The following is a 72,089-nucleotide window of genomic DNA, read 5'->3' as shown; positions in this document are numbered from 1 at the left end:
GATGCCTCAATTTTAGTAAAGGGAAATTGAAGACACTATTATGGAAAAGATTGTCATAGATGACTTTTCAAAAATGAAAACTTCCTGGGGAAATGACTAGACCATTCAGATATGACCTAAATTAAATCTCTTATGATTGTACAGTGGAAGTGACAAATAGATTCAAGGGATTAGATCTGATAGACAGAGTGCCTGAAGAACTATGGACGGAGGTTTGTAACACTGTACAGGAGGTGGTGATCAAAACCATCCCCAAGAAAAAGAAATGCAAAGAGGCAAAATGGTTGTCAGAGGAGGCCTTAAAAATAGCTGAAAAAAGAAGAGAAATAAAAGGCAAAGCAGAAAAAGAAAGATATAGATACATCTGAATGCAGAGTTCCAAATATAGAAAGAAGAGATAAGAAAGCCCTCCTAAATGAGCAATGCAAAGAAATAGAGGAAAACAATAGAAAGAGAAAGACTGGAGATTTCTTCAAGCAAATTAGAGATACCAAGGGAATATTTTACACAAATATGGGCACAATAACAGACAAAGATGGTATGGACCTGACAGAAGAAGCTATTAAGAAGAGGTGGTAAAAAAAAAAAAAAAAAAAAAAAAAACACACACAGAAGAACTATTCAAAAAAAGATCTTAGTGACCCAGATAACCATGATGGTGTGATCATTCACCTGGAGTCAGACATCCTGGAGTGTGAAATCAAATGGGCTTCAGGAAGCATCACTATGACCAAAGCTGTGGAGGTGATGGAATTCGAGCTAAGCTATTTCAGTTCTAAAAGATGATGCTGTTAAAGTGCTGCACTCAATATGCCTGTGAATTTGGATAATTCAGCAGTGGCCACAGGACTGGAAAAGGTCTCCTTTTGTTCCAATCCCAAAGAAAAGCAGTGTCAAAGGATATTCAAACTATTGTGCAGTTGTTCTCATCTCACACTCCAGCGATGTAATGTTAAAAATTCTTCAAGGTAGGCTTCAACAGTACATGAACCAAGAACTTCCAGATGTCAAGCTGCATTTTCAAAGGCAGAGGAACCAGAGATCAAATTGCCAACATCCGTTGAATGATAGAAAAGGCAAGAGGATTTCAAAAACCATCTACTTCTGTTTCATCAAATATGTCAAAGCCTTTGATTGTGTGGATCACAACAATCTGGAAAATTCTTCAGACCACCTTACCTGCCTCCTAAGAAAACTTTATGACTGTCAAGAAGCAACAGTTAGAACTGGATATGGAACAACAGACTGGTTCCAAATTGGGAAAGGAGTATGTCAAGATTGTATATTTTCACCCTGCTTATTTAACTTATATGAACAGTACATCATGAGAAATGACGGGCTGGATGAAGCACAAGCTGGAATCAAGATTACGGGGAGAAATATTAACCTTAGTTATGCAGATGACACCACTCCAGTGGAAGAAAGCAAAGAGGAACTAAACAGCCTTTTTATGAAAGTGAAAGAGAAGAGTGAAAAACCTAACTTTAAACTCAACATTCAAAAAACTAAGATCATGGCATCCAGTTCCATCACTTTATGACAAATAGATGGGGAAACAATGGAAAGGGAGACAGACTTTATTTTCTTGGGCTCCAAAATCACTGCAGATGGTGACTGTGGCCATGAAATTAAAAGACACTTGCTCCTTGGAAGTAAAACTATGACAAACTTATATACCATATATTTTGCCCACAAAGGTCCTTCTAGTCAAAGCTATGGTTTTCAGCAGTCATGTATGGATGTGAGAGTTGAGCCATAGAGAAGGCTGAGCACCGAAGAATTGATGCTGTTGAACTGTAGTGTTGGAGAAGACTCTTGAGAGCCCATCGACTCCAAGGAGATCAAACCAGTCATTCTTAAAGGAAATCAGTCTTGAATATTCATTGGAAGGACTGAGGCTGAAGCTGCAGCTCCAACTGTTTGGCCACTGGATGAAAAGGACTGACTCATTGGAAAAGACCCTGATTCTGGGAAAGAGTGAAGGCAAGAGAAGGGGACGACTGAGGATGAAATGGTTGGATGGCATGACTGACTGGATGGACATCAATTTGAGCATACTCCAGGAGCTAGTGATGGACAAGGAAGCATGGCGTGCTGCAGTCCATGGAGTCGCAAAGAGTCAGACACAACTAAGCAATTGAACTAAACTGAACTGATATAATAAATCAAAAAATAAAAAACAAATTCAACTTTATTCAAAAATATGATAAAATAGAAACCATATATAGTTACATACACGATATAATTATTCAGGTAGGTTCAGTAGCTCAGTCGTGTCCAAAACGTTGCAACCCAATGAACTGCAGCACGCCAGGCTTCCCTGTCCATCACCAATTCCCAGAGTTCACTCAAACTCATGTTCATTGAGTCGGTGATTCCATCCACCCATCTCATCCTTTGTCATCTGCTTATCCTTCTGCCCCTTATCCCTTCCAGCATCAGAGTCCCTTCCAGTGACTAAGCTCTTCGCATGAGGTGGCCAAAGTACTGGAGTTTCAGCTTCAGCATCATTCCTTCCATGAACACTCAGGGCTGATCTCTTTTAGAATGCATTGGTTGGATCTATTTGCAGTCCAAGGGACTCTCAAGAGTCTTCTCCGACAATACAGTTCAAAAGCATCGATTTTTCGGTGTTCAGCCTTCATCACAGTCCAACTCTCGCATCCATACATGACTACTGGAAAAACCATAGCTTTGACTAGACGGACCTTTGTTGGCAAAGCAATGTCTCTGCTTTTCAATATGGTATCTAGGTTGGTCATAACTTTTCTTGAAAGGAATAAGCGTCTTTTGATTTCATGGCTGCAGTTCCTATCTGCAGTGAATATGGAGCCCAAAACAATAAAGTCTGACACTGTTTCCACTGTTTCCCCATCTATATCCCATGAAGTGATGGGACCAGATGCCATGATCTTCGTTTTCTGAATGTTGAGCTTTAAGCCAATTTTTTCACTCTCCTCTTTCACTTTCATCAAGAGGCTCTTTAGTTCCTCTTCACTTTCTGCCATAAGGGTGGTGTCATCTGCATATCTGAGGTTATTGAGATTTCTCCCGGCAATCTTGATTCCAGCTTGTGCTTCCTCCAGCCCAGCATTTCTCATGATGTACTCTGCATATAAGTTAAATAAGCAGGGTGACAATATACAGCCTTGACGTACTCCTTTTCCTATTTGGAACCAGTCTGTTGTTCCATGGCAAGTTCTAACAGTTGTTTCCTGACCTGCATATAGGTTTCTCAAGAGGCAGGTTAGGTGGTCTGGTATTCCCCTCTCTTTCAGAATTTTCCACAGTTTATTGTGATCCACACAGTCCAAGGCTTTGGCATAGTCAATAAAGCAGAAATAGATGTTTTCCTGGAACTCTCTTGCTTTCTCAGTGATCCAGCAGATTTTCTCAGTTTGGTCTCTGGTTTCTCTGCCTTTTCTAAAACCAGCTGGAACATCTGGAATTTCATGATTTATGTATTGGTGAAGCCTGATTTGTATAATTTTGAGCATTACTTTACTAGCATGTGAGATGAGTGCAATTGTGCAGTAGTTTGAGATTATTTGCCTTTACCTTTCTTGGGATTGGAATGAAACTGACCTTTTCCAGTCCTGTGGCCACTGCTGTTTTCCAAATTTGCTGACATATTGAGTGCAGCACTTTCACAGCATCATCTTTCAGGATTTGAAATAGCTTAACTGAAATTCCATCACTTTCTTAGCTTTGTTCGTAGTGATGCTTTCTAAGGCCCACTTGACTTCACCTACCAGGATGTCTGGCTCTAGGTGAGTGATCATACCATCGTGATTATCTTAGTTGTGAAGCTCTTTTTTGTACACTTCTTCTATGTATTCTTGCCACCTCATCTTAATATCTTCTGCTTCTATTAGGTCCATACCATTTCTATCCTTTATCGAGCCCATCTTTGCATGAAATGTTGCCTTGGTATCTGTAATTTTCTTGAAGAGATGGCTAGTCTTTCCCATTCTGTTGTTTTCATCTATTTCTTTGCACTGATCGCTGAGGAAGGCTTTCTTTTCTCTTCTTGCTATTTTTTGGAACTCTGCCCTCAGATGTTTATCTTTACTTTTCTCCTTTGCTATTTGCTTCTCTTCATTTCACAGCAATTTGTAAGGCTTCCTCAGACAGCCATTTTGCTTTTTTGCATTTCTTTTTCCTTGGGGATGTTCTTGATCCCTGTCTGCTGTACAATATCATGAACCTCAGTCCATAGTTCATCAGGCACTCTATCTATCAGATCTAAACGTATCAGATCTATAGTTCATTGGGCACTCTATTTATCAGTTCTAAATGTAAGACCAGAAACTATAAAACTCCTAGAGGAGAACATAGGCAAAATACTCTCTGATATACATCACAGCAGGATCCTCTATGACCCACCTCCCAGAATATTGGAAATAAAAGCAAAAATAAACAAATGAGACCTAATTAAACTTAAAAGCTTCTGCAGTGTATATTTTTAAAAGTATGTACATCTTTAATATACAGTAATATAATTAGCAAGAGAAAAGAAAATAAAAATCAATGGCTTAATCAGGGTTTTTTGAAAAAAATGAATTGTGGATATGGGCAGAAGATGTAATGTAAAAGGCAGCTAAATGAGATTTGTGTGGACAAGTAGGAGAACAGTGTTTTCTCAAAATCACGGATATATGTTGAAGAGACAGTAAAAAAAAAAAAAAAAAAAGCAGATGTTTTTAGATAGCAAGGGAAGTAGAAAAGCAATGATTTTTAAAACTACAAATTATTGGTCCCTGTTCCTAGGGTTTCAGATTCAGAGGGTAGGGATGGGCTGATGTGCAACTCTAAAAATGACTTTCAATTCTAGCTGTTTACTAGAGTTAGGTGAGGAGATTTTAAGAACACTAATGTCTGGGCATTTATCTTCTCCACAGATAAACCAGAGTTTGTTTTTTTGTTTTTTCAATCTTCCCATGTTATTCTGTAAACCATAAATTGTGAATTCTCATAGTAAAGAAAACTTCATGTGGAATGGCACTGGTCATTGAACAAGGACCATCTGTAAGTATCTGCTGGAGGAAAGAGGGCTAGAGATACACTGAAGTTCTTTAATAATTTCAGCATGATTTGAGACTCCTATTACCCATTGCAATATCATATATAGGATTGGATCTTTAAAATTGCTACAGTCCCATGGAATTTTCTGCATTGATAAAAGTCTTCCACATCTGTGCTTTGCAGTGCTATAGCCACTAGCCACGTGAAGATCTTAAGCACTTGAAATGTGACTAGTGCAAGTGAGGAAATTAATTTTTAATTTTACTTCATTTTAATTGATTTAGATAGCCATGCATAGCTAGTAATTATATCACACCATGCAGATTTAAAATGTCAGTCAATAAATTAGCCACAATTTACCTTCCAAGGGAAGTATTTGAAAATAACCAGAAACCTAGTTGCCCTGATGTACTACTATCTAGACAGACAAAATACAGAAAATTTGTTTCACTGCAAATTAACGTCCAGAACAGAGACTAAATAATCTCCCTGACTTGAATTATTTGGTTGTTCTGATATATGTGCACAGTGCAAATGTGGTATCTTTGTTTTTCCTACATTGACTTTTTCCCTCAGCTGATTCTGAACGAGCACCCTCCCTCCTCCAGCATGATTCCTAAGAGACAAGAAACTTTTTAAATCCAGTTCATTTTTCTAACAAAATTTGAAATTATGTTCCCTTCTTAACTGACTGAGATACTGTGGTTCTCAAATTTTGTTTTCTCCAACTAGATTTGAAAGAGTGCACAATTCTTATCTTCTTATGTAAGTTCCTATACTACTTAAACAAACTCCTAAGTAATTTCCCCCTAAATTAGAACCAGCATCTTTTATAACATTCATGGCTTTATTCCATGAAATAGAGCAATACATGGGTGAATATTTCTCTACAACTAGTATTCTTGTAGAGATACAACTAATATTTCTAGAATGATAGAATATAACTGCTATTCTAAATTTTTAAATAATATATTACATCACAAAATTAAATATTATAAAAATAAGTGATCATACAGTGTTCCACTCCCACTGTTACATCTGATACAACTAGTGCAGCTGAACAAAATTAATTTTATTTGTATCATTCTTGAGATTTAAATGTTAAAATCTAAATATACACAGAGGAAATGTTATATGCTAATTGCACTTTATAGTTATCAGCATATATAGAAAAAATTTCAAACTGGCTATTCAACTTCAATTGGAATTATATTGACTATCTAGATAAAGTTGGGGAAAACTGACACTGTAATAGTATTGAAATTTCCAAAACATAAATACAAGATCTTTCTACACTTATGAAGATCTTATTTTAATTTCCCTTAGTTATCTTTCATCATTTCCATTGTGGAGGTTTTCCACATCTTTGTTCAAAGTTTTTCCAATAAATTTATTATTTTAACATAATTATATGCTTTATTTGGGGCTTCCCTCAGAGCTCAGTCAGTAAAAAATCCACCTGCAATTCTGGAGGCCTGTTTTCAATTCCTGGGTTTGGAAGATATCCTGGAGAAGGAAATGGCAACCCACTCCAGTTTTCTTGCCTGGAAAATCCGATGGACAGAGGAACCCAGTGCACTCCTGCCCATGGGGTCGCAAGAATAGGACACACTTGAGCGACTAAACCACCACCATGATTTATTTACTTTTAGTTTGTGGTAAATAATTGTAGGTCATGTAGTCTGCTCACTGACCAAGTTGTAGGTGTACAGTGCAGTATTGTTAACTAAACCTGTGTTGTTGTGCAGCAGAGCTCTGCAATTTTTTCATCTTGCCTGAGTGAAAGCCTATGTCTATTTGCACAGCAACTTCTGTTAGCCTATCCCCACAAGCCCTAGCAACCACCATTCTACTTTTATGTCTGTAATTTTGACTAATTTAGATATCTCATATAAGTGGAATCATATTTGTCCCTCTATAACTAGTTTATTCATTTAGTATAATGTCCTCAAGATTCACCCATGTAGTAGCATATGGCAGGACTCCCTCATTTTTAAAGCCAAATAATATTCCATTTTATGCATATTTTATCTATATAACATATTTTCTTTATTCATTCATATGTTGAAGTACATATAGATTGTTTCCACTTCTCGGTTCTTGTGAACAATGATGCAATAAACATAGGGATCAAAATGTATCTTATTCTTTTAGATAAATACTCAGCAATGGGATTGCTGACTCTGTTTGATAGTTCTATTTTTAATTTTGTTGGGAATATCCAGCAGTTCAGTTCAGTTGCTCAGTCGTGTCCAATTCTGAAACCCCATGGACTGCAGCATGCCAGGCTTCCCTGTCTGTCGCCAACTGCCAGAGCTTCCTCAAACTCATGTCCATTGAGTCAGTGATGCCATCCAACCATTTCATCCCCTGTCGTCCCCTTCTCCTACTGCCTTCAATCTTTCCCATTATCAAGGTCTTTTCTAATGAGTCAGTTCTTTGCATCAGGTGGCAAAGTATTGGAGCTTCAGCTTCAGCATCAGTCTTTCCAATGACTATTCAGGACTGATTTTCTTTAGGATGGACTGGTTGGATCTCCTTGCAATCCAAGAGAATCTCAAGAGACTTCTCCAACACCACATTTCAAAAGCATCAGTTCTTCGGTGCTCAGTTTTCTTTATGTTCCAAATCTCACATCCTTACATGACTACTGGAAAAACCATAGCTTTGACTAGATGGACTTTTGTCGGCAAATAATAGCTCTGCTTTTTAATATATCCATAGTATTTTCCATAATAGCTTTACAATTTTACATTCCTATCCACAGTGCACAAGTGTTCCAATTTCTCTACATCTTCACCAACACTTATCACTTGTCTTTTTATGATAGCCATCCTAACAAGTGTAAATTTATATTTTGTTGTGGCTTTCATTTGCATTTTGTGATGGATAGTGATGCTGAGCATTTTTTGATAGGCCCATTGTTCATACGACATTTGTAAATCTTCCTTGCAGAGACGTTTACTTAAGTCCTTAGCTCTTTTTTTTTTCCCAAATATTTATTTTCTTTTTAATTGCTTTACAGAATTTTGTTGTTTTCTGTCAATCCTCAACATAAATCAGCCATAGATATACATATATCCCTCCCTTTAGAATTTTCCTCCCACCTCCCTCTCCATCCCACCCCTCTAGGTTGATACAGAGCCCTTGTTTGTGTTTGTTTGGTATAAGTATTCAGTGTAATGCCTTTGAATTTTATCTAGTTTTACTAACACATTGTTGAAGATACAATCCTTTTATCTTCGTGTGGTATTGGCACCCTTGTCAAAGAGGATTTGCCCATATGTGGCAGAATTTATTTCTGGGTTTTATTACTGTTCCTTTGGTCTATGTGCCTGTCTTTATTCTGGGATATATTGCCTTATTTATTATAATATTGAAAGGTTGTTGTTGAATCACGACGCCGGGATTCTTAGCCCCCGGAGGAGATGAATTCAATCCGGGGCCAGAGACGAGGCTTGATCGCTCAGAGCTTTTGTGTAATAAAGTTTTATTAAAGTATAAAAGAGATAGAGAAAGCTTCTGACATAGGCATCAGAAGGGGGCAGAAAGAGTACACCCCTGCTAGTCTTCAGCTGGATGTTATATAGTTACCAGCAGTCTGTTAATGAAAGAAAGGAATGTCTCAAAACAGAATGGCACCAGACCCCTTGCCCATAAGATGTATTTTGGGATAATCTTGGCACCAAATGGTTTATCTTGGGCCATAAGAGGATTAACTTGAATCTTGAAGAAGGACAGATACAAGTAGTTTCATTTACATAGATTAGAGGAACAATATCTGAGTATAACATACTGGTTTATCAAGGAAGTTCTAGGCCCAAAAGGCGGAAACGAATTTAAGACAGAGTTTGGGGTAAATGCATAGTACATTAGCATAGCTTAAGATAAACATTTCCATAAGAAAAGGCAATGGTTCACTTCAAGTGAAACCAGGTGTCATTATGGCAACACAGAATTTTAAGAGAAACCTCCTTTTAAATTTGTATACAGAAGGAATCACAATAAACTGTGGAAAATTCTGAAAGAGATGGGAATATCAGACCACCTAACCTGCCTCTTGAGAAATCTGTATGCAGGTCAGGAAACAACAGTTAGAACTGGACATGGAACAACAGATTGGTTTCAAATAGGAAAAGGAGTACGTCAAGGCTGTATATTGTCACCCTGCTTATTTAACTAAAATGCAGAGTACATCATGAGAAACGCTGGACTGGAAGAAACACAAGCTGGAATCAAGATTGCCAGGAGAAATCTCAATAACCTCAGATATGCAGAGACACCACCCTTATGGCAGAAAGTGAAGAGGAGCTAAAAAGCCTCTTGATGAAAGTGAAAGAGTAGAGTGAAAACCTTGGCTTGAAGCTAAACATTCAGAAAACGAAGATCGTGGCATCCGGTCCCATCACTTCATGGGAAATAGATGGGGAAACAGTGGAAACAGTGTCAGACTTTATTGTTTTGGGCTCCAAAATCACTGCAGATGGTGACTGAAGCCATGAAATTAAAAGACGCTTACTCTTTGGAAGAAAAGTTACGACCAACCTAGAGAGTATATTCAAAAGCAGAGACATTACTTTGCCAATTAAGGTCCGCCTACTCAAGGCTATGGTTTTTCCTGTGGTCATGTATGGATGTCAGAGTTGGACTGTGGAGAAGGCTGAGCACTGAAGAATTGATGCGTTTGAACTGTGGTGTTGGAGAAGACTCTTGAGAGTCCCTTGGACTGCAAGGAGATCCAACCAGTCCATTCTGAAGGAGATCAACCCTGGGATTTCTTTGGAAGTGTCAGGCAAGTGTTAGGCCTGTCCTATGTAAATTGGGCCAGCCAGGAGTATTGTTTGTTTTACCTGAGGTCCTTACTCCGGTCCTCGGACCTTCTTTTGTTTCATTTTTACGGGCTTTTCCCTTCCTTGTCTGTGGCCACCACCATTTTGGACTCCTTTTCCCTGTTCTACCTACCTAACAGAAGGAATGATGCTAAAGCTGAAGCTCCAGTAATTTGGCCATCTCGTGCGAAGAGTTGACTCATTGGAAAAACTCTGATGCTGGGAGGTATTAGGGGCAGGAGGAGAAGGGGACGACAGAGGATGAAATGGCTGGATGGCATCACTGACTCAATGGACATGAGTTTGAGTGAACTCTGGGAGCTGGTGATGGACAGGGAGGCCTGGCATGCTGCGATTCATGGGGTCGCAAAGAGTTGGACATGACTGAGTGACTGAACTGAACTGAACTGAACTTGTTTATTCCATATAAATATTTGATTTTTCCCGTTGCTACAAAAATATTAGAATTTTGATAAGGACTGAATGGAATCTGAAGGAATCCGAAGGTTGGTTTGGGTTGTACAGACATCTTAATAATATTAAATTTTATAATCCTGGGACACGGAATATCTTTTCATTGATATCTCTTTTCTTCCAGCAGTGCTTTGCAGTTTTCAGTGAATAAGTCGTTCATTACCTTGGTTAAATTTATCTCCTAGTATTTTGCTTTGTTTTCTTTAGATGCCATTGTAATTAGGATAATTTCCCTATGTCCTTTTCAGTTTTTTTTTTCTTAATGTATACAAAGACAACTGATATATTTATGTTGATTTTGCAATATACAACTTCATTAAATTTGTTTTTTTGTTCTAAAAAGTGTGTGTAGTGCAGCATTTTGTTTTCTATATATGTTATGTCATCCACAATCAGAAATAATTTTACATCTTCTTTCCAATTGGAGTGTCAACTTTTTTTTCTTTTTTTATGTAATTGCTTTTCTAGTATTTCCAGTACCATGTTGACTAGAAGTGATAAGAAAGGAATTCATCCCTTGTTTCAGGTCTTAGTTAAAATTTTTTCATTTTTTTTACCATTGAGTATGCAGATAGCTGTGGGCTTTTCATGTAGGAACTTTATTATAAGTGAATCTCCTTTAGACAGTATGTAGTTGAGTGTTGTTTATTTATTTGCTGAGTAATTCCGTGGCCCTTAAGTAGAGAGTTTAATTCATTTACCTTCAATATAACTGCCAAAAGGTAAAGACATACATTACTGTCTGAGCTAGAGAAGCCCAATGCAAAAAAATAGGCAAAAACAACAGAATGGGAAAAGCTAGAGATTGCTTCAAGAAAATTAGACACCAAAGGAACATTTTATTCAAGGACGGATACAATAAAGGACAGAAACAGCAAGGGCCTAAGAGAAGCAGAAGAGGTTAAGAATAGGTGGCAAGAATACACATAAGAACTGTACAAAAAAGGTCTTCATGACCCAACCGTGATGGTGTGATCACTCAACCAGGAACCAGACATCCTGCAATGTGAAGACAAGTGGGCATTAGGAAGCATTACCATGACCAAAGCTAGCGGAGGTGATGGAATTGCAGCTAAGCTATTTCAAGTCCTAAAAGATGATGCTGTGAAAGAAAGTGCTGCATTTAATATGCCAGCAAATTTGGAAAACTCAGTAGTGACCACAGAGCAGGAAAAAGTCAGTTTTCATTTCAATCCCAAAGAAGGACAACACCAAATAATGTTCAAACTGCCACACAATTGCACTCACTTCACATACTAGCAAGGTAATGCCCCAAATCCTTCAAACTAGGATTCAACAATGTGTGAATGAAAAGCTTCCAAATGTTTAAGTACTACTTAGAAAAGGCAGAGGAACCCAAAGTTCAAATTGCCAACATCCTCTGGATCATACAAAAAGCAAGAGGATTCCAGAAAAACATTTACTTCTGTTTCTTTGACTATGCTAAAGTCTTTCATTGTGTAGATCATAACAAACTGTAGAAAATTCTTAAAGAGATGGAAATATCAGAGAACCTTACTTCCCTCCTGAGAAATCAGTATGCAGGTTAAGAAGCAACAATTAGAATAGGACATGGAAAAAAGGACTGGTTCAAAATTGGAAAAGGAGCATGTCGAGGCTGTCTAATATCACCCTGCTTATTTAACTTCTATGTAGAGTACCTCATACAAAATGCAAAGCTGGATGAATCACAAGCTGGTATCAAGATTGCTAGGAGAAATGTCAACAACCTCGGATATTCAGATGTGTGTGCATGCTAAGTTGCTTCAGTCATGTCTGAAACTTTGAAACCCTATTGACTGTACCAAACAAGGTTCCTCTACCCATGAGATTCTCTAGGCAAAAATACTGAAGTGGATTTCCATGCCCTCCTCCAGGGGACCTTCCTACCTAGGGATTGAACTTGAGTCTTTTGTAAATCTTGCATTGCCAGGCGAGTTCTTTAATACTAGTGTCACCATGCAGATGGTACCACTTTAATGGCAAAGAAGTAAAGAGGGACTAAAGAGCCTTCTGATGAAGGTGAAGGCGGAGAGTGAAAAAGCTGGCTTAAAACTAAACATTTAAAAAATTAGATCATGTCATAGACTTCCATTCAGTTCAGTTCAGTCACTCAGTCATGTCCGACTCTTTGTGACGCCATGAATTGCAGCACGCCAGGCCTCCCTGTCCATCACCATCTCCCGGAGCTCACTCAGACTCACATCCATCGAGTCCGTGATGCCATCCAGCCATCTCATCCTCTGTCGTCCCCTTCTCCTCCTGCCCTCAATCCCACCCAGCATCAGGGTCTTTCCAGTGAGGCAACTCTTCCCATGAGGTGGCAAAAGTATTGGAGTTTCATCTTTAGCATCAGTCCTTCCAATGAACACCCAGGACTGATTTCCTTTAAGATGGACTGGTTGGATCTCCTTGCAGTCCAAGGGACTCTCAAGAGTCTTCTCCAACACCACAGTTCAAACACATCAATTCTTCGACGCTCAATTTTCTCCACAATCCAACTCTCACATCCATACATGACCAGTGGAAAAACCATAGCCTTGACTAGATGGACATTTGTTGGCAAAGTAATGTTTCTGCTTTTCAATCTGCTATCTAGGTTGGTCATAACTTTCCTTCCAAGGGATAAGTGTCTTTGAATTTCATGGTTGCAATCACCATGTGCAGTGATTTTGGAACCCCAAAAAATAAGGTCTGACACTGTTTCCACTGTTTCCCCTTCCATTCCCATGCAGTGATGGGACCAGATGCCATGATTTTCGTCTTCTGAATGCTGAGCTTTAAGCCAACTTTTTCACTCTTCACTTTCACTTTCATCAAGAGGCTTTTTAGTTCCTCTTCACTTTCTGCCATAAGGGTGGTGTCATCTGCATATCTGAGGTTATTGATATTTCTCCTGGCAATCTTGATTCCAGTTTGTGCTTCATCCAGCCAAGCATTTCTCATGATGTACTCTGCATTTTAGTTAAATAAGCAGGGTGACAATATACAGCCTTGGTGCACGCCTTTTCCTATTTGGAACCAGTCTGTTGTTCCATGTCCAGTTCTAACTGTTGCTTCCTGACCTGCATATAGGTCTCTCAAGAGGCAGGTCAGGTGGTCTGGTATTCCCATCTCTTTCAGAATTTTCCACAGTTTATTGTGATCCACACAGTCAAAGGCTTTGGCATAGTCAATAAAGCAGAAATAGATGTTTTTCTGGAGTACTCTTGCTTTCTCAGTGATCCAGCGGATGTTGGAAATTTGATCTCTGGTTCCTCTGCCTTTTCTAAAACCAGCTTGAATATCTGAAAGTTCACCGTTCACATATTGCTGAAGCCTGACTTGGAAAATTTTGAGCATTACTTTACTAGTGCGTGAGATGAGTCCAATTGTGCAGTAGTTTGAGATTCTTTGGCATTGCTTTTCTTTGGGATTGGAATGAAAAGTTCCATTACTTCATGTCAAATAGATGGGGAACAAATGGAAACAGTGACAGACTTTATTTTCTTGGGCTCCAAAATCACTGAGGATATTGACTTGCAGCCATGATATTAAAAGAACACTGTTTCCTTAGAAGAAAGGCTATGACAAACCTAGACAATATATTAAAAGTCAGAGACATCACTTTGCTGACAAAGGTCCATGCAGTCAAAGCTATGGTTTTTCCACTAGTTATGTATGGATGTGAGAGTTGGACCATTAGGCTGAGTGCTGAACTCTGAGGATCTGACTGATGCCTTCAAACTGTGAAGACCCTTGAGAAGTCCCTTGAGAAGACCCTTGAGAGAAGACCCTTGAGAGTCCCTTGTGTAGCAAGGAGATTAAACCAATCAATCTTAAGGGAAATCAACCCTGAATATTCATTGGAAGGACTGATGCTGAAGCTGAAGCTCCAGTATTTTGGCTACCTGATGTGAAGATCCAGCTCACTGGGAAAGACCCTGATGCTGGGAAAGATTGAGAGCAGGCAAAGAGGGCAACAGAAGATGAGATGATTGAGTGGCATTATTAACTCAATCAACATGAATTTCAGGAGATATCAAATTTCAAGGGATAAGGAATGACAGGGAAGCCTGGCCTGCTGCAGTACATAGGGTAGCAAAGAATTGGATACAATTTGGTGCCTGAACAACAATAAAATGCATACTACTGTCAATTTGTTTGCTTGCTTGTTTGTTTTTTCTCAGCTTATAGCTTTTTTGTCTTCCTTTTCCATTCTTGCTGTTTTTCTTTCCATTGTATTATTATTTTTTTTTTTTGTATTTGTGGTGACATGCTTTAAGTTCTTTCTCTTTCATGCTTTATCTTCTACATGTATTTTCTTTATTTTTACCATGTAACTTACTTAAAGTTTATTATATTTATATCATTCTAATTTATAACATTCTATCTTTAATTGATAATTTTATTTCACTTGAACACTAAAATTCTATCATTTCCCTACTCCTTGCTCACACACTTTGTGTTATTAATGTGAAATTTACCTCATTTTATATTTATATCTGGTATTTATTCTTTATATCCATATTATATTATAATAATATATTATAGCTATTTTTAATATTTTTGGGTTTTAAATTCTGTTTCAGAGGAAAAGTTATTTATGTACCACTATTATAATATGGGGGCTTCCCTGATGGCTCAGACGGTAAAGCCTCTGCCTGCAATGTGGGAGACCTGGGTTCGATTCCTGGGTTGGGAAGATCCCCTGGAGAAGGAAATGGCAACCCATATTTATCTATATATTTATATGTACCAGTGAGCTTCATACTTCCATATAATTTTGTTTTGCTAACTAGTGACCTTTTATTTCAACTTGAAAGACTCACTTGAACATTTCTTCTAAGGTAGTTATAGTGGTGATGAACATCGACTTTTGTTATTCTAGGAAAGTACTTCTCCTTAGTTTTTTGAAGGACAGTTTTGCTGGATATACCATTCTTTATTAGCAGTTGCTTTTTTTTTTTTTTTTTTTCAGCACAGATGTTCTATTTTCGTTGCTATAAGGCCTACATAAAACATCTTATAAACAAGAGAATTTGAATTGGATGACTCCAAACTTTAACTTATCCTCTTTCCACGTTTTTATTATATGAATTTGTCATAGTTTACATCTTTCATATGTAATGTATCTATTAACACATTGTAGCTATAGTTATTTTTAACACCTTGCCTTTTAACTTTCATAGGGGAGTTAAAAGTGATATATAAATGACGAGTATAGTATTAAAGTATACTGAATTTGATAATTTTTTTATATTTACAATGACTCACACTTTTACAAGTTTTCAAATTATTTCAAATTGAAAAGCACTTGTATTTTCTGTAAGGCATGTCAATGGTTACAATGTCTAATGGTTACAATGACTAATGGTTACATGTCTAATGGTTCAGTTGTGTTCAGTTCAGTTCAGTCGCTCAGTCATGTCCGACTCTTTGTGACCCCATGAATCGCAGCATGCCAGGCCTCCCTGTCCATCACCATCTCCCAGAGTTGACTCAGACTCACATCCATCGAGTCCGTGATGCCATCCAGCCATCTCATCCTGGGTCGTCCCCTTCTCATCCTGCCCCCAATCCCTCCCAGTATCAGAGTCTTTTCCAATGAGTCAACTCTTCACATGAGGTGGCCAAAGTACTTGAGTTTCAGCTTTAGCATCATTCCTTCCAAAGAAATCCCAGGGTTGATCTCCTTCAGAATGGACTGGTTGGATCTCCTTGCAGTCCAAGGGACTCTCAAGAGTCTTCTCCAACACCACAGTTCAAAAGCATCAATTCTTTGGCACTCAGCCTGCTTCACAGTCCAACTCTCACATCCATACGTGACCACAGGAAAAACCATTGCCTTGACTAGACAGACCTTAGTCGGAAAGTAATGTCTCTGCTTTTGAATATACTATCTAGGTTGGTCACAACTTTTCTTCCAAGGAGTAAGAGTCTTTTAATTTCATGGCTGCAGTCACCATCTGCAGTGATTTTGGAGTCCAAAACAATAAAGTCTGACACTGTTTCCACTGTTCCCCCATCTATTTCCCATGAACTGATGGGACTGGATGCCATGATCTTCGTTTTCTGAATGTTGAGCTTCAAGCCAACTTTTACACCCTTCCCTTTCACTTTCATCAAGAGGCTTTTTAGTTCCTCTTCACTTTCTGCCATAAAGGTGGTGTCATCTGCATATCTGAGGTTATTGAGATTTCTCCTGGCAATCTTGATTCCAGCTTGTGTTTCTTCCAGTACAGCATTTCTCATGATGTACTCTGCATATAAGTTAAATAAGCAGGGTGACAATATACAGCCTCGACGTACTCCTTTTCCTATTGGAACCAGTCTGTTGTTCCATGTCCAGTTCTAACTGTTGCTTCCTGACCTGCATACAGATTTCTCAAGAGGCAGGTTAGGTGGTCTGGAATTCCCATCTCTTTCAGAACTTTCCACAGTTTATTGTGATCCATACAGTCCACGGCTTTGGCATAGTCAATAAAGCAGAAATAGATGTTTCTCTGGAACTCTCTTGCTTTTTCCATGATCCAACGGATGTTGGCAATTTGATCTCTGCTTCCTCTGCCTTTTCTAAGCCAGCTTGCACACCTGGAAGTTCACGTATTGCTGAAGCCTGGCTTGGAGAATTTTGAGCATTACTTTACTAGCATGTGAGATGAGTGCAATTGTGCGGTAGTTTGAACATTCTTTGGCATTGCCTTTCTTTGGGATTGGAATGAAAATTGACCTTTTCCAGTCCTGTGGCCACTGCTGAGTTTTCCAAATTTGCTGGCATATTGAGTGCAGCGCTTTCACAGCATCATCTGTCAAGATTTGAAACAGCTCAACTGGAATTCCATCACCTCCACTAGCTTTTTTTGTAGTGATGCTTTCTAAGGCCCACTTGACTTCACATTCCAAGATGGTTACAATGTCTAATGGTTACAATGCTTGCTATTACTTCTTCTTTTTTTTCTTTTTATTTCAGAAGAGTACTAAACTCTTCATTCCTGAGGAACATCTTTATGGGGCAAACTACTATTGGTTGTCAGGGTTCCACATGCCTCCCCCCTACCCCCACCAGCCCTTTAAATGTATTGAATATATTTTCTTACTCTTTCCTAGCCTGGAACGTTTTCATTAAGAAATCTGCTAATAACCTTGCTGGGCTCCTTTTTCTGTGAGGAATTATTTTATCTTGCAGCTTTTAAATATTATTTTTGGTCTTTGATTTTATGCAGTTTTAATATATCGTTAAAAGGATCTTTTTAGATTGAATATTTTGGAGGATATATGAACTTCATGAACTTAAACTTCTAAATCTCTTCTTGTGTTTGGGAATTTCTTAACCATTATTTATTTAAATAAGCATTCAGGCACTCTTTCTCACTCTTTCCATTCTGGAGTTCCAACAAATGTATTGATTATTTTTTTCTTAATGAGAATCCATAATTCACATAAGCTTTCTTCATTATTTTTTTCTTAATGAGAATCCATAATTCACATAAGCTTTCTTCATTATTTTTTTCTTTTTTTCCCCTTTCTTTTTCTTTATTTTTTTTTATCCTCTGAATAATATTAAATGACCTGTCTTTTAGTTCACTGTTTCTGTTTGTTTTGTTTGAGTCTGTTGTTGATGCTCTTTATTGAATTATCCAGTTTGATCATTTTGTTCTTCAGCGCTATAACTTCTATTTGTTGAATTTTTTGATGCTTTTGTCCATGGAGGCAATACTAGAATCTAATCCCCTGGAGAAGGCCTTGGTTTGGGTCTGTGTGTGGGTCTGGCACTTGGGTCCAAGGTGCTGGGCCTGGCACCTGAGTCTGCTTGGGCAGGCCTGCATTCTACATCACTGGGAGCTTACTAGGTGCCAGACATTCTTGGGGGTAAACCTGGTTATAGTCTTGAGAGGCTAGCATGGCAGTATGTTGGTCCAGTCTAGAGCCTGGAGTCTAACCTGATGCAGATGTGGGCCAGGAATCTGGATTTATGAGAGCACACCCGGAGCCTGAGGCCGCAGAGTGTGACCTGGCACTCGGACTGCTCTGTGCTGGCTTTGTCACTGACTTTACTTTCCCCCCACAGGGAAATTGGCTCTTTCCATGCGAAAGATCAGGAGCAAGTGGTTAATATGAAGTTGTCTTTCCTGTCCTCTCCAATGTCACTTCTCTTATTTCTGGGCTATTCACTAAGTCCTTTACCTGGAATGTAGAAGTCGTGTCAAGATATATTTGTACATGGATAGTTGTTCAAATTGATGTTTTTAAAAGAAGATGAGCACTCAGTTCAGTTCAGTTCAGTCACTCAGTGGTGTCCGACTCTTTGAGACCCCATGAATCACAGCACGCCAGGCCTCCCTGTCCATCACCAACTCCCGGACTTCACTCAGACTCATGTCCATCAAGTCGGTGATGCCATCCAGCCATCTCATCCTCTGTCATCCCCTTCTTCTCCTGCCCCCAACCCCTCCCAGAATCAAAGTCTTTTCCAATGAGTCAACTCTTCGCATGAGGTGGCCAAAGTACTGGAGTTTCAGCTTTAAGTCCATAATTGTTTAAAATTAAGATATTAATCTAGAATCATCCTCATATTGGTGGAATATTGGCTAGTGACAGTTTGCCTTGAACAACAGGGGTTTGAATTGTTTAGATCGGCTATTTTTATAGATCATTTTTCCCAATGCTAATTCTACAGTACTGCTTGATATGCTGTTGGTTGAATCATAGATGTAAAAGCTCACATATGAAGGTATCACATATATGGAGAGCTGAATGTAAGTTGTATGAAGGTTTTCAGTAGTAGAGGGTCAGCACCCCACCCTTCATATTCCCTAAAGGCCAAATGTACAATGATTTGAAGTGAGAAAACCAATGGATGGCCTGTTCCATATATACCAATTATTGATTTATTTCCTGTCAAAATTCAGCATCTGGCCTATAAAAATAAACTGGACTGCTAAGCACTTTTTCACAACGAGCACACTGTTAAACTTATCTACAGAGTGGGTGTGAGTGTTCAGTCCTGTCTGGCTCTTCGTGATTTCATGGACTGTAGTCCGCCAGGCTCCTCTGTCCCTGGAATTTTCCAGGCAAGAATACTGGAGTGGGTTGCCATTTCTTACTCTAGGGCATCTTCCTGGGCCAGGGATCAAACTGTGCCTCTTGCATTTCCTGCATTGGCAGGTGGAATCTTTGCCACTGTGCCACCTGGGAAGCATTATCAAAAGTGTACTGGGAGTATACAATAGAAAAGGGGGTGTTTTATTTCTCATCAAGGTGTGTTGTAGGTTTTTTAAAACTAATTATTAATTTTCTACTCCTGCTACACAGTCTGTAGTGCAAGTATGTGTAGACATCTAGTGGTGACCTACCCCAGGTGCGTGCCCAAAAGCACACAATCCTGGGACAACCGTAGATGCCCAAATCTGAATGCAGTGACCACCTTCCCAAGTCTTCCCAAAGCAGATACTGCCAGCTCCAGTCATCACATGTGAAACTGTGTCCCAGTTCATTCCAGGTAACTGTACACCAACATTGGCTTGCTTGTACCCTAGAGGGTTATTTCCTACTTGACTGACTGTAGTAGACAAGCTCTGACTCCTGCAATCTGGCAAAAACATCTGTCATCCAGTGGCTGTATCATACCTTCTCCAATGAGGTCCTTAGCCCAGCTTTGGAAATCTTTCTTATTTAAGTTTTTTCTCCCTCAGGAATGTACCCTCAGACATAGTGTGTATTTTAGATATACATTTTTATATTTTAATAATTAATCTCCTTTCATAATATAATCATTATTTGCACTCTTGTAAATAACTATGTAGATTGGGTCCTGATTAGAGTTACACATTATGTACCTCGTCTTAAAAGAAGAGGCTGATCCTTTCCAAAGAAGATTGACTATTTGTTTTGTTTTGTTTTTAACCAAACTGACTCACATTCCAAACCATATAAAAATTAGAAATTAGACTACATCCTCACCGTGCTGACACCATTTTTAATAAAGGAAAGTTTGTGTGATAAGAAAAATAATTTCTTAATTGCACTATTGTTTTATATTTTTTTTATTTAAATTCCCAGAGGAATGCAGTAGACAATGAGACAAAGTAAATGTTAAAATATCATTGTGTATTGCGTGAACTGAAATCCATGTTAATAAACAATTGCAAGATAATTAGATAATAAGGACAGTATATAGTGCAAGAAGGACATTTGTCAGAAGGATATATAATATAAAGCCAAATTGAGAATAAATATTTTAGCTTATGAGTTAGTTAAATATTTAAATGCCTTCAAATTCCTCTTAGCTGGAGAATGCAATAAGAAAAGTATGTTTTTGGAAGAAGGCATACAACCTGTTTCTGATTCTTGACTTTATCTCTTGTGAAGGAAACAGCTACTTTCTCCAAGACTGCAGGCAACTTTGGATTAGATTTATGAGACTTCAGAAAGATATTTCACAGACTATCTATGACACATGGATTTCTGTGGTAGAAGTGGTCATTGCTATATTTTAATGTGACTTGCTTCATGTTTTGATCTACTCATTTGGGCATACCCTTGAGTTTCAGAGATACAAGAAGCAATGACCATCTATATCTGTAGGCCCCAGCTCTTCAGATGGAAATTTCTACCCATCAACTTACATATCTGTGCTTCCTACTTTGATCAATTATTTTTCTTAGAATCATATATTTTACTGTACATATAAATTCTGAGTCAGACACTTACAAATTTTAAATTAAATCATCTTCTCTTCCAAAGTCTTAGGCATTCTAGACTTATAAAATTATACTACATGTGTTTTCACTAATACTCAAAAATTGATAGAGCTTGTGTAATCTTCACTATGTAAAAATGCAATATCTGAAAAGTGTAATAAAGTGGAATGCAATAAAATGAGGCATGTCTGTACATTTAAACTGGAAGTGACATCATTAAAAGTTCTAGACAGAAAATATAAGTGCAGAAGAGTGTACAAGTCCTCTAAAATTGAAATTTTTCCTTCATCCATTTCTATCAAATTTGAAAATGTGAAACTAAATCCTGTCTGAATATCAGACAGTGGAGGAAGAAAAAAGTGTCACCTATCCAAGAGGGATTGCACTAGATCACTGACTGGCAAACTATGTCAAATGAGCTACATCTAGCCTATTGCCCATTTTTGTGAACAAAGTTTTATTAAAACAGAGTCATGTGCATTTACATGCTGTTTGCTTGTATGTATTTTGCCGTCAGTGAATTTTAGTGTTGGAGAGGACCATAAAGATCATTCATTTTTATTCTCCTATTTCGCAGATGAAGAACATGAGGTTTAGGGGAGTTAAGTGACCAGTTCAGCAGCCGTTTATATAAAAAGAACCATAAATAACCTACAGCTCTTTTCACTTTGTTGCTTCACCCATTCCTTTTTTTTTTTTTTTTTTTTTTTCGAGCACACCTGGAGGAAGGCTGGGGAACTACTAGCTTGAGCCACTGGTATGGCCTAATAATGACATGTGTGACCCCAAAGAAAATAGAGAAAAGTCTCCATTTGTCTTTTTCCATGTTATTTTGACCAAGGGGGCCATATGTTATGTATAGGATACGAGGAGCCTCCAGCATCCTTGGTCCCTGAATGTCTCCATGTAGTAGAACTCCGGCAAGCTGAATTAGGGGAACATGGCATGAATTTGAAATGGACTGTACTTTGAAGAGTGGTTGAAGATGATGATTTAGAAGTCCCTGAACCTACCTCTTTCAATAGATACAATGAATCTATACCTTTATAAATAGCAATTTCTCTCAAATAATACCCAAATGTTGATTGCACAGGGAGTGTGCATAAGATGGTCAAATAGGAAATGACAGAAACGATGGAGAAATATTATTCATAGTAACTCCATCCTCTATGTGGCAATCTGTAACAGGGGTATTGTGAGGGGCCTGAGCACAGACTTGCCCACCCAGGTACACAGTGAAAAATCAGTAGTTTAAGTGGCATCTTGGCTATATGGGAAGTAATTTATGAACTCTGGGAATTCTGCCAAACAGGCAGAAAATTGCTGAAGTTTTCTCCAGAGTCAGAGGCATCATTGGTTGAGATCCTCTGGGATACCTCCTGGCCATGCCTGCACCCCTCCCCAACCACATTACCAAGGTGGCTTTGGGCCAGGAACTGACCTAAATCAGGGCTTGCTGTAGTTCCACCCAGTCTGCCAATGTTTCCAAGTGCAAGCAGTCTACACATGACTACTCCTTCAAGACTACAAGTAGATATTTTACCTAATTCATAACAAAAAGTTAAACAAATAAGGAAAGAGAGGAATATGATCCAAATGAAAAAGGAAAATAAAATTACAGGAAACAAACCAGTCAAGTGGAGACAAGTAATTTACCTTATAGAGTTCAAAGAAACAGTCATAAGGAAGCTCACAAACTGGAGAAGACAATGGAGAAACTAAGAGAGTTTCATCATAGAGACTATTTTTTAAAGTCAGAAAATACAATATATGATATAAAAAATATAATAGAATTCACCAGTAGATTAAATGATACAGAGTAATGAATATGCAATCTGGAAGATAGACTAATGGAAAACACCAAATAAGAATAACAACAACAACAAAAAAAAGTTTTCAAAATAAAAAGAATGTAAGGGACTAAGCATGCAATTGCTATTAAAATTAGATAAATTTATCTCGACAGAAAAATAAGGAAAATCATGCCTTAAATGACAACACTATATTAGATGGTTGCAATATTCAGATATATACAGAATATTCCATCCAAAAGCAACAGAATGCACATTCTATTCAAGTGCACAGGGAAAATTCTCCAGGGTAGACCACAAGTTGGGCCACAAAAAAAAATCTAAATACTTATAAGAAGATTGAAATAATATCAAGATTTTTTAGCATTGCAAAGCTATGAAATTAGAATTCAACTACAAGAAGAAAACTAGAAAAATATTGAAACATAGAGATGCTAAGCAGTGTGCTGCTAAGCAAACATTTATTAACAAAGAAATCATACAGGAAATTAAAAAAAAATCTGAGACAAATGAAAATGCAATACAGGTGTCCAAGATCTATGGGACCCAGAAAAAACAGTGCTAAGTGGGAAGCTCATACCAATATAGGCTTACCTCAAAACTTAAGGAAACTCTCAAATAAGCAATGTAAATGTACACTTGAAAAAAAAAAAAAAAACTGCAAGAAAAAGAAGCCAAAATTTACCAGAAGGGAGGAAACAATAAATATCAGAGTGGAAATAAATGAAATAGGGAATTAAAAATTCATAGAAAAATCTGTGAGACTAAGAGTTGATTCATTAAAAAGATAAACAAAATTGATTAAACTATACCAACTCATTAGTAAACAAATAGAGTCCAAATAAATAAAATTAATTATGAAAGAGGAGAAATTACAACCAACACAAAAGAAAAACAAATTATCATAAGTGACTCTATAAAAAAAAAAACATGTCAACATATTAGACAACCTAAAAAATTGGCAAATTCTGATAAACGTACAATATGAAGAAATAGAAAACTTGAATAGACCTGTTACTTGTAACTAAATTGAATCAGTAATCTAAAATCTCTCCAAAACAAAAGCCAAGGTTCATATAGCTTCAAAGGTAAATTCTTTCAGCATCTCTCTATCTCAATTTTTTTCCAAAAACTTGAAGAGAAAGAAACACTTCTGAATTTATTTTATCAGGTCAGCATTTCCTTGATATCAAAAAACAAAGGACATCATAAAAAAAAAAAAAAAAGGAAGTTACAGGCCAATATCTTAAATAATATAGTTCTAATAATCTTTGAGAAAATGTTACTGAACTGAATTCAATGACACATTTTTTCCTTTTTTTTTTAATTTTACTTTATTTTACTTTACAATACTCTATTGGTTTTGCCATACATCAGCATGAATCCACCACGGGTGTACACGTGTTCCCAATCCTGAATCCCCCTCCCACCTCCCTCCCCATACCATTTCTTTGGGTCATCCCAGTGCCCCAGCCCCAAGCATCATGTATCCTGCATTGAACCTAGACTGGCAATTCATTTCTTATATGATATTATACATGTTTCAATGCCATTCTCCCAAATCATCCCAGCCTCACCCTCTCCCACAGAGTCCAAAAGACTGTTCTAGACATCTGTGTCTCTTTTGCTGTCTCGCATACAGGGTTATAGTTACCATCCTTCTAAATTCCATATATATGTGTTAGTATACTGTACTGGTGTTTTTCTTTCTGGCTTACTTCACTCTGTATAATAGGCTCCAGTTTCATCCACCTCATTAGAACTGATTCACATGTATTATTTTCAATGGCTGAGTAACACTCCATTGTGTATATGTACCACAGCTTTCTTATCCATTCATCTGCTGATGGACATCTAGGTTTCTTCCATGTCCTGGCTATTATAAACAGTGCTGTGATGAACATTGGGGTACACGTGTCTCTTTCATTTCTGGTTTCCTCAGTGTGTATGCCCAGCAGTGGGACTGCTGAGTCATAAGGCAATTCTATTTCCAGTTTTTTAAGGAATCTCCACACTGTTCTCGCTACTGACTATACTAGTTTGCATTCCCACCAACAGTGTAAGAGGGTTCCCTTTTCTCCACACCCTCTCCAGCATTTATTGCTTGTAGACTTTTTGATCGCAGCCATTCTGACAGGTGTGAAATGGTACCTCATTGTGGTTTCTATTTGCTTTTCTCTGATAAGGAGTGATGTCGAGTATCTTTTCATGTGTTTGTTAGCCATCTGTATGTCTTCTTTGGACAAATGTCTATTTAGTTCTTTGGCACATTTTTTGATTGGGTCATTTATTTTTCTGGAATTGAGCTGCTGGAATTACTTGTATATTTTTGAGATTAGTTGTTTGTCACTTGATTCATTTATTATTATTTTCTCCCATTCCAAAGGCTGTCTTTTCATCTTGCTTATAGTTTCCTCTGTTGTGCAGAAGCTTTTAATTTTAACTAGATCTTATTTCTTTATTTTTGCTTTTATTTCCAGTATTCTGAGAGGTGGGTCATAGAGGATAGTGCTGTGATGTATGCTGGAGAGTGTTTTGCCTATGTTCTCCTCTAGGAGTTTTACAGTTTCTGGTCTTACATTTAGATCTTTAATCCATTTTAAGTTTATTTTTGTGTATGGTGTTAGAAAGTGTTCTAGTTTCATTCTTTTACAAGTGGTTGACCAGTTTTCCCAGCACCACTTGTTAAAGAGATTGTCTTTAATTCATTGTATATTCTTGCCACCTTTGTCAAAAATAAGGTGTCCATAGGTGTGTGGATTTATCTCTAGGCTTTCTATTTTGTTCCATTGATCTATATTTCTGTCTTTGTGCCAGTACCATACTGTTTTCATGACTGTGGCTTTGTAGTAGAGCCTGAAGTCAGGCAGGTTGATTCCTCTAGTTCCATTCTTCTTTCTCAAGATTGCTTTGGCTATTTGAGGTTTTTTGTATTTCCATACAAATTGTGAAATTATTTGTTCTAGCTCTGTGAAAAATACTGCTGGTAGCTTGATAGGGATTGCATTGATATATTAAAAGGATCATACAATATTATCAACTGGGTTTCACCCCAAGGATGCAAGAATAGGTTAATCCCCATAAATCAATTGATGTGATACACTACATTAAGAAATTGAAGGATAAACATCATATACTCATCTCAATAGAGGCATGGAATTTTTTTTTTACAAAATTAGACATTCATTTATGATAAAAAAAAAAACTGTCACCAAAGTGGCTATAGAGGAAAGATACATGCTGCTGCTAAGTCACTTCAGTCATGTCTGACTCTGTGCGACCCCAAAGACAGCAGCCCACCAGGCTCCCCCGTCCCTGAGATTCTCCAGACAAGAACACTGGAGTGGGTTTCCATTTCCTTCTCCAATGTATGAAAGTGAAAAGTGAAAAGTTAAAGTGAAGTCGCTCAGTCATGTCTGACTTTTAGCGACCCCATGGACTGCAGCCTATCAGGCTTCTCCCTCCATGGCATTTTCCAGGCAAGAGTACTGGAGTGAGGTGCCATTGCCTTCTCCAACACTACAACATAATAACGACTCTATATGACAAACCCTCAATTAAGATAATAATGATGAAATGCTGAAAGCTTTTCCTCCAAGAGTAGGAACACAACAAAAATTCTCCCACTCTCACCACTCTGTTCAACATACTGTTGAAAGTTCTAACTAGAGAAATTATACAAAAAAAAAAAAAGTATATAAAATGCATCTCAATTGGAAGGGAAAATGTAAAACTGTCACTGTTTGCACATGGCAAAATACTATATTTCTCTCCCTATAGATATAAAACACTGAAGTCTCCACCAAAAACCTATTAGAACTAATAAATTAATTTAATAAATTGTCAGGATGCAAAATTAACATGCAGAAATTAGTTGCATTTCTAGACACTAATACAGAACTATCAGAAATAAAATAAAACAATAATATCTGCCATTACATCAAATATAATAAAATACATAAATTTAAGACCACAAGAGACTTGAACTCAGAAAACTGTAAAAAAAAAAAAGTTAATCAGAGAGAAATTGAAAAAGACACTAATAATTTGAAAGTTATTGTGTTCATGGATTGGAAGAATCAAAATCATTAAAATGTACATATGTCCCCAAACAATCTGTAGATTCAATGCAATCTCCATCAAAATATCAGTTTTTCATAGAACTAGTACCAATAATCCTAAAATTTGTATGGGAACACCAAAGACCTAAAGTAGCCAAAGCAACTTGAGGAAAAAGAACAACACTGAGATAACGTGCTATCAGAATATAAAGGTATAATTTATAAATAGAAAGCAATCAAATCAGTATGGCACTGAAAAAGACAAACAAACAAACAAACACAGACATACAGATAAATGGAACAGAATAAAGAGTCCAGAAATAAAGCCATGCTCATGAGGTCATTTAATCTACAAGAGAAAATAATATGCAATAGGGAAAGGCAGTTTATTCAATAAATGGTGCTGGGAAAACTGGATAGTTATAGGCAAAATAATCAAACTGGACCACTTTGATTCACCGGATACAAAACTAAATTCAAAATAGATTAATAACATAGATCTTACTTACATGTAAGACCTGTAAGTTTTTAAAACTTAATAGAAGAAAACTCCTAGAAGAAAACATGGAATATACTCTTTGATATTGGTCTTATCATTATTTTTGGATATGTCTTCTCAGACTAGAAAAACAAAAGCAAAGATTAAAAAATGGGACTACATCAAACTAAAAAACTTTTTGCACAATGGAAAAGATATTAGTATAATGAAAGGACAACCTACTAGTGGAAGATATAAGCAAATTATATATTGGATAAGGAATTGATATCCAAAATATATAAACAAATCATATATCTCAATATGAAAAAAAATCTGATTAAAAAGTGGCCAAAGAGCCTGAATAGATTTTTTTTCTCAAATGAGACATAAACAGATGAATATGTATATATATGAATATGTATATCTATATATACATGTATGGGATATTATTTTTGTTCAGCTTGTTAGTCATATCCAACTTTTTGCGACCCCATGGACTGCAGCATGCTAGGCTTCCCTATCTCCCAGAGCTTTCTCAAACTCATGTCCATTGAGTCAGTGATGCTATCCAACCATTTCATCCTCTATCATCCCCTTCTCTTCCTGCCCTCAATCTTTCCCAGCATCAGGGTCTTTTCTAATGAGTCAGCTCTTTGCATCAGTTGGCCAAAGTATTGGAGCTTCAGCTTCAGCATCAGTCCTACCAATGAATATTTAGGACTGATTTCCTTTAGGATTGACTGATTTGATTTTGCAGTCCACAGGACTTTCAAGAGTCTTCTTCAGAATTCATTTGAATCAGTTCTGATGAGATGGATGAAACTGGAGCCGATTATACAGAGTGAAGTAAGCCAGAAAGAAAAACACCAATACAGTATACTAACACATATATATGGAATTTAGAAAGATGGCAATGACGACCCTGTATGCAAGACAGCAAAAAAGACACAGCTGTGTATAATGGACTTTTGGACTCAGAGGGAGAGGGAGAGGGTGGGATGATTTGGGAGAATTGCATTCTATCATGTATACTATCATGTAAGAATTGAATCGCCAGTCTATGTCTGACGCAGGTTACAGCATGCTTGGGGCTGGTACATGGGGATGACCCAGAGAGATGTTATGGGAAGGGAGGTGGGAGGGGGGTCCATGTTTGGGAACACATGTAAGAATTAAAGATTTTAAAATTAAAAAAATAAAAAAACTATAATTTAAAAAAAAAAAAAGAGTCTTCTTCAACTCCACAGTTCAAAAGCATCAGTTCTTTTGAAATTGATTATGAATCAGTGCTCAGCCTTCTATGTGGTCCAACTCTCACAACCATACATGGTTACTGGAAAAAATGTACCTTTGGCTACATGGACCTTTGTTGGCAAAGATTAATGTATCTGCTTTTTAATACACGGACTAGGTTTGACATAGTTTTTCTTCCAAGGAGCAAGTGTCTTTTAATTTCATGGCTTCAGTCACCATCAGCAGTGATTTTGGAGCCCAGGAAAATAAATTCCATCACTGTTTCCATTGTTTCTCTATCTATTTGCTATGAAATGATGGGACAGGATGCCATAATCTTCATTTTTTGAAAGTTGATTTTAAGCCAGGTTTTTCACTCTCCTCTTTCATCTTCATCAAGTGGCTGTTTATTTCCTCTCCACTTTCTGCCGTAAGGATGGTATCATATGCATATCTGATATTATTGATACTTCTCCTGGCAATCTTGATTCCAGAGCTTGTGTTTCATCCAGCCCAGCTTTTCTCATGATGCACTCCACATATTTGTTAAATAAGGAGAGTGACAGTATATAACCTTGATGTACTCCTTACTTATTTTGGAACCAGTCTGTTATTCCATGCCCATTTCTAACTGTTGCTTCTCGACCTTCTTACAGATTTCTCAGGAGGCAGGTAAGGTGGTCTAATATTCCCATATCTTTAAGAATTTTCCATAGTTTGTTGTGATCCACATAGTCAAAGACTTTATCATAGTCCATGAAGCAGAAGTAGATGTTTTTCTGGAATGTTGTTGTTTCAATTATCCAACAGATATTGGCAATTTGCTCTCTGGTTCCTCTGCCTTTTCTCAATCTTTCTTGAACATCTAGAAGTTCTCAGTTCACTAGTGTTGAAGCCACTTGGAGAATTTTGAGCATTACTTTTCTAATGTGTGAAATGAGTGAAATCTGTTGTAGTTTGCACATTCTTTGGCATCGCCTTTCTTTGGGATTGGAATGAAAACTAACCTTTTCCAGCCCTATGGCCACTGCAGAGTTTTCCAAATATGTAGGCATATTGAGTGCAGCACTTTAACAACAGTATGGGATATTACTTAGCTATTAAAAATGATAAAATATATTTATGGAAATACAAATGGACCTATAGTGTATAATGATAAGTGAGATAAGTCAAATAAAATAAAACAAATAATGCAACATTTCACTTGCATGTAAAAACTAAAAACAAAACAAATGAATAAAGCAGAAACAGACTCACAGATACAGAGAACAAACAGGTGGCTGCCAGAAGAGAAGAGTGTGGGGGAATAGATGAAAAAGTGAGAAATTTTTCCAACTGTAAAATAAATAATCATGGGAATATACTGTACACATAGAGAGTATTGCTAGTAATATTGTAACAACTATGTATTGTGATGGATGGTAACTGATGTTATCACAGTGATTCTGTTGTAATGTATAAAGATGTCAAATCACTATGTTATATTGAAGCTAACATAAAATAGTAGTTAATTATAACTCAATAAAAAGTTGAAAGACATTTTAGGGATATTTAAGATTACAAATATTTGGAAATTAACAGCATAGATAGAACAACTATCATTAGTACATTGTCATATACAAACACTCATCCTCTGAAAACAAGAATTAGCTTATAAAATGACACCAAGATTTATGAAGTTTTCCTACGTCAAGTGTTGTCTTTCATGAACAAGTCTTTCCAAGACTATGAAACATAGATTGGTAAATATTTTCAAATATGAAATTAATTCTAACAATTTTAAATTAAAATGGCTGGTTATAACAGAATTCAGTGTAGCATTTTATTGCACATACAACTCTGCCCTTTTTGATATTATTATATAGATTTAATATTGATCATCGCTTTACAATAGGTCTCTTATGATGGCACATCTATTTAGTTTGGAGAGAATTTACATAGGCCCTATTAAGTGAAGTGAAGTGAAAGTTGTTCAGTTGTGTCTGACTCTTTGCAATTCTATGCACTGTAGTCTGCCAAGGAATTCTCCAGGCAAGAATATTGGTCCATTCCCTTCTCCAGGGGATTAGACTGATCAAACCAGGTCTCCTGCATCTCCTGCACTGGAAGGTGACATACGTAAAACTCTTGGGAAGGTGACATCAAAATTTTGCTTGGAATTTACATTTACACCTGTTATCTTGGCATTATGCTTAAAATATTTTCCATTCATTCTTAAGTGTTGGGAATTAAACAATGAATTATATGATCACTATACCAACAACCATTTTGATAACATTTTATCCCAACATTATATGTAGCAGAATAAGTGGTAAAACCATCTTTTAGCTCACCATCCCATTTGTGAAAGAATTTAAGGATAGATAGACATCAGGATGGGCATATTAGAAATCATCATCTCCAGAATTTCTATGGATAAGAAAATGTCTTACAGTGAAAGCATCTGGATCATATCTACAGTTTCTCATTGATTATATTCTCATGATCTTATCCGTTTCCACCTAATGCAAACATAACAGTCCCACAATTTAATAGAGAAGTCTTGGAAAGATTCTGCAAGAGTTGCCATCTACAATGAGGACTGATTTTTTGATTAATTTACTTTTAACTCTTGCAACATAAATACTGAGATGAACAGATGTATATAAATTAACTTGAATTTATATATAAGAAGCAAATTGTTAATACTTAAATTATCACAATTAGAAATCCACATTCCAGGAATATTAGGGAGCATTTTAGTGACCCTAATAAAAACAACTACCATGGAAAGGAGAATTCCATAACCTTCATATATTAACATCTAGAGATTCTCCAGAAGTTTTGTTAGTTAAAATTAAAAATGATAGAGAGATATAAAGATGCACACAGAGACTGGTTCAAAGTGGTGGAGTGCATTCATCCCTCCTGTGAGAACACCAAAATCACAACCAGTTGTTGAACAACCATTAACAGGAGAATTCTTGAGCCCACCAAAAAAGACAAAGACAAAAGAGAGACTGCAATGGAGATGGTAGGAGGGGCACAATCATGATAAAATCAAATCCCATACTCACCATGTGGGTGACCCACTAGCTGGAGAATAATACCAAAGAAGCTCCCCTACTATTGTGAAGGTTATGAGCCCATCAGTCTTCCCAGCCTGGGGACCCAGCAAAGGGACTAAGAATCCTCAGGGAGCCTCACTTTGAAGGCCAGAAAGATTTGATTACAGGACTTCATCAGGACAGGGGGAAACACAGACTCCACTCATGGAGGGCACAAACAAAATCTTGTTGGTACCAGGACCCAGAGAAAGGGACAGTGACCCCACAGAAGACTAAACTAGACTTACCTGCTAATGTTGGAGGTTCTCCAGAAGCATGGGTTAGCAGTGTGGCTTGCTCTGTGGACAGGGACACTAGTGGCATCAGTACTGGTAGATGCACTCAGGCATAGGCCCTCTTGGAATTGCCATTAGCCCTACCATTGAGCTGGATCACCTCTGGCCAATCAGCTAAGAGGGAGGGAGCACAACCCCACCCATCTGCAGACAATTGCATTAAATTTTACTGAACACAGTCCAGCCTACTAGGGCAAGACTCAGTTTTTCCCACCACCAGTTTCTTCCTCCTATCCAGAAGCTTACACAAACCTCTTGACTTCATCCACTGAGGGCATACAGAAGAAGCAAGAGCTACAATCCCATAGCACTAGAATGAAAAATCACATCACAGAATGTTAACCAGAATGAAGAGGCAGAGGGTTATGTCCCAGGTGAAGGGACAATAAAAAATATCAGACAAACAATCAAGTGAAGTGGAGATAGGCTACCTTCCAGAAAACATTTCAAAATAATGATAGTGAAGATAATCCAAGATCTCTGAAAAAGAATGGAGAAGATGCAATAAAAGTTTGCTTCCCTGGTGGCTCAGAGGATAAATCGTCTGCCTGCAATGTGGAAGACCCGGGTTTGATCCCTGGGTCGGGAAGATCCACTGGAGAAGGAAATGACAGCCCACTCCGGTACTCTGACCTGGAAAATTGCATGGACAGAGCAGCCTTGTAGGCTACACTCCATGGGGTTGCAAAGAATCGGACACGACTGAGCAACTTCACTTCACTTCTTCACTTACAGCCTAGAAGAAATAAAGAAAAAACAAACAGAAACTAATGATATACTAAAAGAAATCAATATCAAAATAAGTGAGAAAAAGAATGGAAAGGTGATCTGGAAGACAGAGTTGTGGAAATCACTACTGCAAAACAAAATGTAGAAATAAATGGAAAAAATAAAGAAAGAAATCTTTGGGACATCAAATTCACCAACACTTGTATTTTGAGAGTCCCAGAAGGAGAGGAACCAGAGATCAAATTGCCACAATCCGTTGGATCATTGAAAAAGCAAGAGAGTTCCAGAAAAATATCTAATTCTGCTTTATTGACTACGCCAAAGCCTTTGATGGCATGGATCACAATAAACTGTGGAAATTCTTAAAGAGATGGGAATGCCAGGCCACCTGACCTGCCTCCTAAGAAATCTGTATGCAGGTCAAGAAGGAACAATTAGAACTGGACCTGGAACAACAGACTGGTTCCAAATCAGGAGAGGAGTACGTCAAAGTGGCATATGGTCACCCTGCTTATTTAACTTATATGCAGAGTACATCATGAGAAACACTGGGCTGGATGAAGCACAAGCTGGAATCAAGATTGCTGGGTGAAATATCAATAACCTCAGATATGCAGATGAGACCATCCTTATGGCAGAAAGCAAAGAAGAACTAAAGAGCCTCTTGATGAAATTGAAAGAGGAGAGTGTAAAAGTTGGCTTAAAATTCAACATTCAGAAAACTAAGATCATGGCCTCCGGTTCCGTCTGCCGCTGCTGCTGCTAAGTAGTTTCAGTGGTACCTGACTCTGTGCGACCCCATGGGCTGTAGCCCACCAGGCTCCCCTGTCCACAGGAATCTCCAGGCAAGAATACTGGAGTGGGTTACCATTTCCTTCTCCAGCGGTCCCATCACTTCATCGCAAATAGATGGGGAAACAATGGAAACAGTGACAGACTTTATTTTCTTGGGCTCCAAAATCACTGCAGATGGTGATTGCAGTCATGAAATAAAAGATGCTTGCTCCTTGGAAGAAAATCTATGACCAACCTAGACAGCATATTAAAAAGCAGAGACATTACTTTGGCAACAAATGTCTGTGTAGTCAAAGCTATGGTTTTTCCAGTAGTGATATATGGATGTGAGTGATGGACTATAAAGAAAGCTGAGAGAGGAAGAATTGATGGTTTTGAACTCCAGTGTTAGAGAAGACTCTTGAGAATCCCTTGGACTGCAAGGAGATCCAACCAGTCCATTGTAAAGAAATCAGTCTTGAATATTCATTGGAAGGACTGATGCTGAAGCTGAAACTGCAATACTTTGGCCATCTGATGTGAAGAACTGACTCATTGGAAAAGACCCTGATGCTGGGAAACATTGAAGATGGGAGGAAAAGGGGACAACAGAGGATGAGATGGTTGGATGGCATCACCAACTCTATGGACATGAGTTTGAGTAAACTCCAGAATTGGTGATTGACAGGGAAGCCTGGCATGCTGCTATCCATGAGGTTGCGAGGAGTCAGACACGACTGAGCTGAACTGAACTGAAGTGAACTGACAAGGAGAAGAGAGAGAGAAAGGACCTGAGAAAATATTTGAAGACATAGTAGCTTAAAACCTCCCTAACAAGAAATAGGTTGATGAAATAATCAAGAACATCCAGGAAGCTCAGAGAAGCTTCTAAAAGTCCCAGACAGGATAAACCCAAGGAGGAACACTCCAAGACACATAGTAATCAAACTGACAAAAATTAAAGACAAAGATAAAATATTCAAAGCAACAGGGGAGAAGTGGGAAATAACATATAAGGGAACTCCCATAAGGTTATTAGCTGATTTCCCAACAGGTACTCTACAAACTGGAAAGGAATGGCATGATGTGTTTAAAATGATAAAAGGGAAGAAATTACAACCAAAAATGTTCTAACTAACAAGACTCTCATTCAGATTTGTTGGAAAAATCAAATGCTATACAGACAAGCAAAAATTCAGCACCATCAAATCAGCTTTACAAGAAATGCTAAAGGGATTTTTCTAGTCAGGAAACAGAAGAAAAGGAAAGAAAAATCTCACATAAAATAAATAAAAAAGAATTAAGAAAATGGTATTAGGATCATGTGTATTGATAATTACCTTAAATGTAAATGGGTTAAGTACACCAATACAGACTGCCTGGACAGATGAGAGCTTATACATATAGGCACCCCCACTTACCACATCACTCTACTTAATCCCTCAAACTCTATGTGAGTTCCTTTTTTTGTTAGGACAATCATGTTTAGGTTATGATTTTCAATCGTATCTTTTATTTTATGTCTCGCTATTGATTGTGAAAACTGATAAACATCTTTTACCATTGTGATTATATAACTATTTGTTTAATACCTTGTATCATGATTGGCCAACAGAAAATAATGGAATTTTGTATCATGAAAATCACCATTTAATAGAAAAACTTGTAATCACTTTTTAAAATCTTGATGCACTTTAGAATTATCTTAGAATATTTTGAAAAACATAAATGCCCAGGTATTGTTTGTCCTCCAAATTATGTTTGATATTAATTTCTTATTTTGATATTAGTTTCTCATTTTGATACTAAAATCTCATTTAAATGTTTTCTTCTCTGTAATCACTCTCTGAGTTTTTTCAGTCTTTTAAGTTTACTGAAGCTTTCAATGATTAAGTCAAAGATCTCTCTTGGTTATTGTCACACTGCACTTAAAATATGTGAGTTATTTTCAGTACATTTTGATATTGATTTCTAACATAATTCCATGGTGATAGGAGAGCAGATTTTATATAATTTCAAAATATTTAGACTGAATTTTTTGCACCTGTTTTTTTTTTTTTTCCTTTGCACCTTGTTTTATGTTCCTGGATATGTTCCAGTGTCTATAGCTTTACAGTTTATGGGAACTTAAATATAATTGAATTTATATTTTCCTGTTGTGTGAAAATTGTATAAATCTTAATTACACTGAATTGGTTTGTAGCCTTTCTCAGGTCTATTGTATCCTTCTAATTTTCTGTCTATTCATTCTATTAATTTTTGAGAGTATAATATTGAAACTCCAACTAAAATCTTTATCAATTTAAAAATAATAATAGTAATATATGGTGGAACTATATATAACTTTGTTCTGTATTTTCCAATCCTCTTGAAATGTGTTATATCATAATAATTTTAAAAGTTTTAAATTAAAAATAATAGAAGAAAATTGATGAAGTATTGGCAATATGTGTGGGTAATCTAGCTAGATGGTAGAGACACTTCCAAGTTTGCCTAAATGTTCCATTATAATCAGATGAACCCATGAACAAATGCCTTCCAAAGTGATTCGCTAGGTTGTGACTCAGCTTCTTTGTCCTGTCTCTCATTTAGGGATTCATCATATGACATGGACCTTTAGCTCACGCTGATATTAAATTTATCATATCTGACTGAAGCACACTTTGTATGTAATGAATTCACAAAAAGAGATTGCATAACAATTATTCTGTCTACTTGTAAATAAACATTTGAAATAAATTCTAGCTATTTTATTTAAGGAATGTCTTGGCAACAAGATTTTTGGTAACAGGCTCATAGACCTCCACTATCTTTAATTATTGGCCCCGTCTTTTAGTTTCGTTCAGTTCAGTTGCTCAGCCGGGACTCAGTCGACTCGGTTCAGTCGACTCTGGGACTTCATGGACTGCAGCATGTCAGGCTTACCTGTCCATCACCAACTCCCGGAGTTTGCTCATACTCACTTCCATATAGTTGGAGATGCCATGCAACCATCTCATCCTCTGTTGTCCCCTTCTCCTACTGCCTTCAATCTTTCCCAGAATCAGGGTCTTTTCCAGTGAGTCAGTTCTTTGTATCAGGTGACCAAAGTACTGGAGCTTAAGGTTCAGCGTCAGTCCTTCCAATGAACATTCAGGACTGATTTCCTTTAGGATGGGCTGATTTCCTTTAGGATGGACTGATTTGATCTCTTTGCAGTCCACAGGATTCTCAAGAGTCTTCTTCAACACCACAGTTCAAAAGCATCAGTTCTTCAGCTCTCAGCCTTCTTTATGGTCCAATTCTCACATCCATACATGACTACAGGAAAAGCCATAGCTTTAACTAGATGGACTTTGTCAGCAAAGTGCTATCTCTGCTTTTAATACACTGTCTATGTTGGTCAAAGCTTTTCTTCCAAAGAGAAAGGATCTTTTAATTTCATGACTGCAGTCACCATCTGCAGTAATTTTGGAGCCCAAGAAAATAAAGTCTCTCATTATTTCCATTGTTTCCCCATCTATTTGCTATAAAGTGATGGGACAGGATGCCATGATCTTCATTTTTTGAAAGTGATTTCAAGCCAGGTTTTTCACTCTCCTCTTTCACCTGTATCAAGGGGCTCTTTAGTTCCTCTCTGCTTTCTACCATAAGGGTAGTGTCATCTTCATATCTGAGGTTATTGATATTTCTTCCAGAAATCTTAATTCCAGCTTGTGCTTCATCCAGCCCAGCATTTCACCTGATGTTCTGTGCATAGAATTTAAATAAGCAGGGTGAAAATATACAGCCTTCAATTAAAAATCAATAAATTAAAAAAGAAAAACTATGTATATTGTAAATTTGAGGGAAGTCACCTGAAAAACTTTAAAAAACATAAATGAAAAATAATGATAAAAGATAAAATAGAATGATTAAAAATGCTCACTTAAAATCAGAAGTGACAAAAATAGAAAAAATTAAACAATGTACAAATGCATGACAAAAAGCTGTTAGAAATATAGCTGTCTTTACCCAACTATATCAATAGTTACTTTAAATATAAATGATCTAAACACACTAGTTAGAAGGTAGAGAAATTTAGGCTGGATTTTAAAAGTAAAAGTAATACTGAAAGATCTACAAGAAACTCACTGTAAATATTGACTCAGATAATTTATAAGTAAAGTAGATGGAGAAACGTACGTAATTACCAACCAAATGAAATTTGGTATATTAACTTCAGACAACGTTAGCTTTGTAACAAAGAAAATTAAATGTGATGGAGGAATATCACATAATGATAAAGTATTTAATTCTGCAAGAAGATATAATTATCAAATCACACAGTTATATAAAGCCAATACTTGGGAGAAAATCATCATTTTTATGATAACCATAAAATTTGCCTATTAAATAACTGTTGATTGATTAATTTACTTAATATTTGTTTCAAGCATTTATGCACTTGGTAATATCACTAAACTTTGGGGGAAAATTAAGTAAAGGAGAAAAAATAGGTATAAAACAATATGTAACTTAGCTGGCATATTAAAAATGTCTTAACTTCCTTTAGCAGTGTTTTGATTGTGTTGTATTACTATACTTTCTCCAAGACGTGTCATATCTGTTCTATTTGATACTTTCCATGAAATTAAAAGAGGCTTGCTCCTTAGAAGGAAAATATATTAAAAAGCAGAGACATCACCCTGCTGACAAATGTCCATTGAGTCAAAGCTAAGTTTTTTCCCAGTAGTCATGTACAGATGTGAGAGTTGGATCATATAGAAGGCTGAGTGCTTAAAAAAAAAAAAAAAAATGATGCTTTTGAATTCTGGTTCTGGAGAAGACTCTTGAGAGTACCTTGGACAGCAAGGAGATCAAATCAGTCCATCCTAAAGGAAATCAACACTGAATATTCATTGTAAGGACTGATACTGAAGCTGAAGCTCCAATATTTTGGCCGTCTGATGCAGAGAGCCAGTTCATTGGAAGAGCAAGTATCATTTCACCTGATACTGGTGAAAATTGAAGACAAAATGGAGAAAACGGTGGGATAGGGTAAGATGGTTAGTAATAAAGCATGACTGACTCAATGTACATGAGTTTAAGTAAACTCCAGGAGATAGTGAAGTACAGAGAAGCCTGGCGTGCTGCAGTCCATGGCATCCCCAAGTTGGATATGACTTAGTGACTGAATAACAATGGCAATTTAGGCGTGAGTTAAGAAATTTTATAACTTCGAATTATTGAACCATGTGATACTACCTAGTTTCATCTTATTATATTTGAATTATCCTTAATTAAATTCAATTCTGTTGCATTTTACTTTAATAATTTTAGATTTCAAACTAAATTCTATGCTTTAGAAACATCTTGTATATAATACAAGCATGTTTCCCATTTTCCCGGATGTCATAGACAGCCTTAATATGGTCCTCAATCATGTCCCTACCTGGTATTGATGACTTTGTACAATTCTCTCTAATTCAATATGGCCTGAATATCAGTTCAGTTCAGTTCAGTTGCTCAGTAACGTCTGACTCTTTGCAACCCCATGGACTGCAGTACGCCAGGTCTCCCCATCCATTACCAACTCCCAGAGTATACTCAAACTCATGTCCATTGAGTCAGTGATGCCATCCAACCATCTCATTCTCTGTTATCCCCTTCTCCCTGCCACCCCCCCCCCCCCCACCTTCAATCTTTCCCAGCATCAGGACCTTTTCCAATGAGTCAGTTCTTCACATCAGGTGGCCAAAGTATTGGAGTTTCAGCTTCAGCATCAGTACTTCCAATGAATATTCAGGACTGATTTCCTTTAGGATGGACTGATTGGGTCTCCTTGCTGTCCAAGGGACTCTCAAAAGTCTTCTCCAACACCACAGTTCAAAAACATCAATTCTTTTGTGCCAAGCTTCTGGAGAAGGGAATGGCAAACCACTTTAGTATTCTTACCTTGAGAACCCCATGCACAGTATGAAAAAGCCTGAATATAGTGACTCCTAAAAAAATAAAATGCATAAAAGTGATGGATTGTCACTTACAATAGAGATGAAGTTACAAAACTAATGTAGCTTTTATCCTGGGTGCACTTTCTTACCCTCTTACTGGCTCATTCTGAAAGAAGCCAGCTAGCATGTTGGGAAAACATCCTCTCTACCAATTGACTCTTCAGATGAGACTAAAGTCTTGGCTAAAAGTTTGAATCCAACATCATGAAAAATCTTTAAATAGAGGTTTAAACTAAGTCCTGCACCACAGAAACTGAGAGATAATGAATGCTTTTTTTAAGTGGTCATATCTTGTGTTATTTTGTTTTGCAGCAACAGATAATTCGTATAATGAAATTTAGAATCCACAAGAGCAACGAAAGGGTAAGCATCATTGCTACAAAGTTAATAATTTTACTTACCCTACCCAGTTGTGGAAAGGCTCTGTAAAAATGATCTTTAGTTCAGATTTTGTAGAAAGAGTAAAACTCTGGGTCTGAGGACAAGAAATTTGATTTGGTAATATGTGCAACTAATAATTAACATAATGGGAAAATGTAGATATAATAGTTCTCTTTATTATTTGAAGTTCATGGAGCACAAATGACTAGTGTATAGTAAAAAGTAAAATTTGAAATCTTCAGCAATGAATATAACTTGAAAATCCTCTCTGCATGTAAAATTCAGTTTGGTCTCAGGAGGCTGAAAATCAGATATTAACTGGACTCTGTCTTCCCATTTAAATACTATTGAATGCATCTTGTAGAACTTCAAAGTTATCTGTGTGCAAAGAGTTCATGCATGCTAAGTCACATTAGTCGTGTCTGACTCTTCATGAGACCCTACATAGCCTGCCAGGCTACTCTGTCCATGGTATTCTTCAAGTAAAAATATTAGAGTGGCTTGTCATGTTCTCCTCTAGAGGATCTTCTGACCCAGGGATCAAATCTGTATCTTTTATATCTCCTGTGTTGGCAATATATATATAGTCTATATTTATATAATACTTATAATACAGATGATACATATATACTGCTAATACTTCGGGCTTCTAGAATCATTCATGGTTCCCATACATGACGCTATGGTAAATAGACAGTAATGTTCTCTTTTCTTCACCAACAGCAGCAAAACAAATTTTATGTTAATTTAGTACCCAAAAGGAAAGTTGCACAGATAAATTTCCACTGCTTATTGCTTTCTTTTTGAATTCCAATGTTTATTTTACCTTCTTGCACCATATGATTATTTACAAATTATATAGAAAAAAAAAGTAAGTTTTGTTTTTTTCCTAAAAGAAGAAAAGAGTGAAGGAAATAAAAGAGGCGAGAATGTATCAGCAGATATTTATAGACACACCACTGTCAAAAATGAATACCACTGAGAGACAAGGAATCTATTAATAAGTATCTACAGAATCTTTACCTATTACCCAGAACTAGGGTGAAATCATTGAAAAAATGTTTTACTTTTATTTTAAATTAAAGGATAAATGAAACACACAGTGGTTTAAAAAAAAAAAAAAGAATGATTCTTTCTTGATATATCTAAAAAGAAGCATAAAATTAGAACAAAGTCAAGTCCTAATGTTTGAGTTCTCAAAAGACAACTCAGTTGTGAATAGAAAATCAGAGATGGGCTGACTGGTAGCTAGAGTTTGAATCTCAAATCTGTCTTGTATTTTTTCCAGTATCCATAGTCCAGAGACAGAGGAATGTTGGAAACATAAAAGTACCCTGGGTGGGGCTCTGAAAGTAAAAACAATGTGATTCAGTAAACTTGTTAATGATAAATTACTATAATAATGAACATTTTATTGACAAAAACACGTGCATTTGTCAGCATGCAGTGGTGGTCAGAAGTGACCACAGGACTGGAAAAGATAAATTTTAATTCCAATTCCAAAAAAGGGCAGTGCCAAAAAATGTTCAAACCCTACAATCATATTCATTTCCCATGCTAATAAGGTTATGATCAAGGACTCTGGGGGAGAAGGAGAGGGTGGGATGATTTGGGAGAATGGCACTGAAACATGTATACATGTAAGAAATGAATCACCAGTCTATGTTCGATGCAGGATACAGGATGCTTGGGGCTGGTGCACGGGGATGATCCAGGGAGATGGTGTGGGGTGGGAGGTGGGAGGGGGGTTCAGGATTGGGAACTCATGTACGCCCGTGGAAGATTCATGTTAATGCATGGCAAACCCAATACAGTATTGTAAAGTAAAATAAAGTAAAAATTTAAAAAAAAATCATTCAAGCTAGGCTTTAGTAGTATGTGACATGAGAACTTCTAAATGCACAAGCTGGATTTAGAAAAGGGAGAAGAATCAGAGATCAAATTGCAAACCATCATTGGATCATAAAAAAGCAAGGGAACCCCCCCCCCCAAAAAAAAACCTACATCTGCTTCATTGACGACACTAAAGCCTTTGACTATGTGGATCACAACAAACTTCAGAAAATTCTTAAAGATATGGAAATATGATCCAACATTTTCTGTCTCTTGAGAAACTTCTATGCAAGTCAAGAAGCAATGGTTAGAACTTTACATGAAACAAATGACTGGTTCAAAATTGGTAGGGTATGGCAAGGCTGTATATTGTCACCCTGTTTATTTAACTTCTATGCAGATTACATCACATAAAATGCAAGGCTGGGTGACTCACAAGGTGGAACCACATTTGCCAGGAGAAATATCAACAACCTCACATATTCAGAAGACATCACTTTAATGTCAGAAAGTGAAGAGGAACTAAAGAGCCTTTTGATGAGGGTGAAAGAGGAGAGCAAAAAAGCTGACTTAAAGTTCACAATTCAAAAACTAAGATCACTACGTCTGATCCTATCATTTCATGGCAAATAGAAAGGAAAAAAATGAAAACAGTTACAAATTTGATTTTCATGGGCTCCAAAATCACTGCAGATGGTGATTGCAGCCATGAAATTAAAAGATGCTTGCTCCTTGGAAGAAAAGTTATGACGAATATTGAAAGTATATTAAAAAGAAAAGACATCGCTTTGCTGATAATGGTCCGTATATTCAAAACTATGGTTTTTCCAGTAGTCATGTATGGATATGAGAGTTGGACCATAAAGAAGGTTGAGCACCAAAGAATCGATGCTTTCAAATTCTGGTGCTGGAGAAGACTCTTGAGAGTCTCCTGATAGCAAAGAGTTCAAATCAGTCATCCTACAGGAATTCAACTTCAAATAGTCATTGAAAAGACTGATAATGAAGTTATAATACTGTGGCCACCTCGTGCAAACAGCCAAATCATAGGAAAAGATCCTGATACTAAGAAATATTGAAGGTCAAAGGAGAAGAGGGCAGCAGAGGATGAGATGTTTGGATAGCATCACTGACTCAATGGACATGAAGTTGAGCAAATTCCAGGAGATGGTGAAGGACATAGAAGCCTGGCATGTTGCAGTCTGTGGGGCTGCAGAGTCAGACACAACTTTGTGGCTGAACAACAATAGTAATGGTCTAGTATTCAGAGTCATGCTGGGAATAAAAGGTGTGATTCTCCAATCTGGTCAGTGGAAACTAAAACTTAAAGATTTATAAGATCAAGTATACAGAATTGCAATAACAAATTAACATCTAGAAGCAAAAACTACAAAATGAATTAACACCACAAGTGGCTTCTACCTGTCCTAGGCATTGATAGCTTTGTTTAGAAATTGTGTTTCAAATATACTTGATCTCTTAATACCTTTCTATTAATACTTCTTTTCTTATGAAGGGTCCTATTTGCCTGTGAACTAGAGCATCTCCTTGGCATCTCAGGCCCATCCTACAGCTAGACTTGAGTGGTTGTATTCAAGTCTTTGCCATATTGTGTCTGCCTCTGTCTCAAGCTCTTTGAGGAGCAAGGGCCATGTGGGTGGGGATGAATGATGTGCTCTTTCTGGCCTCTGCCTTTCTCTCCTCTTCCAGCGTTTCTGTAGAGGGTCAAGTGTGGGGTGAACTCTCCCTACTCTTCATCCCCTCACTACTACAAGGCAGGGGACCCTCCAGTCTCAGAGATGTGGGCTTCTGGTGTTTTGGCCTCAAATTTCCATCTTTGTTTTTCTTGTTGCCTATCCTGTTGCCAAAATTCTATATAAAATTCACTATTTAGAATGTATATATCCTGAAATAATTTATAGTTAAACCAAATATATATAGGGATTATTGATGCATTTAGGCAAGTACCCTGCTTCACAAAAGCACTTTTTTTTTTACTTTATTTTACTTTACAATACTGTATTGGTTTTGCCATACATCAACATGAATCCACCACAGGTGTACCCATATTCCCAATCCTGAACCCCCATACCATCTCTCTGGGTCATCCCAGTGCACCAGCCCCAAGCTTCCTGTATCTTGCATCGAACCTAGACACAAGCAACTCCTGCAGCTCAATTCCACAATACCACTTTTAAAGACAGTTTAGAATATCCTGTATTAGAAAATGTTCTAAGAATTTACATTATTATATTTCCTAAACATAAATAATCGCATTTACTACATTAGGGATCTCTTTTTATTTTATAATATAAATGTATTCATTTTAATTGGAGGTTAATTGCTTTACAATATTGTACTGGTTTTGCCACCAGTACATGAATCCACCACAGGTATACACGTGTTCCCCATCCCGAATCCCCCTTCCTCCTCCCTCCCTGTACCATCCCTCTGGGTCATCCCAGTGCACCAGCCCTAAGCATCCAGTAGGCTACCATTTCCTGAAGACTTTCTATATATCAGAGGCTTCATAAATGTTTCCACTCCTAGAGTGCATAACATTGGTAGAAGATTGCATGGACTAAAATAAATGTGCAATGTGTGAGTTGTGAAGTTGTATTTGGAGTTTACTGAGGACTATAACCTGGAAGGCAACCTCTTATATAGCTTTGAGGGACTGCTCCAATGAGGCAGGGGAAGGTCATTGTTACACATGACTGGTGAAGGAGGGTACATGCAGTCAACACACATTTTAGTTGAAGGTTGCTGCTAATTACAGGGAACACATGTGTCCATTAACAGTTTTAGTGCTTTTCTAGACATGAGAAGTTTCAAGAAACTGGGCTCATAAAACTTCCTGAAAATATCTAAGTATCTGAAAGTCTGTTCTGTCGATTTTCCCCAGAGTACAGAGTATCTCACTCTTGACCTCCACCCAGAACTCCTTTCAGGGGGTGTTGAAGGTCAGTGACTGCACTGGCTGGTGACTTAATCCTTACAGAGCCAGCGAGCAAGTGACAGTCTTTAGTTCACATTTGGTACTATTTTAATTTTAAAGTTTAAAGAAACTCAGTGTGGTTATTAACTAAAATTACAAGTTTATTTGACGAGGTAGGATTTAAACTCAAATCTCTTCTCTCTAAAGTCTGAGAAAAGAAAGTAGAACGAAACAAAATATCATTTAGAAATTTATTCCATTATGCCAGGATTTTCAATACTATGATTATGTTTTAACATATGAGGAAATTTAGGGAACATAGGACATGAGAGAGTGAAACTAAGTTATTTTAAGATTATCTGTGTTTAACTTAAGAAATCGAGCCAATTGTATTGAGTTGATCAAAAAGTAAAGCAAAAATAGACACATATTCCATTTTCACTTAAAGTAAAAATTTTAAAAACATATATTTCATTTTCACAAAGAACTTTTTTGAACCATTTCTTCACAAATTTTGTCCCACCTTCTGCCATTTTTCCGGAAACTTCATAACAGCACTCTCCCAAAACTTTCCTTAAGCTTTTTAAGTAAAGAACTGTTCCAGGTGTCTTTTACATTCTTCCAGGGAATTTAAATGTTTCCCATCAAGAGAATTTTGTAAATACTAAAATAAACAGCGCTCTAGCACGGGTGCTGAGCGCGGGGCCAGAGTGGGAGGCGGCCGGCTGCAGCGCTGCGAGCAGGCGGCAGCCGAGTCTCCATTCGCGCCCCTGGCCATCCCTGGGGCGCCCAATGCTCCAGGCCAAGCAGAAGCTGCGCGGCCTATGCCCGGTGGCCGGATCCGCGTCCCGCCTCAGTCCCTGGAGGACACTCTGGAGAGAGGAGGAGCCAGGAGCACAGGCTGGTGCACCTGTTGGCCGGAGAATGTGGTGGTGCAGTGGGAGCCATTCTGACATGTGCGCTGGAAGTTGTGAAAACGGCTGCAGTCATCTTCTGTGACACCTTGTATCTCTGCAGTTCAGCTGAGCACCACGGCCGGAGCCAGGGTCAATGGCGTAGTGTCTCCTGGACCTCTCCATTGTCTAAAGGTGACCTTGTGAAAAAAAGGGCCTCAGTTCCCTGTTTAGAGGATTAGGCCTCAGTTTGGTGGCAGTGGCCCTTTCCAGAGCAATATAATTTGCTGCTTATTCAAACCACAAGGAAAAGTTGAATCGTTTATTTGATCCTGATCCTTCCCAGGTACACATGATTTCAGCTGCAATGCCAGGCATTTACTGTACATTTCTCTTTGAGAAAAAGGAGTGAGATCATGTCATCTCATGCTCCGCATCCGCAGGTCACTTCCTGGATGGACTAACTTAAACCTCGTTTTACCGCAATTACAGCGACCAACCCCATTTGGCTTATAAAAACTCTATTATAGATTGATGCAAGGAACCGTGGAGAAAAGCGAATGGGTGCTTTCTAGTGTGTCCCTGAAGTGTATCAGACAGATGGACTTAGAGGATTTTATAGGAAAATGTCTGCTTCATATGCTGGAATATCAGATACTGTTATCCATTTTGCTATTTATGAAAATATTAAGCAAGCACTACTGGAATATAAGATTGCTTCTACAATGGAAAATGAAGAAGAGTCTATAAAGAAGTGTCAGATTTTCTGGGAATGATGCTAGCTCAAAAACGTGTGCCACAAGTATAGCATATCCACATGAATTTGTGAGAAAAAGACTGTGTGAAGAAGGAACAAAATATAGATCCTTTTTTCAGACATTATCTTTGCTTGTTCAAGAAGAAGGCTCTGGGTCTCTTTGCCGTGATCTGACAACTCATCTGGTGAGACAGATTCCAAACACAGCCATTATGATGGCCACTTATGAGTTGGTGGTCTACCTGCTAATGGACAGCACCACCAAACTGCTGTGCTATAAAGAAGGAAGACCAAAACAGAAAGTTGACCATGGAGATCCAAAGCCAGCATGGTGGACAGAAGGAAAATAACATGGGAACATGGAACTATGCCTAAGTGAAAGTTTAGTTGTAGGAATTATAGTAATCCTAACCACAATACTTAGCCTTTTTAGTAATGTGAAAAAACAAACAAACAAACATGGCTGCCTCCAAGAGAAAACCTTTAGAAGCACTCTTTCCTCAAAATTGCCATTTTCTCTATCATGTCCACAGAAGACTATTGGCATTTTGTTGATTTATGGCAACTAGAGTATAATGTTTATTCCATGAACACTTTTCCAGTCTTCTAGACAAAGCCATCTGTAACTATATACTATACTAGAACTATCCAAAAAGTATTAACAGTCATAAATTTCTAACTTCTGGCTTCTGTATAGTTCCCATAAAATTGGAAAGTAACAATACTATTTACAAACTATTTACATTTCCTTGAGAGGATCTGGCACTGTATTTTAAAGTTAATTGTTTGGTACCAGTAGCCACTGTTTTTGATAAAAAAAAGAATAGTGTCCAAATTTGGAGAGGGCAATGGCAACCTACTCCAGTACTCTTGCTTGGCAAATCCCACGGACGGAGGAGCCTGGTAGGCAGCAGCCCATGAGGTCGCTAAGAGTGGGACACGACTGAGCGACTTCACTTTCATTTTTTTATTTTCATGCACTGGAGAAAGAAATGGCAGCAGCAGCAGCAGTGCCCAGATATTATGCCTACTTTTAGCTTTAAAATGTTTTCATTTCTACTGCTCATGGGTACTTTATGTTTGGCCCAGTGTGAACACTAAAATTGTTTCATGTATCAACTCAAATGGTAAGAGTTTGGGACAGAATAAGCTTGTAAAATGTTGATTCTTGACCATTTCGATAACTTGAGCATATCTTATATTTTCTAACCTAATGATATGTGAATGAATGCAATGTCTTTTCAGTAACTTACTAATTATGAACTTGAATTATCATCCATCATACATAGGTATCCTTTACTTAAAGTGGAAAAAAAAAATGTTCTGCTTCTGAATCTTTCTCTGGTATCTACCATTTTGGGGCTGGTGCACTGGGATGACCCAGAGGGATTGTATGGGGAAGGAAGAGAGAGGGGGATTCAGGATAGGGAACATGTGTATACCTGTGGCAAATTCATGTTGATGTATGGCAAAATCAATGCAATATTGTAAAGTAATTAACCTTCAATTAAAATAAATAAATTTATAAAAAAAAAAGAATGAAGAAAATAATATCTTCATCAGGACGCCCCCCCCCCCAAAAAAAAAAATTGAACCTTTGGATTATTTCTGGAAGGTCCGCAAACATTGCATTTATTTAGTAGATAAAATGGTAATTTTCAGCCTTGCCCTTAAAAGCTGCTTTTCTTTTTAAGGCAACATTTTAAGTATACAAGGCAGCATAAACATTCATAGAAGAAGGGCCTCTGTTATCTGATTGAGTGGGTAGGGATCCTAATTGACTTATAGTTTTATAAGTGAACAAACTACTTTGGATGAGAAATTTATTCCATCCTAATTTCTTGAATGGTAAATCATAAAAACATGATGCAAGTTAATTCAGATTAAGTGTGTTAACAGGAGATAGATTTTACATTTTGCTGTTGAGTTCAACTGCACCTTTTAATACTGTAAGTGTATTATATGTATGGCCCTTATGAAGATATTTGCTGTAAGTCTATAATATTAAAGACCTTTGCTTATGGATGTTAAGCTTATACCATTAAACTTATACCATTAAACTCCAATATGGTACTCACTTCAGTATACAGGAACTGTACATTGTGTGCAATGGCTTTATCTGAAGAACTGTTTGTGAATACACTTTGTGGCCTTTTGGGGGGCTTGGGGGCTGTGACTAGGAGAGAATTCCCATGTTAGATTATTATTTTTAAAAAACACTGGTTAATGTATTAGGCAGAAACAGTATTCATAACATTCTTTTCTGGGATTTAGGTGAATTTTTTGAGGGATCTTTAATACAAATGTTTCAAGTAGTATGTGTACTGCAAGGTATTCTTATGTGTACTGCCCCAAGATAATATTTATAGCATGTCATTGCAAGCTTGCTCTGCTGTCACCAGTGAAACACTGTGCCCTGTTGAATTCCTCCACCTTCTTAACTTCCTTGTAAGCAACAGTAACTGGATGTTTTTGAGGTGCTTGGAATTACTATTCCAATCTATTTGGAGACAAAAGACAAATTCAGTTTCATTACCTTTGGCATTATTCATATCTTTTATGGTGAATTTCAGCTTTGACATTTATTGTGAGGAACATGCCAAAAAAAGAAAACAGTAATGGAGTTTATAACTTAAATCTGTAGAGAAAGTGTCAACCTATAGTGTTTTGATTTTCAGGTGCCACTTATACTGCCTAATACAGTGTCATTTACCTTGTGAAGATCTGTAAACATTAGTTGTTTTGAATGTGCAAGAGACTCTAATTTTAGTGATCTGAATACCCCACAGGTGGCTAAGAATGATATGAAAATCAGCAACTAAGGAACATATTAGTTGTAGCAAATTCATAAAAAGTGTCCTTCAAGGATGAACTCATATTCTGTTCCTGTTTGTATTTGTACTGACCTTTTAGTGCATTGTATTCAGCTTTTAAAAGTGAGTATATTTCTGTGTTGGAAGAAAAAGGATCTTAGTCTCTGAATTTGTTTCTTTGTGCAACTGGAAAGGAGTGATGATGTTTAATTGTTTTGTCCCCCCAAAAGTACAGTCTGTTGCAGTTTATGTACGATAGAGATAATTTTAAAAATACTATAAAAATAAAATAAAACAAACAGACATCTGAAGAGGGGAATATAGGGAATGAATCAGAGCTTTCAAACCAAAGTGTAATAGTTTTTGCTCAATTATCAAAGAGACATGTGGTCTTGTGATATCCTGATGGAAGATTATGCATAAAGTTGACTAACTCCAGATGATTTTTGTTGAGCGCTGCCTTCAGTTGGTCTAACTGGAAGTAGTACTTGGAATTAATTGTTTGGTTCTCCAGAAGGAGTTCATAATAGAGGATTCCCTTCCAATCCCACTGTATACACAATATCACCTTTGGATGAAGACCAGCCTTTGGTGAGGCTGGCGGTGGTTCATTTCCCTTTCTCCATGATCTCTTCCATTCCACATAATTGTACAGTATCCACCTTTTATTGCCTGTTATTTTTTTTAATGGAACATTTTTGTATTAAGTAGAGAATTGCATGCAGAAATATGATCAAAAATATTTTTTATTTGTTTTTGTTTAACTTATGTGGAGCCCAAACATCAAAGCAATTAGCATAACTAAGCTGGTGGTGAATTATTTTCAGCACTTGATTTGGATATTTTGAGTATGTCTGCTCTCTCCTCCATGGTGTAACACTGATTATTCTCAAATAATGTCTCAGTTGAATCACTATCAAATTCAACTGGTGTACCCAACTGTGGGGCAACTTCCTGTGAAAAATCTCTGGCATGAAACTTCCCAAACCACTTTTAACATGTTCAATCAGTCACAGCACCTTCCTCATGCACAAATCTTTCTTGTATCTCAGTTGAGTTTTTACTCTTATATAATAAAAGATAATATCCTGGAAATTTTGCTTTTTTTCTTCCATCTTCAATATTAAAATAGCTACACAAAAATTCATCAACTTTGATAATTTTTTCAATGCATGCTGATATGATTACTGTCATAATACAATATAATAAAAGTGTTTGGAATTATTTTAAGGACAACTAAGCACTATCAGAGCCATCTTACAGAAAAAATTAAATGAACCTTTTGGCTGACCCAATAATATATTCAATATTTCCTCCTCATGGATGAATTCTTTGTGATTGCAGGTAGGATGGTCATTTCTGAATATATATCAAGACTTAAAGGCAAGAAGACTAGTTTGGCATGTGTGTGTCACCCTTCTTAGTACCCTGGTGAGCTGATAGCTGCCACATCAGAATAAAGAGTCAGTCCCTTGGAGATGAAGTCTATCTGAATCATTCAAATGGCTATTGTTTAGGTGACTTAGTCTACTAAGTGGAATTTGTGTTTGCTTATTTCTCTGAAAATGGGGAAGTGGGAGGTTGAGTGGACACTATTGCCCATACTTAACCTGTGTTTGCCCTAAAATTACATTTCCAAGGAAATTAAATCTTGGGTCTAAAACCATAAAAAGCAGCAGTGTAAAGCATAAACTATGCCTAATTTTAATCAGTGTAAATTACTCTGCTAGACAAGATGTTATATGCCATGAACAACCATATAATATTTTCAGAAAAGTACTCTTTGAATAAATTTTTACAGTCAAAATTTAATGAATGACATTTCAACACATTTTTCAAATGAAACAGTTGAATGATTTATTAATTTTCTAAGCTTTATATTTTATTAAATTGAATGACAGACCTGTTATTTTCATTTCATCTGCCCTTGGAAGCTTCTCGGGATATTGTTCTCTTTGTCTGTTTTAAGCTCTATGAATATATTTTTATATCAAGTGAAAAAGACAGTATTAAATCCTGATTTGCATGGTACTAGATCTCAAAGTAAACATGATCATGGTAAAAATTGAAATTGTAAACACAAAAAACTTTACCTTTGACAATGCTATTGCTAGCCATTGTTGACATACGTTATCTTTATCATTATCAATCTATCATCCTTCATTCCTAGTGAATACTAATCAGTAGATTTTTTACTCCTAGTTTTAGCACTGTTGCTAATCTTCTGTGAATTAATAATAAAACTTTTAAATGTAATAATTCCAGTTCAGTATAATATAGTGAAAATAAAGCTGCCTTTTCTAGGTTCAGTTATAAGTCACTGTCCTACTAATAGAATTTCCTAAAGAAAGCGAAAGTCTCTTACACCTAATGAACAGTCTGCAAATGAAAAGGTGCCTCCCATATTTTACTCTGGCATGATACTGAAATCCTTCCCCACTGTAATTAGAACTATATCAAGCTCTTGTTATTCTCCTGATTTTGCTTTCTGCAATGGGTGTTATGTTCATCCTAATCATATAGTCTCTTCAATCAGGGAGAGTTAATGTTGATGTCTACTTTACTCCATCTCAAAGAAATGGTCTGTAGTTTCTTCCTCGTTTGCCAATATAATTTAAATTACTGTAGAAAACACGACACTTGTAGCAGAGCAGAGAGGGGTGTTTACATAACAGTTTTCACGAGTATAACAACACTGATTAAAGTCCTGGATTGTTTATTTACTCATTATGAAGCAACCAGGCTCAGGTCAATGGAAAGAAAAAACAGAATTTTTGTGTAAATTCTTCTTTATGGGAGCTGATTTCCATTCAATAATGAGCTATGGAAGGAACAACTAAAAAAATCCAGCTGCAAATTAGACAATTCAATACCTTGTACAATGTCTTGGACAAGATCAAATGCTAATGTGACCTAAACATTGCTCTTGTATTTTCCCATTGGGAATGCAGAACTGTGCCCATTGCATGGCACTTTATTTTATGTACTTTTTTTTTCGCAGTTCATTTTTTTTTATTTTTTTTTTAGTTTTTATTTTTACTTTATTTTACTTTACAATACTGTATTGGTTTTGCCATACATTGACATGAATCCACCACGGGTGTACATGCATTCCCAAACATGAACCCCCCTCCCACCTCCCTCCCCATAACATCTCTCTGGTCATCCCCGTGCACCAGCCCCAAGCATGCTGTATCCTGCATCTATCGGACATAGACTGGTGATTCGTTTCTTACATGATAGTATACATGATTCAATGCCATTCTCCCAAATCATCCCACCCTCTCCCTCTCCCTCTGAGTCCAAAAGTCCGCTCTACACATCTGTGTCTCTTTTGCTGTCTTGCATACCAGGTCATCATTGCCATCTTTCCAAATGGCATATATATGTGTTAGTATACTGTATTGGTGTTTTTCTTTCTGGCTTACTTCACTCTGTATAATTGGCTCCAGTTTCATCCATTTCATTAGAACTGATTCAAATGTATCCTTTTAATGGCTGAGTAATACTCCATTGTGTATATGTACCACAGCTTTCTCATCCATTCATCTGCTGATGGACATCTAGGTTGTTTCCATGTCCTGGCTATTATAAACAGTGCTGTGATGAACACTGGGGTACATGTGTCTCTTTCAATCACTGCATGGAATTTTAAAGAAAAACTTTGATTTTAGTTCATTTATAAACAGGTGCTGATATCAGAAGACCTTTTTTAATATGTTATTTAATCTCCTTATTCGATTATTTTCCTGAATAGTAGTCTCTTTCCCTTGCCATGTAATCTAAATGTCACTATACTAGACCAAATAGACTGAGTATGGAATTAAAAACACACAAATTGCCAAACAATGAAACAGTCCTAACACTCCCATTAACAAGGTGTTGCTATTAAAAAGAACTTTCCTAATAATTTTCCTGTTATTAAGAAATGAACTTTCACTTTCATAAGGCACATTCACTCTGTCTGGCTTCTGGTTGTCTACTAAATATTTACTGATGACAGTAAAGTCAGTCTACACATCCTTGGAAGAGGAAGCAAGCAAGAGCACAGGGTATAGCTGTCCTATGACGTCACTGGGTCACCAGCCTCCTTTACAGTATATTAGCTATGTTTCATAGCCCTGCTTCCCACTTCCTCTTGGATGTGACAAAATACTTTTATTATCTAAGTACAACCTCCAGTCTTTGCATCTGTTGCTGTCTTTAGTTCTTACTGATAGTGTTTGAATACAAACTTAAAAGGAATTCAAGCTTCTTAGAATAAAACTGTGAACTACTTTGTGACAAACTAACTTCAGACAAAATTATGTAAAGACAAATCCATAAAAGGGACATTTGAGTTGACTTAAATGTGCATATTAGTTCATTAATATTGATACTACTCAAAGTGTTCTTGTCATGATGGTATGGTAGTCATAGAAAAGCTAAATAAGCCCAAGGAATTGTCCAAAGGATGGTCCATCTGAAGAGGAAAGGATGTGTATTCATCCTGAATTATTGAAATGCTTTTTCCTTTATATTAGTATACGTAACTGATAACAAACTCTTGTGCAGTTTAGTTCAGTTCAGTTCAGTCACTCAGTCGTGTCCGACTCTTTGCAACCCCATGAATCGCAGCACGCCAGGTCTCCCTGTCCAACACCAAACCCCAAAGATCACTCAGATTCACGTCCATGATGCCATCCAGCCATCTCATCCTCTGTCGTCCCCTTCTCCTCCTCCCCCCGATCCCTTCCAGCATCAGAGTCTTTTCCAATGAGTCAACTCTTCGCATGAGGTGGCCAAAGTACTGGAGTTTCAGCTTCAGCCTCATTCCCTCCAAAGAAATTCCAGGGCTGTTCTCCTTCAGAATGGACTGGTTGGATTTCCGTTCAGTCCAAGGGACTCTCAAGATTCTTCTCCAACACCATAGTTGAAAAGCATCAATTCTTCGGTGCTCAGCTTTCTTCACAGTCCAACTCTCACATCCATACATGACCACTGGAAAAACCATACCCTTGACTGGACGGACCTTTGTTGGCAAAGTAATGTCTCTGATTTGAATATGCTACCTAGGTTGGTCATAACTGTTCCTCCAAGGAGGAAGTGTTTTAAATTTCATGGCTGCAGTCACCATTTGCAGTGATTTTGGAGCCCCAAAACATAAAATCTGACTCTGTTTCCCCATTTATTTCCGATGAAGTGATGGGACCAGATGCCATGATCTTCATTTCTGAATGTTGAGCTTTAAGCCAACTTTTTCACTCTCCTCTTTAAATTTCATCAAGAAGCTTTTTAGCTCCTCTTCACGTTCTGCCATAAGGGTGGTGTCATCTGCATATCTGAGGTTATTGATATTTCTCCCGGCAATCTTGATTCCAGCTTGTGCTTCTTCCAGCCCAGTGTTTCTCATGATGTACTCTGCATATAAGTTAAATAAGCAGGGTGACGATATACAGCCTTGTCGTACTCCTTTTCCTATTTGGAACCAGTTTGTTGTTCCATGTCCAGTTCTAACTGTTGCTTCCTGACCTGCATGCTGATTTCTCAAGAGGCAGGTCAGGTGGTCTGGGATTCCCATCTCTTTCAGAATTTTCCACAGTTTATTGTGATCCACTCAGTCACAGGCTTTGGCATAGTCAATAAAGCAAAAGTAGATGTTTTTCTGGAACTCTCTTGCTTTTTCCATGATCCAGCGGATGTTGGAAATTTGATCTCTGGTTCTTCTGCCTTTTCTAAAACCAGCTTGAACATCAGGGAGTTCACGGTTCACGTATTGCTGAAGCCTGGCTTGGATAATTTCAAGCATTACTTTACTAGCATATGAGATGAGTGCAATTGTGTGGTAGTTTGAGCATTCTTTGGCATTGCCTTTCTTTGGGATTGGAATGAAAACTGACCTTTTCCAGTCCTGTGGCCACTGCTGAGTTTTCCAAATTTGCTGGCATATTGAGTGCAGCACTTTCACAGCATCGTCTTTCAGAATTTGAAAGAGCTCAACTGGAATTCCATCACCTCCACTAGCTTTGTTCATAGTGATACTTTCTCAGGCCCACTTGACTTCACATTCCAGGATGTCTGGCTCTCGGTGATTGATCACAGCATCGTGATTATGTGGGACGTGAAGATCTTTTTTGTACAGTTCTTCTGTGTATTCTTGCCACCTCTTCTTAATATCTTCTGCTTCTGTTAGGTTCATACCATTTCTGTCCTTTATTGAGCCCATCTTTGCATGAAATGTTCCCTTGGTATCTCAAAGTGTCTTGAAGAGATCTCTAGTCTTTCCCATTCTGTTGTTTTCCTCTATTTCTTTGCATTGATCACTGAGGAAGGCTTTCTTATCTCTTCTTGCTATTCTTTGGAACTCTGCATTCAGATGCTTATATCTTTCCTTTTCTCCTTTGCTTTTCACCTCTCTTCTTTTCACAGCTATTTGTAAGGCCTCCACAGACAGCCATTTTGCTTTTTTGCATTTCTCTTCCTTGGGGATGGTCCTGATCCCTGTCTCCTGGACAATGTCTTGAACCTCATTCCATCATTCATCAGGCACTCTATCAGATCTAGGCCCTTAAATCTATTTCTCACTTCCACTGTATAATCATAAGGGATTTGGTTTAGGTCATACTTGAATGGTCTAGTGGTTTTCTTTACTTTCTTCAATTTAAGTCTGAATTTGGTAATAAGGAGTTCGTGATCTGAGCCACAGTCACCTCCTGGTGTTGTTTTGTTGATTGTATAGAGCTTCTCCATCTTTGGCTGCAAAGAATATAATCAATCTGATATTTAGCAGTCTGCAATGGCACCCCACTCCAGTACTCTTGCCTGGAAAATCCCATGGATGGAGGAGCCCGGTAGACTGCAGTGCATGGGGTCCCGAAGGGTCAGACACGACTGAGCGACTTCACTTTCACTTTTCACTTTCATGCATTGGAGAAGGAAATGGCAACCCACTCCAGTGGGTTCTTGCCTGGAGAATCCCAGGGACGGCAGAGCCTGGTGGGCTGCCATCTGTGGGCTGCCATCTATGTGCTTGCACAGAGTCGGACATGACTGAAGCGATGCAGCAGCAGCAGCAGCAGTGTGTCTTGTACCTACCCTGGGTCTCCTTGGGCTACCAGTTAATCACCAACTTTGTATAATGCCTTTGGTCTTTTTCCCCAAAAGTAACACATGAATGTGGCATTTTTGATACAGAGATGGAAAATGTGGAGTCTGTATTCACAGCCTGCCCCTAGCACTCAAGGTTATGCATGCATTTTAGCATGGCTTTTGTTTTCAGTGAATCTCTGTTATTGCCCTGTGAGCTACTCATAATGATCAAGCGTAAAAACACCTTGACTGGCACCTGCCTGGAGCTTCACTTAATAGATACTTTCAGTCCTCAGATACCAGGACTAAATTAAAATGCGTATCTGTGGGAAAACTTTCTGAGCATATTTTCCATCCTGAATTGGTTGATTTAAAAAAAAAAAATAGTTTGGAGTAAAAATGTACAATGACAAGAATAGAGAATTGTGAAAGTGAAGAAGGAGAAAAAAACTCAGGTTAATTTTTACATAAGTTAGAGGCTATTCCAGGCTTGGTTGGTACTGTGAATGAGATATGCTTTATTAAAACTGTTAGGGAGAACACACATTCATCAAAAAGTCCTTTACACAGCAAAGCATGCAAATCTAAACACCAATATATCCTAACTGAATAAGAATAAGAGTTAGTAGGTTAACCTTTAAAGATAATTGCTTTACATTCATTATAGCTTTACTAATATAAATTCTTCATGTTTAACTGTAAGTCAGTTAATGGCTTATGATTTAGAAAGAAAGTCATCTATTTGCAGTTTTCTTTGAACTATAAAGGGAGACATGGGTTCAATCCCTGTGTCGGGAAGATCCCCTGGAGAAGAAAATGGCAACCCACTCCAGTATTCTTGCCTAGAGAATCCCATGGACTGAGGAGCTTGGTGGGCTACACTCCACAGTGTTGCAAAGAGTTGGAAACGACTGAGCGACTTGACTTCATTTCACTTCACTTGAACTATAAAAGTACTCAGATTTTATTGGAGAAACATTGGAGAAAACATAACCAAAATGTAAATAATTCCATCAATCCTAAACTACTTAATTTGAAAGATTGTTATATTACTTTTAAACGGACAGACACACACACAATGACCATGTTATGTGTCTGGGTGTGTGTCTAAAATTATGAACATATAATAACTGATCTCTGTTTTAGAATTTTTAAAATTCCGGTTTGAATTGAGCATCAAAGCTGGTAATATATTAAAAATATTTCCTCTATGAAATTTGCATGTCAGAGACATGTATATATGTATGTGGCATATGTGCATATATATATATATGACTTTTGTTTGTGGTATTTTTAACATTCATATATTTAAATATTTTGTGCTAGTCTGTCAACACCTTTCTTTGTATTTACTTCATTTGCATTTTAATTGTGAATTTGATTATTATTTATGCCATATCACTGTTTTACCTGAGGCATATATAACTTCTTAAAATATGTGTTTTCATATAGCAAAATGTATAGTTAATGGTTTCTTACATGGCTCTCATTATTGCATTAATCTAAACTGCATTACTGGAGATGCTGTTAATTACAGATTTAAGTTTTTAGAATCATATCCAGTTCTTTCTACCACCCATTAAAAGCTCAGATTGTCTCTCTTTACTTTTAAATTCCTTCAAATGTCATATGTGTGGGTGCTAAGTCACTTCAGTTGTGTCTGACTCTTTGAAAACTAAAGACCATAATCCACCAGGCTCCTCTGTCCATGGGATTCTCCAGGCAAGAATACTGAAGAAGGTTTCCATGCCCTTCTCCAGAGTATCTTTTCAACTCAGGGATTGAACCCATGTCTCTTTCATTGGCTGGCAGGTTCTTTACCACTAGAACCACCTGAGAAGCCCTCTATGTCATTTACTTATTTTTAATCCCAGGCCATTTTATTCTTGTGACTTTTTCAAAATATAAATTTATTTATTTTAATTGGAGGTTAACTACTTTATAATATTGTATTGGTTCTTGTAACTTTTAAAGCATTATTTTTTACTTTTGTTTTCCTTTTTAAAGATGCTTAGAAATTCTCTGTCATTAGTGTTTTCACACTTGAGCAGACTGTTTTCAAAAGTATGACTTCTTCAGAAAAATTTAGATATGTCCTCAACTTCTTGTTTCACAGTAATAGTATAGATACCAAGATAATTAAAATAATGCTTTCCTTGCAGTCACATAAATCAATATATAATTAAACATAATTTCAATGTATAAGTTCCATATATTATTTATACCTCATTGTTCACCTGGAAGATATTTCATATATATAAACTCAATGCTCTTAGAGAGAAAAAGCTTGAGAAAATTTTCTTGAATCCAACTTTAAACCATGTGCAAGTGTGCAAATAGTTATTCTTCCAAGATATGACGTAACTAGAAGAGACAGTTGCTCAGCCTCTCAGTCATGTCTGATTCTTTGCAACCCCATGGACTGCAGCATGCCATGGACTTCCCTGTCTTTCATCACCTCTCAAAGCTTCCTCATACTCATGTCCAATGAGTCGGTGATGCCATATGACCATCTCATCTTCTGTTGTCCCCTTATCCTCCTGCCTTCAATCTTTCCCACAATCAAGGTCTTTTCTAATGAGTCAGCTCTTCACAGCAGGTGGTAAAGTATTGGAGCATCAACTTCAATATCTGTCCTTCCAATGAATATTCAAGGCTGATTTTCTTTAAGAATGACTGGTTTGAAATCCTTGTTGTCCAAGGGACTCTAGAGTCTCTTCCAGCACCACAGTACAAAAGCATCATTTCTTTGGCGCTCAGCCTTCTTAATGGTCCTACTCTCGTGTCCATACATGACTACTGGAAAAACCATAGCTTTGACGATGTGGACCTTAGTCAGCAAAGTAATGTCTCCACTTATTAATGCTCTCTCTAGGTTTGTCATGACTTTTCTTCCAAGGAGCAAGTGCCTTTTAATTTCATGGCTGCAGTCACCATCAGCAGTGATTTTGGAGCTCAAGGAAATAAATTCTGTCAGTGTTTCCACTGTTTCCCCATCTATTTGCCATGAGGTGATGGGACCAGAAGCCATGATTTTAGTTTTTTGAATCTTGAGTTTTAACCCAGGTGTTTCACTCTTCTTCTTGACCTTCATCAATAAGTTCTTTAGTTCCTCTTCACTTTCGATCATAAGGGTGGTGTAATCTGCGTGTAATCTACATAACTGTGGTTATTGGTATTTCTCCTGACAATCTTGATTCCAGCTTCTGCTTCATCCAGCCTGGCATTTCTCATGATATACTCAGGATATAACCTAAATAGACAGCATGATAATATACAGACTTGACATATTTCATTCCCAATTTTGAACCAGTCCATTGTTGCATGTATGGTTCTAACTATTGCTTTTTGACCTACATAAAGGTTTCTCAGGTGGTAGGTAAGGTGGTCTGGTATTCCCATATCTTTAATATTTTTCCACAGTTTGTTGTGAGTCACACAGTCAAAGGCTTTACCATAGTCAATGAAGCAGAACTAATATTTTTTCTAGAACTCTCTTGCTTTTTCTATGCTCCAGCAGATGTTGGAAATTTCATGTCTGGTTTCTCTGTCTTTTCTAAATCCAGCTTACACATCTGGAAGTTCTCAGTTCAGATACTGCTGGAGCCTAGCTTGAAGGATTTTGAGCGCTACTCTTCTAGCATGCGAAATGAGTGCAATTGTGCAGTAGTTTGAGTATTCTTTGACTTTGCCTTTCTTTCAGATTGGAATGAAAACTGACCTTTTTCAGTCCTGTGGCCACTGTTGACTTTTCCAAATTTGATGGCATATTGAGTGTAGCACTTTCACAGCATCATCTTTTAGGATTTGAAAAAGCTCAGCTGGAATTCCATCACCTCCACTAGCTTTGTTCATAGTGATGCTTCCTAAGGCCCGCTTGACTTTGCACTTCACGATGTCCCTCTCTAGGTGAGTGATCACACCATTGTGTTTATATGGGTCATTAAGATCTTTTTTGCATAGTAATTCTGTGTGTTCCTGCCTCCTCTTCCTAATAAAATCTGCTTTTGTTAGGTCCATACTATTTCTGTCCTTACTGTGCCCATCTTTGCATGAAAGGTTCCCTTGGTATCTTTAATTTTCTTGAAGAACCCCCCTCCCACCTCCCTCCCCATAACATCTCTCTGGGTCATCATTTTTGGGAACACATGTACACCCGTGGTGGATTCATGTCAATGTATGGCAAAACCGATACAGTATTGTAAAGTAAAATAAAGTAAAAATAAAAATTAAAAAAAATTTTTCTTGAAGAGATCTCTAGTCTTTCCCATTCTCTTGTTTTCCTCTATTTCTTTGCATTGATCACTGAGAAAGGCTTTTTCATCTCTCCTTGCTATATTTGGAACTGTGCATTCAGATGGGTATATCTTTCATTTTGTCATTTGTCTTTAGTTTCTCTTCTTTTCTTGAAGAGGAAAAGTTAATATTTTACATAACCTCCTGCACATTCTGCTTCTGTAACCCAGCTTGCTCCTTGCAAAGTCTAGATCATGTAGGTCTCAGAAAGTGGGGACTCACAATACTAGGAACTGGAGCTTATCTCACTCACCCTTGTCCTGCTCTTTGCAATCGCCCTAGCCCCTGCAAACCCACAAACCCTGTCCGTGTATTAAAAAAAAAAGAAGAAGAAGAAGAAGAAAAAAACTCTGTAACTCTTTTGTTTGGGACTCAGAGCTTAGAGTGTTAACTTCTCTGGGCCTCCAGGAGTAATAAACCTGAGTTCTCCAGCTCTCCAAGTGTGTTGATTGGTTTCTCAAGTACTGGTTTCTGCAACATTTCTGGAGGCCCCAGTGTGATTCCAACCGTGCAGGCCCCTTGAGCCACTGGACTGACGGCTCGACCAGGCTGGAGCAAAGGTACCCCCCAAAAAACCCAAGACAAACGAGAAGGCATGCCACCTGATGGTACTATGGGTTCTCTTTCAGACCGGTTTTCCGACTCTCTGGACAGCTGAGCCCTGACTGCACTCATTGGAGGAAAGGACCAACTCACCAGTCACAGCCACAGGATAAGGTAAGGCTCCAGGGCCAGTCTCCAGGCAGGAACCTACCCCAACGGGTAGAAGAGGAGACAGATCACCTCCTTGGGCTCTCAGAAGGGAGCATCAGATAGGAAGAAATGGGAACTCAGGAGAAGGGAGGCATGGTGAATGATAACCTCCTTGGGGCTCCCAGGAAGAGAGCAACAGTTAAGGAAACCTCTGAATGATTGTGAGTACGTGATTACTGATTGAACAGAGTGAGAGAATCCCCACACTCACCCCAACTCCTTTGGAAACTCCAAAGTCAATTCTTTCTGCATATACAATTAAAAACAACGAGCTTGTTAAAAGGTTCTGCCTAGGAAAAAGCTTAAAGTTTACTCTTTTTGTATCCTTGAAATACACAGCCCACTTTGCCTGAAACCTCAGCCTTGAGCACGTTAGAACTTCAAGCAAAGAAAAAAAAGGGGGGGGGGGTAGTCAAAGGGATATTTTAAGTCTCAAACAGAAAACTATAAGATCTCTGTCTGTCTGGATTTATGTATGTCTCAGTGTATGTCTTTTTTTTTTTTTTTTCCTGATAATATTGTTGAAGTTGTAAATGCATTCTAATATAATTAGCCTAAAGAAAAGTAAGTGCTTACAAATGAAACAGTTCTAAATATAAGAAAAATTAACCTAAATAAATTTCAGATTCGTTTAAACTGGGAAACATTCAATATTAAATAGTTAGTATTAATGTTTGTCTGCTAATCTAATAAGGAAGTAAGATGTATGATTTTAATAAAGAAGATATAAAAAATAAAAATATATTTCATAAAGGGAAAAGAAAGTAGGTCTGACTTACAGGTGGCTTTTATAGAAAGTGATTAAAAGGTTTGTGGAAAGTGAACCCTAAAAAATTTTGTGCATAGTTAGGACTAAGTTTAAAAAATAGATTTAATTAAATTTACCTAAATGAGTTTAAAGTAAGCTTGTGCAAAACAAATTTGGCCTTTTCCTCTGTTAAGAGGACATACTTTCTTCAGATATTTAAGGTCCATCTAGTCAAGGCTATGGTTTTTCCAGTGGTCATGTATGAATGTGAGTGTTGGACTGTGAAGAAAGCTGAACACTGAAGAATTGATGCTTTTTAACTGTGGTACTGGAGAAGACTCTTGAGAGTCCCTTGGACTGCAAGAAGATCCAACCAGTCCACTCTAGAGGAGATCAGTCCTGAGTGTTCATTAGAAGGACTGATGTTAAAGCTGAAACTCCACTACTTTGGCCACCTCATGTGAACAGTTGACTCATTGGAAAAGACTCTGATGCTGGGAGGGAGTAGGGGCAGGATGAGAAGGGGACGACAGAGGATGAGATGGCTGGATGGCATCAAACTCGATGGACATGAGTTTGAGTAAACTCTGGGAGTTGGTGATGGACAGGGAGGCCTGGTGTGCTGCGATTCATGGGGTCGCAAAGAGTCAGACATGACTGAGTGACTGAACTCAACTCAACTGAACTGAACTGAATAATAGATTTAAGTTTCTTTACCTCTTAATTGATCTGTTCTATATTTACCTTTAAAATCTTTTGTTAACTTTGGCTAAGTGAATAACTATTATTTCACAGTGACTTATATGATCCTACTTGACTGTTATAAACCCTTTTGATATTTATTGACAAAGCTTCCTAAATAACTTGACTTCTAGCTAACTTTGGGATACTTCAGAGGGCCCCCAAGACAGCCCAAAGAGCTGTTAAGCTACCTGGGTTCATTGGGCATGTTAAATTGCATAAGAAATACTGTTGAAGGGATGATAAATCTTTTCAGATTGTACTATATGGTTGATGTTACTAATATAGATATCTTAAAATTATATAAAATTCATATAGATCTGATATGCCCTGATAAAATATGGGCAACTAGAATTCTAGTTATTATATTAAAGTGTTATGACAGGGTTCTTTGTCAATTGCAGTAAAATCAGATTTTAAACATGCCTTCTATGGTCTTACTCTTATGCCTTTAGAAAAATAAAGGCATAGTTCTTCAAGATTTATAGAAAAGTCTTTCTAAGATTAAACAGATAAATTTTGTTATTAACAGTAAGCTAGTACTAGACTGGAATTTGGTCTTCTCTCTATTTAGAGAACAAAGTTTTATTAAAATTCAGCTTTTGATAACAGATTATGAGTTTATTTGTCTTTAAGTGATTTATATCTGTTTTTAAAATCTTTTTGTTTCTTTGACAAAGTAAATAAACATTATTTAATGTTACAGTACATGTAGACAAAGTTCATTCTGCTTCAAAAACAACAAAAAAATAACCCTTCACAGGTGAACTTTAGATATCCTGATGTCCTTAAAACATGGCAATAGTCTGCTCCTAAATCAAGAAATTAAAAATGGATAAGCAACAGCTGAAAATCAAAGTCCCAGGGCTATGTGAAATCCAAGATGGTTACTTGGCTTTTCCCAGCTCCCTGACATACCTTTTTTATTTGATGGGTTAAAGCTTTACCTGGCTAGAGTGTTAATGCCCTCAAAATGAGTTCTCCAAAAAAGAAAAAAAAAAATGTTTCACTGAATATTAAGTTCTAATTTTGTTAGTTAAAAGTCTGTGCTTACTAAGACTCATTTCTGAGATAGTTCCTTATCATGTTCTATTGCTAAAAGTTTTAATTAAATTATTTAAAAGGACACTGTAAGGTTTTCTAGAGCTTATCTCAGTAGCCAGTCTTTGGATAAAGGTCAGATGCTCCATGATGTACAACCAGGAGATTAACAGTTGGCTATAATCATTTAACTGAATCAGGTGACCTGAGGTATACCAGGCTATACCTAATGAAAGTTCTTAACTTGAATTCTTGATTGTGACTTTACTAATAACTGCTAGCTATATTATTTTCTATATAGCTTGCTTCAGAAGATTATTTCTTACCTTACCAAATGCGTGACTGAGCCTGTGATCAAATGCTGATATGCAGTTCCATATGAGATCAATAATTGTAATAATGTAACTCTAGATATGAGAAGAAATAACAAGAGGAAATATTTTCTTGGACCAAGAGGCTAATAAGACAGGTATAGTCCAGAAACTTTTGCTACTTACAAGGGCTGGTCTAGTGACAATACATTGAGTGGCCTCTCAATGGAATCTTTGCTAGACCTGGGAATGAGTCTTCATGGACACAATGACCATCAAATGCCCCCAAAACATGGTAAAATATGATTATGAAGAGGCCCTGCTGACTAGAAGTTGGCCCTTGACAGCTGCCTCTACAAAGAGTAAATCATGACTATTACAAGACGCTGACCTTCAACATCCCCTTGAAAGGAATTCAGGGAGGAAACAAAAAATAAGGCACTCTGTGCTCTGGGAAAAACCCAGAAAACATGCTTTCAGATAGTCAGATGTTTTCAGGTAAAGATTTTTATGAGTCCAAATTCTTACATCTTCTCATACCTAGAGAAACACTAATGTCATGAATCAAGGTCTGGACCTGGTTCTCCTGGCTAGCCCCTCAGCAGCTTTCCTACTTCTTTTAACCTTTGGACTATTTATCTTTAATTTTTGTGTTAAGTTTGTTTCTCCAAGTAGTAGTACAACAAGAATATCCCCCAAGCAACACCCAGACAATGCTAGAAGAAGCTGCCTTATCATTCTGTGCACTCTCCTCTCCCTCCGTAAATGCACCCTGAGGTCCTCAAGCTATTCTTCCTTTGAGATCGTATATAGGAGATGATGCCCAGTAATAGAAATGCTCAGGGGAGACCACAAACAACTAGCTGACCTGGAGATGTCCATCTCCAGGACCTGGAAAAGTGTTCTGCCATATCTCCCGAGAAACCTTTATTATTATTATTATCATTATTATTATTATTATTATTTTACTTCACAATATTGTATTGGTTTTGCCTCACATCAACATGAATCCGCCACGGGTGTACACGTGTTCCCAATCCCGAACCCCCCTCTCATCTTCCCCCACACCATCCCTTCGTGTCATCCCACTACACGAGCCCCAAGTATCCTGCACCCTGCATCAAAACTAGATTGGCCATTCATTTCTTATATGTTATTATACATGTTTCAATGCCATTCTCCCAAATCATCCCACCCTCTCCCTCTCCCACAGAGTCCAAAAGACTGTTCTATACACCTGTGTCTCTTTTGCTGTCCAGATGGTAATGACAACCGAGAAACTTTTAAAAGGACTCCCTTTCCTTTGGGTAATTGAGTTCATTCATATCTGCCAGGAGATGAGATATGGGTTAAAGATTAAAAGAAGGAACTTCTTCAGCCAGTTTGAACAGGCCCTCAGACGGTCATCCTGGAAACCCCTACTGCTGTTAAAATTATGATGTCATCCCTTTGATCCACCACACCAGAATCAAGAAAGCAGAGGCTTCCTGTGGTGAGGACACCTGGAAAGCAGGGACTCCAACAACCTCCTCAAGGTCCAGTTCCAAAGACAAGGGTCCTCACCCACGAAGGATGCTGAGCCCTATTCTACTCACTCCAAAAGCTGACTAGTCAATGCTTGGCAGAGGCTTGAGGATTCTTCAGCCTTGCTCCAGCTACATTCCTGCATCTGGCTGGTCAAGCACAGTGGAAGATTGAGGATCCGGTTATTGAAGTATTCAGTTCAGTTCAGTTCAGTCACTCAGTCGTGTCCAACTCTTTGCGACCCCATGAATCGCAGCACGCCAGGCCTCCCTGTCCATCACCAACTCCCGAAGTTCACTCAGACTCACGTCCATTGAGTCAGTGATGCCATCCAGCCATCTCATCCTTGGTCATCCCCTTCTCCTCCTATCCCCTATCCCTCAAAGCATCAAAGTCTTTTCCAATGAGTCAGCTCTTCACATGAGGTGGCCAAAGTACTAGAGTTTCAGCTTTAGCATCATTCCTTCCAAAGAAATCCCAGGGCTGATCTCCTTCAGAATGGACTGATTGGATCTCCTTGCAGTCCAAGGGACTCTCGAGTCTTCTCCAACACCACCGTTCAAAAGCATCAATTCTTCAGCGCTCAATGGATTTTAATTTTCAACCCAGGCCTCTATCCCTAATCAGTATTATTGCTGTGCTTTTCATTACGAGACCAACTAGACTCCCTGGCTGAGGTGGTTTTACAGAATAGGAGAGGGCTAGACCTACTGAGAAGAGAAGGCAATGGCAACCCACTCCAGTACTCTTGCCTGGAGAATCCCAGGAATGGCAAAGCCTGGTGGGCTGCAGTTTATGGGATTGAACAGGGTCAGACACTGCAGCGACTTAGCAGCAGCAGCATCAGACCTACTGACAGCTGAAAAGAGAGGACTCTGTCTCTTCTTAAATGAAGAATGTTGTCTTTTTGTAAACCAATCAGAAATAGTCAGGGATGGCCCAAAACTAAAGGACCAAATCATAAAAAGGAGAGAGGAGCTAGCTAATTCCTGGGGTAATTAGAGCAGTATCTGGAACTGGGCACCGTGGCTTCTCCCTTTAACAGGCCCTCTCTTCATCCTCTTTGCAGAGCTCTTGTTTGACCCTTGTATTTTCAATGTAATTAGCAATTCATAACCTCTCAGATTGAGTCCATAAAGTTACAAATGGTAATAGCTCAATATAGCCCCCTAAACAATGGGGAGCTCTGAATGTCCAACCAAAACATGAGATGATGCTTTCTGCAATGAGTGATAAAAGCATCAAGAGGTGGGAATGAAGAGGAAAAGTTACAATTTTACATAACTTCCTGCACCTTCTGCCTCTGAAATCCAGCTTGCTCCTTGCACATTCAAGATGACTTAAGGTCTCAGAAAGTGGAGACTCACAATACTAGGAACTGGAGCTTATCTCATTCACTCTTGTCCTGTTCTTTGCAATCGCCCTAGCCCCTGCAAAATGCAAACCCACTTAACCATGCCTGTCTGTGCATAAAAAAGTCTGTAACCCCTTTGTTTGGGGGCTCAGAGCTTAGATTGTTAACTCCTCTAGGCCCACAGGAGTAATAAACCTGAGTTCTCCAACTCTGTGAGTGTGGTGCTTGGTTTCTCAAGTACTGGATTCTGCAACATTCTCAGCTATTAGTAAGGCCTCATCAGATAACCATTTTGCCTTTTTGCATTTCTTTTTCTTGGGGATGGTTTTGATCACTGCCTACTGTACAAAGTTGCAAAGCTTTGTCCTCAGTTCTTCAGTCATTCTATCAGATCTAATCCCTTGAATCTATTTGTCACGTCCATTGTATAATCATAAGGGATTTGATTTAGGTCATAACTGAATGGCCTAGTGGTTTTTTCCCTACTTTCTTCAAGTGAAGTCTGAATTTTGCGATAAGGAGCTCATGATCTGAGCCACAGTCAGCTCCCTGTTTTGTTTTTACTGATTGTATAAATCTCAATTTTTAGCTGCAAAAGATGCAACCAGTATGGTTTCACTATTGACCATCTGGTGATGTCCATATGTAGAGTTGTGTTGGTGTTGTTGGAAGAGGGTGTTTGCTATGACCAGTGAGTTCTGCTGGCAAAACTCTGTTAGCCTTTTCCCTGATTCATTTTGTAATCCAAGGCCAAACATCCCTTTTTCTCCAGGTAGAAGATGTGAGGAGATGAATTTCCCTTGTGATTACTTTTAACTAATCTAAAACTTACCAGAAGTACTTGGGATGGTTTGCAGTTAGTAGAATCATGGTCACATCCTGTTTCTGAGGCACCCGCACTAAGTGAGATACAGGAAAAAAAAACCTCAACATTAGAATTTGCATTAGAAATTGCAACACAAGTGAACTTTGAAAAGCATCACTGAGACTCTTTCTTAGTACAAAAGACTGGAGTTTGCAATCTAATTTACAATAGGAAAAAAAAAAACAAAACTTCCCTTACCTCCAAAAGATCTTCTTTTCTATTATTGATGAGGAAAAGAGCAAAAATAACAGTAGGAGTGACAAGAGAAAGAACATCAGTTCAGTTCAGTTCAGATCCTCAGTCGTGCCCGACTCTTTGCGAACCCATGTGCCGCAGCACACCAAGCTTTTCTGTCCTTCACCAATACCCGGAGCTTGCTCAAACTCATGTCCATTGAGTCAGTGATGCCATCCAACCATCTCGTCCTCCGTCATCCTCTTCCCTCCTGCATCAGAGTCTTCTAATGAGTCAGTTCTTTGCATTAGGTGACTAAAGTATTGGAGTTTCAGCTTCAGTATCAGTCCTTTCTATGACTATTCAGGTATTTCCTTGAGGATTGACTGGTTTGATCTCCTTGCAGTCCAAGGGACTCTCAAGAGTATTCTCCAACACCATGGTTCAAAAGCATCAATTCTTCAATGATCAGCTTTCTTTATAGTCCAACTCTGACATCCATGACTACTGGAAAAACCATCACTTTGACTAGATGAACCTGTGTCAGCAAAGTAATGTCTCTGCTTTTTTAATATGGTTTGTCATAGCTTTTCTTCCAAGGAGCAGGCATCTTTTATTTCATGGCTGCAGTCATCATCTGCCGTGATTCTGGAGCCCAAGAAAATAAAGTCTGTCATGGTTTCCATTGTTTCCCCATCTATTTGCCAGGAAATGATGAGATTGGATGTTGTGATCTTCAGTTTTTGAATGTTGAGTTTTAAACTCGTTTTTTTCACTCATCTCTTTCACTTAATTTTTTTTTCACTTTTTCTCTTCACTTTCTGCCATGATGGTGGTGTCCTCTGCATATTTGAGGTCAAAAAATAATATAGCAGAGTATATTTGTGGCTATCCTCTAAACTGCATAATAAATAAAAAAGAAAATATATATGAAGAGATGATGCATAAAGTGTGAAAATTTTCAAATTTGTTGTGATTTTATCTAGAGATTTTGTTTTAATCTCCAGATCTCAGTTAACCTGTTATTAGAATTATACCTTACCTAAAGTATATTAATGTGTTTTATTTAAAGGAGTTAAGCTATATAGCAATAGTGCAATGTAGCTTATTAAAATGACATTCTTCAAGGTCATACCAATTTTAATAAACACTTATTTTTCCCCTGGTGGAGAAAAGTTCAAAATTTCCTGAAATATAAAAATTTATATTCCAAATATGGTAACTCCCTGAAAGTAACAGGGTGGCTATCAATACAAAATGGAAGTTGTTAATGATGAAAAAGTACCCCTTGAATCAAGCACTTACTCCCATGAAATCTTGACTTTGAGACTTATTTTTAAATTTCAGTGACCTCATTATGCATCATCATCATCGTTGTTGTTCAGTCCCCCAGTTATGTCTGACTCTTTGCAACCCCATAGACTGCACCATGCAAGTCCTCCCTGTCACTCACCATCTCCCAGAGCTTATCCAAGTTCACATCCATTGTATCAGTAATGCCATTCAACCATCTCATCCTCTGTCATCCCCTTCTTCTGCCCTCAATCTTTCAGCTTGGAGTTTCAGCTTCAGTATCAGTCCTTTCTATGACTATTCAGGTATTCCTGAGTATTGTTATTATGTAACAGATATTCAGGGTCTTTCCCAATGAGTCAGCTGTTCACATCAGGTGGCCAAAGTACTGGAGCTTTAGCTTCAGCATCAGTCCTTCCAATGAATATTCAGGGTTAAATCTTCTTTAAAATTGACTGGTTTTATCTCCTTGTTGTCCAGGGGACTCTCAAGAGCCTTCTCTAGCACCACAGTTTGAAGGCATCAATTCTTCATCATCTGCCTTCTTTACAGTTCAGCTATCACAACTTTACATGAGCACTGGAAAAACCATAACCTTAACTATACAGACCTCATTATGTCACATATTAACTGAGATATTTTATGACTCCAAACCTTTTTCATCACTTTTACACGATTATTTCAGCTAAAGCTTCATATACATTATATTTGACAACATCCCAGCTATTTTGAAATATGAAGACTACCATTTGACATCACAGCAGTGATTACACATACAGTATTACATGTCATACTGTACTGCCACATGTTTGTTTAATCTACTTCTTTTCACCAGTTATGGAATGGAGAGCTGCTTAAATCTTTCAAGTTTATTTAACATTTTCATTCACAAAGCTATGCTTTAAAATTTAAGAACCAAAGCTGAATTCAGTTATGCATACTGTCTTTGGCTCAATGGGACACGCTCCCAATTCAAGAAGCTACAATTCTGACTTAATGTACAGTATTGGGAATTAGCATATGCCCATGGCAATTACCCTGAAAAGTTATGTACTATAAGCCAAATTAAGTGCTTCACTGTTAGATCAGTGGTAAAGAATCTACCTGCCAATGCAGGAGACATGGGCTTAATCCCTGAGTTGAGAAGATCCCCTGGAGAAGAAAATGATAACCCACTCCAGTATTCTTGCCTGAGAAATTGTATGGACAGAGGGGCCTGGTAGGTTACAGTCCATAAGGTCTCAAAAGAGTCAGACATGACTTAATGAGTAAACAACAACAAGCAAGCAAAATTAAAATATTTAATTGCATTGTTAAATTATTTTATTAATGTATCTGAAACATATATAATGTATATATTTATTATTTTACTATATTAATAAATATTAACTAATAATATATTATAATTGTTATATAATATAATTATATATTATATTTAAATATAAATATATTTAAATTATATATTATAAATTTATAATATATAAATTATATATTTAAATATACCCTATGTAAGTATAATTATATATTATTATATAATATATTGTTATCATGTATTTATTATATTAATATTATATATATATATGGGCTTCCCTGGTGGCTCAGATGGTTAAGAATCAAGCTGCAATGCCAAGAGACATGATTTCAGTCCCTGGGTTGGGAAGATCCCCTGGAGAAGGGAACAGCTACCCACTCCAGTATACTGGCCTGGAGAATTAGATGGACTGTATAGTCCACAGGGTCATATATATATATATGGTGCGCTTGCATGTGCGTGCTTAACTAGTCTTATAACTAGTCAAAGTTATGGTTATTACCCAAGTCAGAAGCAGGTAAAATAATGAGATACAAGTATACATATATTACAAAGGCCCATCTCCAGCATAGAGACAACACCAAATGATGGTGAGGATGTAGAACATTTCCTGCTTGTAGAAGACATATTTTGCAGCCACTTTGAAACACAATTTGAGACTTTCTTACAACACTAAACATAATTTTACCATGCAGTCTAGTGATTGCATGCCTTGGCATCTACTCAAAGAAGTTGAAAACCTATGTCTACATAAAAACTTATATACAGACATTTGTAGAAGTTCTATTCATAATTGATAAAACTTGGAAGCAACCAAATTTTCCTTCAGTGTGTGAATAGATAAGTAAACTATGGTAGTTCCAGACAATAGAATATCATTGAACACTAAAAAGAAATGGGCTATTAAATCATAAAAAGACATGGAGAAAAAGTGCATATTGCTAAGTGAAAGAAGCCTACCTGAAAAGGCCACTTACTGTATGATTTGAACTATACAACATATTGGAAAAGGCAGAACTATGGAGCAGTTAAAAAAAAAAAAAAAACCCAGCAGTTGCCAGAGTTTAAGGGCTAGAGGAGGGATGAGTGGATGGAGCACAAAGGCTTGAAGAAGTTAAAATATTCAGTGGGCTCCCCTTGTGTCTCAGGGGTAAAGAATTTGACTGCCTGTGCAGGAGACTTGGGTTTGATCCCTGGGTGGGGAAGATCCTCTGGAGAAGGAAATGGCTACCCACTCCCGGATTCTTGCCCGTGAACACATGCATGGGGGCGTCTGGTGGCCTATGGTCCAAGGAGTCGCAAAAGAGTCTGGCACAACTTAGTGACTAAGCGATAACAAAACAACAAAATGTATTCTGTATAATTCTCTAATGGGAGCTACATATCATTAAACATTTTTCCAAACCCGAAGAATGTACAATACTAGGTGCGCTTGCGTGTGCATGCTTAACTCAATCATGTCCTAGTGTTTGCCAATCCATGAACTGTATCTTTCCTCTCAATTTTGCTGTGAGTTTAAAACTGCTCTGGAAAAAACTAGTCTT

At 37.6% G+C, this 72,089-nt stretch overlaps 1 pseudogene; it reads left to right on the top strand.

Moving 5' to 3' along the window:
* Positions 1-19,707: 19,707 nt before the first annotated feature.
* On the top strand, positions 19,708-46,602 carry LOC128059620 (solute carrier family 25 member 36-like; annotated as a pseudogene).
* Positions 46,603-72,089: the final 25,487 nt, after the last annotated feature.

The sequence above is a fragment of the Budorcas taxicolor genome, chromosome 14, assembly GCF_023091745.1.
Source record: "Budorcas taxicolor isolate Tak-1 chromosome 14, Takin1.1, whole genome shotgun sequence".
Classification (NCBI taxonomy): domain Eukaryota; kingdom Metazoa; phylum Chordata; class Mammalia; order Artiodactyla; family Bovidae; genus Budorcas; species Budorcas taxicolor.
The sequence above is the reverse complement of the archived record's forward strand: the minus strand, read 5'-3'. Positions and strand labels throughout refer to the sequence as shown.